Genomic DNA, 72,089 nt, shown 5'->3' with positions numbered 1-72,089 from the left:
CGCAATTTGAGTTTCTCGTTAAATATAAAGTGAAGTTAATGTGTCAGAGGTATTTTAACCCTGTTGGTCTAGTAATATAAAGTACACCCGCGTTTAAATCACCCATTCTCTGTTTTAGACTAGCTTGTTCTAGTCTATTGAGGTTTCCTGTGTACCTGTAAACACAGGTGGTGGCAGCAAAGTAAAAGACACCGTTTGGCCAGTTATTACATTATAACGTAGTATAACGAAATCAGAAATCTATATTTTGATTTTATTCGGTTTTCCTGTTTAAATAGTTTAAATTGTATACTCGTCATTTGTGGATACCTTTATTGCTTGTTGTTTGTTTTGGCTAAGGCGCCGTGTTGAAGGTTTTACGCTGATCTATAATGGCTTACTTTTACAAACTCTGACTTGGATGGAGATTTGTCTCATTGGCACTTGTACCAAATCTTTTAATACATATATTTTCTTTTTATGAACTTCAGGGTCTAATTCACCTTTATTTGACATTTCGTACTGTTTCATCACCAACCCAGTAAGTAATTTTTATAAATTAATAGTGTGTTAAGTTATTAAAATTTCGAATAATTAACCTTTTTTTGGCAGCTCAGACATAGATACATGTAATTTAAGTCAGATTGGTATATTAATTTGTAATTAATGCTTGGTATCAACTTTACTAAATACTATTTATAGGCATATCAATAAATACTAAAATACTATATATAGCCGATAGCCCAGCAATACTGGTGGACCCCATATTTTATTAATATAAATATGATATATATACACAATATACATGAAGCATAAGTTTCAATGCACTATAAATAAACTTTCATAGGGAATTCTTTAGAAAAAACAGTAAATTGTGTTAAAAATATGGGTTCTGTCATCAACGATCCCGCCGGCCAGGAAAAACCAACAAAGACGAGTTACCGCGGTTCAAAAGACTACATTTTGAATAAAGTGGAAAATTTTGGAAACCTGTGTCCAAACTCAAATGCTAGAAAAACCGTCTCCAGAGGTACACTTGGACTGTATATAACTGACTAAATATACTCTATGAAATAATAAATCAAGTTACTGTATAGTAAATATAAATCCCTACTAAATACAAATCAGAATAACAATTCAATTGAAAATGAAATTTATTTCACTGTTTATTTCAAGTTACCAACAAGGGAAAATATTCCCGCTAAATATCAGTATCACGTGATACATGTTTGTATATACATGTACATAAGTACCCGTATCAATAGTATTCACTAGTAGCGTTATTACAATAATTATCCACTATACTATCGAACCATTGGAAATTATAATTATTGATTTTGCTAACGAAACTGTAATGATTCGATCACCCCTCATGAGTTTTGGGTCTTTGTATTACCACTCAGATGTACTCAATTTTAAAACTTGATGCTTTAATAATTATTTTGTTTTATACAATAACCTGCTGGGGATAAAATTGCTAACTAACATTCTCGTGACTTACCAATTCATAAACATTCCAAAGAACCATTTGTTATTTAAAGTTGGGAGACATCATCTACAAAAAAGAAAAGCACTCTTTGCAATAATCAGGGTAAATGTTTAACGATTTTGCAAACCCTGACTGTTTGTTAAATCATATTTAATGAATTCTGAGAAAGCAAGATGTTATTCTTTTCTTACCAAAATCTTACAATTTTGACGTAAATAGACAAATGGCAGATTTCAACATTCTGATCAATTTTGATTGGTTCAAGTTTAATCTATTTAAATCAATTTTGAAATTAATAGACGACAGCACTTTCATTTTACCAATATGTTTTTAGTTATAAACTATATAACTGAATGATCATTTTGGCCATGTTTAGTAGAATCAGGCCCAATAGTTTATGAGCAGCAGATTGTTGTAAAATTAACGAACGATTAAAACGAACGACGGACGACAGACGACGTCAAGAAATGAGAAAACCGAAATTAGACAATTGGGCAAGGTGAACTCAAAACGGAAAAAAATCATTATTTCAGGACAATTTCAATTTAAAGTATCAGAGGATTTCAAGATATGCTTTCTTTGTATATCTTGTATTCCGATTATTTTTGCATGTATAAGTTTTCATCTATTTATTGTATTTTCTTGATATTAGACAAAAAGAACAGTATTAAAGAATGTTTGCATTAAAAGGCAATAAATCCCACAAGAAGTACATGTAGTCTAATAATTTTGATAGAACAAACACCAAATCTGATAAAATTTGTCTCGATTCTTATATAAATAAATGTATGAATGTGATAGATAAGAGAATATCACAGTTTAAAAATAATTTAGAAGTAAACAATAGAGTACATAATATTATTTAATGGTCGTTTGGTAAAGCTGAAGGAAAATATATTTGCTTCAACTCATTTAAAGACTTCTTCTCTAATGAGAAAGGTAAATATGCTAGATATACTGACTAGAGATGTGATGAGATGATTGAAGCTGATAATTTCCTCCTTGATAATATTTATGTACGTTTCGGCAACAAAGTTTATCGACAGATTGTAGGTAACCCAATAGGCACTTATTGTGCCTCTGTAATGTCAGACTTGTTTTTGTACTGCTACGAATCCCAGTATTTTCCTCGGAGTGCAGTATTTTTGTGTTTTTACTTTATACACCTATTTCCAGAATAAGAAATAAACTTCTAGAACTATCAAAGCTGTTTGTTATTGTACTGGCCGACAAAGCAGCCAACGATGTGGTTGTGGTATGCCGTAAATACTACACGGGTGTTCTTAATAATGAGATTTTAAATTCATCTTCATTCAAGTCCATCCGCTCCACAAGGAGTCATGTAGTAAACAAAGATGTCACTACCACATCAAACATAAGGTTTCTTCTGAACATTTGAAGGTCTCTACTATATTAGCTACCTAAACTACACAAAAAAACCATTAAAATATCGTTTCATCTCGGCCTCTAGTAAGTTTTCTACAACTAATTTTTCAGTACTCTCAGTAATAAAATATATAAACATAGTGGTATAAACCATTTTTGGAGTGTAATTTTTTTTTAATGTTTTAAATAAAATACGTGCTTTTTGATGGTCCTTTTGATTCTGTTGACAGTTATGATTTTTCGACTCTTTACACTACACTTCAACACTATCTTATTAAACAAACGTTTTCCTTATTATTTTATGGTCGTTTGGTAAAGCTGAAGGCAAATATATTTGCTGCAACTCATTTAAAGCCTTCTCATCTAATGTGAAAGGTAAATAGACTAGATATACTGACTGGAGATGTGATGAGATGATTGAAGCTGGTAATGTTCTCCTTGATAATATTTATGTACGTTTCGGCAACAAAGTTTATCGACAGATTGTAGGTAACCCAATGGGCACTTATTGTGTCTCTGTAATATCAGACTTGTTTTTGTACTGTTACGAATCACAGCTTATGACTAAACTCAGTAAAGACCCGTCGAAATTGCATTCATTGATAAATTCAACAACGCTAACCGTTATCTTGGTGATATATTTTGTAAATAATCAAGAATTTTCTCAATATACTGCTCAAATTTACCCCAAGGAACTTACTTTAAATAAATCAAATTTATTCGGTACTAACTGCCCTTTCCTGGATTTAGATATTTCGGTTTTAAACGGGAGACTTCACACTAAAATTTACGACAAAAATGGTGACTTTTCGTTCCCTATTGTTAATTTTCCACTTTTAGATGGTGATGTTCCTTTTGCACCATATACGGTGTTTATATATTTCACAGCTCGTTCTCTATGCCCGTGTCTGTTGTGACGGTTTTTTTTTATTAAAACGAACGCAAACTATGTATTACTGGTAAATTATTAAACTAGGGATATCGTTTCCATAAATAACTTAAAAATTTTACCAAATTTTTCCATAGATATAAAGTTTTGGTTTTGAAGTTTGGTTGTACCTGTAGAAAACGTATTTCAAACGAGATAGCACATCCTCATTTTTACGGAAATGTTATTAACCGTGTCAGCAAATTTAGAAATGATCCATGTTAATAAACTTATTGATCTTATCCTAATATACATATTTGCTCTTGAAACATCTTTGTCATTAAAATCTGTGTTTGAGATACATGTGATACACAGACCTTGCATGTTACCTTTTGTTTTTAGATTTTTAGTCATTTCGTCTTATTGGTTGACAGACGGGGTCATCGAACACATTTTAAAACTATATACCACAAAGATCCTTGTGTCTAGGCTTGGTCAGATGAACCGATTAGTTTTAGCATAAACGAGAACCATATTCATGAAAATTATCCTGTTGATATGAGAAACATTAACCAAGATAATATACACATAAGTACCCATATACATTAAGTATTACAGACTGCAACAATGTACCGACATATTTGAAATGAAACTTTAAATCTGGTACATTTGAATATACAGTTTAGAACTGGTTATAGTTAGAACAAAAATAATATTCTAATTAAAATATCGATAAAAATTGTTTTTCAAAATACACTTCATACATTAATATTGGAATTAGTGATATCATACCATTCCTTGAGTGTGAGAATGGACCTACGTACATTTACTTTACATTCGTCAAATTAGTTTAAGTGTCTTTAAGGAGAACTGCTAGAGTTTGTATTATCATTTATGCGATTATGAGATATGACTAAGTTTGAGATCATACCTAACAAAATAATTAAATGAAATAACAAAACGAAACTTCAGTTTTAAAATGATTGTTTTCAAGAAAAATATTTGGAACATCACCATTCAAAAAAGAAAAATAACTATAGGAAACACAAAATCGTCTTATTTGTCGTAAACTTTAATGTGGAGTGTCCTATGCAAAATGGAAAATTTAAATCTAAGAAAGAACAGTTAAGCCTCTGGCCTTTGTTAGTCTTGTATTATTTTAATTTTAGTTTCTTGTGTACTATTTGGAAATTAGTATGGCGTTCATTATCACTGAACTAGTACTTGTTTAGGGGCCAGCTGAAGGACGCCTCCGGGTGCGGGAATTTCTCGCTACATTGAAGACCTGTTGGTAACCTTCTGCTGTTGTTTTTTTATTTAGTCGAGTTGTTGTCTCTTTGGCACATTCCCCATTTCAATTCTCATTTTTATTATATATTGTTTTATCAATTAAATGCAGTTTTGACCGGTTTCTACTGATTTTTTGTCTAACACTGGGATTCATAATACCATTAACGGTACCAATTTTCCTGCACCAGATGCGCATTTCGACAATACATGACTCTTCAGTGATGCTCGTGGCCGAAAAATTTGAAATCCAAAGCTAAAATAAAAGATGCAGGGCTATAAACCAAAAGGTCCAAAAAGTATATCCAAATTCGTGAAAGGAATCAGAGCTTTGCATGAGGGAGATGCATTCCTTAATTTATGATAATTTCTAACATTTTGTTACAGCAAATTTTAATAACCCAAAAAAATCGTATTTTCATAACAGTATAAAACCAAATCTGTTATTAAAGGACACAATAAGTGGCTATTGGAATACCTACCACATGTAGATAAAACATACATAATTATTTTCAAGGAAAAAATCAACAGCTTCAACTATCTTACCACTCCTCCAGTATGTATATCTAGTAAAGCCGACTGATGTACTGATCAAGTAGATACGGAACAACGTTAAACAGTAAAAGAACAATGAAAATAAACAATTAATATCTATTTTACTATTAATGATATAGAAATAAAAAAATATTTGATGAAAATTTATATTTCTGGTTACTTTTTTTAAGCCATTTCCCTAGTATATTGAAAATGAAGAAACTTATAGGATAACACCATTTCCGGGCATTCTATCAAATATACCATGAATCAAGTAGGTATACTTCAAAAAATGTATTCCTTGTAGGATGCATTTTTTTCAAAATTCACAGTAATTTGGTGTCAGCATTATCTGTTTGGCAAGTTTGACTCACAAATTGAAAGATACCGGTTCATCGAATATGACGAAACTGGGATTTCAACTAGGTTATACATTGAATTCATATGCGAACAATTAACCAATCCATATTAAGTTTGACTCAATTTCACAATGTCTGCCAAGTATTAGCCCTGTAAAACTTCCAAAAAATGATTTTAAGTTTCAGAAGATATCGTTGAAAAGTAACCAATAAAATGGTTGTCAAGTTGGTTACTTATTCCTTATTCCGTATTCGTTACTGATTACTTTTACTTATCCGGTTACCTATTCCTTATTCTTTATTTGTTACATATTCGTTACTTATTCCTTACCTTTTCAATGCTTATTCCTTATTCGATACTTATTCGATTTCTAATTTCCTTTCCCCTTTAGTTCTTTATATTCTTATCTCTGGTAATAATTCTTAATTTGTTGAGGTAAAATTAAAGTAATTTATCATATGTTTAGTAGTAAATACAGTAGTTTTGCATATTTGATAAATAGCCTGCTGTTGAATTCATATCGCGCAACTTTGATGCGCAACCTTTATCGCATACCCTTTGTCGCATACCTTTTATTACACCGTACTTTTTAACACACAAAAAAAATACAATAATAAACGAAATATTTTTAAAACAACAGCACGCAAATTGTAAGGTAACCCAGGTGCTTCGGATAAGTAATTTAGCAGTTCTTTTAAGGCCTTTGAAACGAGACAAAAGTAGAACTCAAGGTAACTCAGTGCTATGGATTAGAAAACAGTTCATATAATATAATACTCTTCTGTTGAAACATATGATAAAGAGTATAAAACATGGCAAAATCCGTATCACATGCCGTATCATCCTCGACCAATATCATCCCTCGGGCCTAAAGGCCCTTGGGCTGATATTGGTGTCTCGGGATAATACGATATATGATACGAATTTTGCCATGTATTATTCTCTATTCGTTTATTGTTCGCTTATACTATGTGTGTTATACGTTGCACCTTTAATAAAAAAGATTTTCAATTTGTTTCTTGTCTCTGGTGGTAACTATGTTTTCTTTTAGGTGAAATAACCATATTAGCGTAGCGCGTATGTATCCGTTTCAACGCTCGACTGGTAATCATATAAAAGAGGAACGAACGATACCAAAGAGACAGTCAAACTCATAAATCTAAAACAAACTGAAAACGACATGGCTGAAAATGAAAAAGACAAACAGACAAACAATAGTATACATGACACAACATAGAAATTTAAAGAATAAACAACACGAACCCCACCAAAAATTAGGGGTGATCTCAGGTGCTCCGGAAGGATAAGCAGATACTGCTCACATGTGGCATCCGTCGTGTTGCTTATGTGATAGCAAATCCGGTAAATAGTCTAATTCGGTAGGCCACATTCATGAAACATGAGAAAGGGAAGGGGATTGCAGTTACGACGTAAGGAACATATTCGATATCATTTGTGAATTGGATAACCGGATATGTAACCGTAACAGCGCTCGACTGATAACCTGTACTTTTTCTTGTCTCTGGTGATAACTATGGGTTCTTACAGGTGAAATAATCCTATTAGCGCGTATATACCCTTTACAGCGCTAAACTGATATCATGTTACTTATTCGTTCCTTATTCACTAATTATTTGTTTGTTATACCTTGCATCTTTAAAAAAATTATTTTAATTTGTTTCGTGTCTCTGGTTGTAACTATGGGTTCTAAGAGGTAAAATAACCCTATATAGCAGCAAAGGATATAATTATCGAAGTGCCATCATTTGATAAATATCCACATGTACAAAATACGACAATTTCATCTGCATATCATTTTGAGAATAGTTTTGGCTGTAATAAGGTCCACATGAGAACCCGAATATGAATTTTAACAAAATAAGACTGATCGGAGTTTGTTTTATATAACTTTCGAATTCCGAATCACAGATAGTTCCCAGTGTTACATGTATGCCTTCGTGTTGTATATGTTACAGTAAATAGGTGAAATTAGGAATTACACGTAATTACTAAACGTTTCAGTAAATACCCGTAATTACAAGCCAATTTAGTAATTACATGTATTTACTAGTTGTTTCAGTAATTACCCGGTAATCACTGATTTTGTTTTGTCATTTTTACAGCTATTTACTAACTTGATGTTTTTGTCTTAAAATTAAAAACATAATTCAAGATACCAAATAAGAAAGTAAAGGGATAGGGATTTTAAGGGAGCTTACTTTAGGATGTAGGAATATAAGGCACATCAAAAGTGCATACTAATTAGTGTTTGTGAACTGAAACTGGAAAATGGTTGTTTTATAGGTTTTGAAACTGTAAATATATGCATGCAAGACAATGATATCTATCTAAAATTGATTTTCATAATTTGGTTAAACTTAAAACTCCATCATGCACTGTCGTTTAAAACTTTAAAATAACTTTTTCCAAATATCCTGGATTTCTACCAAACATGGACAGAAGCAAAATGTTTATGATCATAAGTTAATATCCAAAAGTAAAGTTTGTAAAGAGAATCCTTTTTTTTCGTATATTACTTATAAATGGACTAGAGTTTTTTTCCCAGTTAACATATTATACACTATGCAGTTATAAAGTTTTTAATACATTAGGTTTTATAAACCATCCTGGATTTTAACCCAATTTTGACAGAAGCTTCTTACAGTACTAGTCAAAAGATAGTATCTAGAGGAAAATTTTAATATTCTTTCCTCATTTTTGTTTAGCCTGCGATTAACAGCAAAAGTAGGCTATTTGTTCTGCAAAACCTTTACAACTTTAATAGCTTAATACATCGATAACCCATCTTCAGCTAGGAGTTGAATTGAAGGTTACACGATTACGTATTCAATGATGTCCAAATATTCACTCGCAAGTGCACAACTCATCAACCTTGTTTCTCAGCTATTTTAACAAAATATAACCAGATTGGCTGATAACAGTGAATTATAATTTCACCATATCATTTTTATTTATGATTTAACAACAAAAAAATATATATATATTTTTTTTTATATCTCAAAGCTTATGCACAGTTCATTCTAGTTCCTAACCTACATAATGTTATCTTATCTGTATGAGGTAGTAAGTCTAAATATTCTTAAAATTCAAAGTTTTCTTTAAAAAAATAAAACATAATGCTTTACCAGAATTTTCCATTCTGATTTCCATGTCTGCTGAAATTGGTCAAAAATTATCTGTATAATGCTCAACTTGGACCATTTTGGATGAAAACTAAAGTTACTCGGATTTAACCAAATATTTGAAAGTCCATATTTATTCAAGATATTTTTTATAGAAATCAAGCATTCCAAATTTACTGTACTGTACTAACTGATCTTTTAGTTAGTATTACCATAACTTTTGATCACCTGACCATAATCAAACATTGTTTTAGCAGTCAGTAAATAGGTGTAAAAATTCATTTTAAAATTAGTAATTACTAGTATTAACTAAGTGCATCGGGGATTACCTGTAATTCCTAAATTTGAGTAATTACATGTAATTCCTAATTTCACCTATTTACTGTAACAGATATACATTTTGTACTGTAATGCTATAGCCAGGTATAGTGTAATTCTAAATCTTTGTTTTAAGTGATATGCAATAAATGTGCCTGTGTAATGATATGAATATACGGATGTAATGCTATACATATGTACCAAAGGCGATGTTTTGAGAATGTATCCATCGACTATGATTCTCCTAAAAGATGTCTAGTGTAACCTTTATAATGGTCCATGTGGAATGCAAAAAGACCGTTTATAGAGTAACACTATACAATTTGCATAGTGTATACATACTGCCATATATTAGTTTTGATATACTCTACAATTAAATATAGGGACCACTATCTACTACCGTTTAAGGTAGATCTGGTGTTGGTTTTAGTTTTAGCGTCTGTTCTTATCAATGCAAGAATATTATTTTTTGGTTTACAAATATGTCACCAAGTTTTATTTGATATATAACCAAATACCTAAAATATAAAATTAAAAGATTGAACTATCAAGCGTCGTACAGCATATTGAAAAAAATGGGATACTTTGAATAAGATAAACCCGTGACCCATTATTTTTTTGGTATTTCCGAAAGTATTAGTGAAAAGCAATTCTTTCAATGAATTTCAGCCAATTTTATCGTTTATTGCTTTCTATGAAAAGAAAGAAATACCCAAAATGTCTTTGATTTGAATGTATTATAACGAAATGACACGGTCCTTCATCCCCAGTTTTATATTGAATTTTGAAATAACATTATTCGAGAAGTCTTTTACAGAAGTTCACGAAAAATCCATCTTTGAACACCCAAGCTACCTACCTGAATGAAGTGGATGAAAGCAACTATAATAGACAATCATACGGCATTAAACAAAGAAAGCAATCCAAACCGTATAGTTGGTTATAAAAGACCCTCACATTAAAACGTTATTGTCATCACCCATATCCCTTCTTCTCCTACCTTTTACCCATAAAGTCTTTTCTATCATAATCAAATAAGACTTACAAGTAAAGAAAAACTTCAAATGTGTATTCATTTCTCCTAAATGATACAAAAAAGCATAACAAAAGAATACAAATGTTGCTATCTTTTCGAAATAGGAATTTGATATTTTTATCAGACGTGTGTAGTTTCTGTTTCAATCATAATTTACACAAAGAAAATGCGGACGAAATCAAAGATATCTGTTTATTTGCTGCACCTTGACAAGAGAGATTTGGCTGAAATAGATTTTTCTTATTCTAAGAAAAATGTCATGGTCCTCATTTTGTAGCCTTTCAGTTTAATGTTTTGTGGACGATATCTGATTTTTTTTTTTTGATTTTTTTTTGTTTGCTTTGATCTTCGACTAAATGTGGTATAAATGTTGCACTAGTAGTGGTCGATAATGCCTTATATAGTATCTTTTATACTTTTCACATAGAGAAAATAATCCTAAAAGTTAGAAATGCATAAAAAAAACATGGCAACGTCATTCTTATTCAACACTAAAATTCACATACAATATTTTTATAATACACTGTCACTGTGATCATTCAATACAAAGGTTTTTCAAAACAAATTGTAGGGTCAATTCTGGTTTTGGTGCCTGCTCCTGCGAGTATAAAATCAAAACTGTGGTAATATTGTCAGACTAACACACAATATGGTACTTAGATTTCAGATTGGAGTAAATCTGATCATTACTTTGAAGTTTTTAGATAGCGCAGGAATATTTATTTTGATTCGTGATAGAACGCATGTTATCTTTCATGTGCCCATTTTCTTTCTTGGAGATAACTCACGTAACTAACGACACACGCGTTTTGTTCCGAATTCCGCTAGACAATAATGTTACCGCAACAAATGACAACCAATGAATTTTAGATCCCTTACCAATGGCTAACGTAGTTACAAGTGTCTAGTATTAAGGAGGGAAGAATTCTCTGAATCTGACATTATCAAAACTGTTGATTTTTTATTGACAACATGTGTGTTATGGTCAAGGAACGTGTTTATCAAAATAAATGATCGGTATTCCCATTGGAACCAATTGTGCCCCTCTTCTTGTCGAATTTTTCCTTATTAGGCTGACTTCATACAGGAATTCTTATGAAGAAACAGGAGAAGTAAGCAATATCCGTTAATTTTTCTTTCTCCTATTAAAATGACGTTCTCTCACTAAATAATTCAAAATTTGGTGCCTATGGTAAACGCATCTATCCCATCGGACTAGAAATGAAGGATACAACAGATACAGTAAAGGGCGCCTCGTATCTTAACTTACATCTAGAAATTGACAAACAGTGTCGGCTGTAAGGCAAAAGAGAAGATTTTAGTTTCCCAATTGTGATTTTTTTTAATGTAGCAACATTCCAGCGTGCAAACGGAGTATATTTTACCAATTAATACGATATTCCCGTGCTTGTATTTCCTTTCATGTTTTTCTTGATAGAGAGTTGCTGCTCAAAAGAAAGCTATTTAACTATTGCTATCATGAGTTGGTTGCCGTTTTGGAATAACAGTTTAAAGGATGAAATATGATACATTCCTAATATTGTAACTACTACGTGCACCACATGTGTAGCAGGATATGATAACCCTTCCAGGCAGCTGAGATCAGCTATTGGTGGAGTTCGTGTTGCTTAGTCTTTAGTTTTCTATGGCGTCTCTTGTGAACTATAATTTATTTGTCTGTTTGTCTTTTTCTTTTTTAGCCATGCTGTTGTCAGTTTTTTTTTCGATCTATGAGTTCGAATTTCCTCTAGTATCCTTCGCCCCCTTTTTGGGAAAGGTACATTCATACAGAATGTGGCGGGTTTAACATATAAGCAGCATCCCAATCCTCCCCTAACCTGGGATTGTGGTGTAACAGTTCAACATAAGAACGAACTAAATCAGTTGACAAAGGTACAGCGTGAACATAGCCGGGAAACTGTACATTCCAACAACAAAAACTACTAAGTACATTTTATAAAGTACAGATTTAAAAGTTCTCGTTGTTTTTGACAGCTTTTTCCAAACTAATTACAACTAATAAAAACCTATATTGCAAATAAAACTAAATTATCAATCAGTACATACCAACATCCAATGGATTAGGTGCAAAAAAAGTCGTAAACAGTAAAAGAAAACATGACCAATTACAATAAAAAGATACAGGAATCGACAATTTCGATATACAAACAATGTTGACTATGCTTGTAATTTACTGATAACTAAATCAATATTGATCGATACATTACTATTATAAATTGGTTTTGATTGTAAAATTCATTTATTTACAAAGTTTGCATGTTTTTCGACAATAAGTATAATTGAAATCATAGCCCTTTTTAGAGCATACATTCCTTCCACTGCAACTTCGAAACGTATCAATACAAACTGAAATATAAAAGATATATCTTAATCCTGCCAATTATTAATGGTAAAAAATAACCGTAGAAGGTTCATGTTACTATCTCTTTATGTCTTTTAATTGCAAGGTTTTATGCTTTATTATTTCATAACTTACTTTAATCATGTATGCTAAGGAAAATGACATATATTCGATTTCTAAAATATTCTGAGCATTAGTAATAAATGTATCTTATGCCAGAAAGATATGTTTCGTAGTTTGTTTGGTATACATTGATATGCAAGTGTTCTTAAACTACAACTTGTACATATTCCAAAAAACAAATCTGAAAGGAACGTAAACATCAATTTTATACGTTTTGAATATACGTGTTTTACATTTCTCGTTTTTATATAGATCAGAACGTTGATTTTCACGTTTGAATGGTTTTACACTAGTTGATTTTTATGCCCTTTATAGCTTGCTTTTCGGTGTGAGTCAAGGCTCCTAGCTGAAGGCCGTACCTAGACCTATAATGGTTTACTTTTATGGATTGTTATTTGGATGGAAAGTTGTCTCATTGGCAATCATATCACAACTTCCTATATCTATATCTTTCAATATTTGAAGATGAATACCGATTAAAATGTTTCATCGAAAGATGATAAAAATAAATTATTCTGTGAACACCTACTGTGATCTGGACACCTAATGAAACAGCGCTTAGTTTCACTATTATCACCAATACAAGTACCAGCACATTTTCTTTCACGGACTCGGTTGCCTTCACCACAAGTCATAGTCGTTTTGCAATTATTTGACCATTGCGACCATTCACTCCAGATTGTCACTTCTGCAAATTGAATTTATATTACTATAAGCATTATACTTCCTTCATCACCATATGCATTGCGATGTAACAGGTTTTAAATGATAATAAACACAAAAAATCTTAATTTCTTTGGATTTTTTAATATATATAAATATATATATATTATGTAAACAATTTCAGAAATGGAATTATTTCAAGCGATTGCAATTTTACTTCTGGTCAAATTTTTATTACATACATATGCACATATATGACACAAACAGTTACTGCTTAAAGCTTAATTTGCAAGAAAGCAATCAATGGATGATGGTAAAAATTATGGGGGTAAATTATGATATTTTTATGTCCCATTTATGTCAGTCCGGCTTCAGGTTAAAGTTTTGGTCGAGGGATTTTTGATGAAGTTGAATTCAAATCAACTTGAAACTTAGTACACATATGCTATGGCACATTCTTGTTTCGGAACTGTTTATTGCTAACTTAAGTTAACCTTACTGAATGAAAAACTTTTTTTTTGCAGCATTTTATTTTTGACTTTAGCTGATAAATCCCGCTGAATAGACTTACTGATTTCACAATGAACTCCGTCATATCCGGGGACACATGAACATGTGTATCCATTCACATTATCTGTACAGCTACCTCCATGTGCACATGGTCCAGATGCACATTCATTTATATCTGTTAAAAAAAATTAAAAAGAAAGAAAAATAAATGTTAAATAGGAAGATGCAATCAAAAGACTCACCAAAGATACTAGTAATAGAAACTTACTAAAAGGATTATTACAAAAAGGACTGGTCTAAAGTCAAATCAGTCTTTCTATATTTCATTTCTGAGTCGAGCTGATAAATCCCGCTGAATGACAAAGACTTACCTCTTTCACAGTGAACACCATTATAACCTGGAGCACATTTGCAAGTGTATCCATTCACTTCATCAGTACAGCTACTCCCATTATCACAAGGTCCAGACGCACATTCATCAATATCTGTAATCAACAAGATGATGTGTTAGCAGACCAATGAAATTGGTAAAGCTGTTCCAATTGGTACCCTTCAAAAATCCAAATAGTTTTGGCAAACACTTTTTAAATAATCTATTCCTGAGATGGAAAATCTTTTGTATTCATTCATTAAATCTGTTTGGACCTAAAATTGTCTGTTATTATTCGTTAACTTTCTTACGTGAAACTTACTGATTGAAATATGAAAATAAGCACTGAAATAGATTTTGACAAATCCCGCTGCATGACAAACGCCTACCTCTTTCACAGTGAACACCATTATAACCCGGAGCACATGTGCAGGTATATCCATTCTCTTCATCGGTACAGCTACCTCTATTAACACAGGGTCCAGACGCACATTCATCAATATCTGTATTAAAGCAACAAGATTTTTTCTTTAACATTGAAAATTGTGTGTTACAATTAGAACCCTTCAAAAATATTTGATTAATGTATACCTAGTCAGACAATCATGTTCCTTATGCGTTATCATTCAATGAAATTTCAATGAAATCATGAGTATATATTTTTGAGGGACAATTTGACACGAAAAGCTTCACCTTGAGATTGCAAGCTTCGTATATACAAAGTACACATAATTGTGAAAAGTGAGTCTTTTGTTATAGGAACTCTATATAAATCATGAATATCTAATATTAATTAACTGATATAAGGATACCTTCACACAGGAGCTTCTTAGAAAGAAATCAATTAAAATATCATGCATGTTTCTCTTTAATTTCAAGTTACACGATATAGAATATGTCCTAAGTGAGTCGGTCGATAACAAAACTTTAATATAAAGAAGACTTTACATTCACCATTGAAAAATTTAATGTCTATTTTGCACCATTCTTCCAAATGATATATTTCACGGGTTTCATTTCCTATCATGATTTCATTGATACAGGGTTGACGCTTACAAAGAAGTTATTGCACCACAACGAGTTCTAAGTGGTGCAGTGCATCACTTCGAAAATTATACCATACCAAGCGGTTCAACATTCTTGATTATCGGTTTCGCACACGACAATTGAATGTCTTTGTGTCATCAGATGTGATCTACCAAATTAGTCTTATCACCACATTTGTACGTATATGGAAATCAGAACAGGAGCCACTTGCAAATTTTAATTGAATGACACTTGCTATCAACCAAGTTTGTGATGGGGTTTGTTTATCTGTTTTTGTTGTTGTTTGTGTTTCTGTTGTACCGTAGTTCTCCTCTTATATTTGAGGTGTTTCACTCAGTCTTAGTTTGTTACCGGATTTGTTTTTTTTTCTCAATCAATTTAAAATGAAGAAAGCCGTATACTACTGTTGAAAAGTTAAAGACTTAATTGATCATTTAGTCTATGTTAAGTTACAGTATTGAGACATCTTCAGCAATAAGTTAAGTGGTTTTGATAGATGATACTCTTTTCAATCAAATATGCGAACACATCATATCTGTATTGTCGCATTAATGTTATTTCTTATAAGGTTTTTCATTATTTAGTTAATCAAATCATGTTACGTCCAATCCAGTTCCAAACGAAATAGGTCAAAATTAAATATTCCCTTGTATTTGACAGTTGCGGGTAATTAATCCTATACTAGTCAACAAAAGAAACGATACAATACTTTTTTTTTGTCAAATTAAAGATACTTTTTCCGTTCATTGAACCAATATTGAAGGAAGTAATACTAAATCATAATGGGAATATAAATCCACTAAAAAAAAATTTTTGTTGCTTTTGTGACGTTTTTTCGAGATTTTTTTTTTTTTACAAAATTTACATAAAACGACAATTTTAAAAACAAAAGTGCCAACTAATGATGTCAACCTCTCATTTAATGTAAAAATCATATAGTTTCTTCGTTTATTTATTACGCAAAGTTCGGTCCCACGAGAAATCGTTAAAATGTATGCATTATCAACTGATTTACCATAGACCGTATGTGTAAAGTGATATTGAAAAAGCGGTAGCAATCTTAAAACTAATCCGAAAGGTTCCAAATTTACTGTGTGTTGTTTTCATATCTAAAACATTGATTTGAGATTTTTTTTTAAATTAATTCTTTCCAAAAATCATTATTTCAACCCATTAGTTACATCATGAACATAACTTGATTATCATATTGAATAGTTTTTAACAAATTTGAAATTTAATTAAGTGCTTAGAAAATTATGTGTTTTACTGTCCGCAAAACTAATTTTCACCCTTTGATCATTTACACGGAATTTAGATATAGTTTCTTATGTTGACTAGTACATTATATTGCAGTACAACATTTATGGGTCATAAACAATTATCTTGGGAATTTCAGAGCACCATTTATTTTATCCATTTGGGATTTCTTTAGAATAATTTTGAAAACTTTAGGTTACATGATTACTTAAGCTTGTGCAAAAGTTAAATAACTGTGAAAAATTAGTTGGACGACCTGCAGTGATGGTAATTTTTTTATATGCAATGAAAGGTTATGTATTCTTTTCTAAAGTACTATCACAAGACGGGATAAAGCTTCACTCGTGCCATGTATTTCTAATTTAAAACAAAAAATATTTCTGTACATTTTGCAGGAATAGATTTGTATTTCAGAAAGAAATTTATTCATAAAAAAGATGGATTATCATTTTAATAATAGAATAGAAATGGAATTAAAAAAGGGGGCAGTTGGGTAGTTGTGGGCATTGGATGATTAACAAAGATAAATTACATGTATGCATTATCAGAGTTGTGAAGTTTGAAGCTATAATTAGTCATTTGTTGATTTTTCCATTTCAGTGGCATGAAAACTCCCAAAATACTACGCGCAGTTTCAGGTGTAAATTTAACTAAGACTCTAGTGATCCAAGTGATTTTGAAAAAAGTTATTAAAAAAATTAAAGATGCCTATCTCTATTTTGTCCAAATTGCAAATCCTAGCTTTTTTTTCCGAGATCACTTTAATTCTTAAATTTCATAGCTATACAACAAAAAAGTAAATAAAATGGGATTCAGTAAGCTTGATATATATGTTAGATAGGTGCATAGTTTGATGAAAATCCGTGTTGATTTGAAAAAGTTATTAGAAAATTTAAAGATGCCTATCGGAATTTATATAATAATTTTTATTTTTACCTATTGTAAAATTTTTTTTTTATTTCACAGCCAGTAATCAAACTACCTAAAAAGCTTGAATTTTGTAAGATCAATATTTAATTTAGTTAGATGGGCTTCTTTATACCAGTCAAAACTAAATTTGAAGGTCAAGACTAGTCGAGACAGGTCGAGACTGGTTCAGACTGAGTCGAGACTAGTCAAGACAGGTCGAGCCTTGGTCAAGACCATTTCAGACTAATTAAGTCCAGTCGAGACCTAGTCGAGTACACTTAAGTACAGTTAAGTCCAGTCGAGACAATGTCGAGACTAGTCGAGTAAAATTTGTGCTCGATTTTACTGGTCGAGCACAAAAACTGGTCAATTCAGACTCTGAGCAGTTAGTAGTGTTTAATGGACCGGATAGAAGGTAGCCTAGATATGATTTTACTGCTGTAGGTCCATGTCCGCGGATGATTTTGTCTCCAACAAACTGCAAATAGTAATCTGCTCCTATCAAAACGTCAATTTTGGAATATACTTTCGTCTATGATCGGATGAGCCAGATTTAATCCTTGTAGATACATGTACTTGTTTTCACTCAAGTCTAATTTGCGAATATGATTTTTTAACGGCACGGCTAGTTTCGGTACGACAAGTCTTCCAATTGTTTTTTTTCTGTTTCGTCTCTGTCTCGACCAGTAATGTACCTTTACCTAGGTTTTGTATTGTATTGCCAGTGTCTCCGAAGCATGATAGTTGTATAGTTTCTGTGTTGTCAATTTTCAGTTTTAGTTTCATAGCAAGATCATCTGTTATGAACGAACGTTGTGCACCTTCACCAAAAAGTATAATTGCGTCTACACCTGTACTGTCGGACCAAACGGGTGCAGCTGCTGTTTTTAATAATACGGTGGAATGTTCCTTATTCGAAGTGTGAAGAACTTTTGTGTCGTCTTCTGATGTTCCCTCTTGATCATTAACGATGCTAACATTTACAGATTGTGATGATTTGGTAGAGTGTGTTGAGTTTTCGTGTTTTCCGTTTCTGTGACGAAAAGCGTTTTGATGCATGGGAGCTTTACTTTGGACATGTGTACTTCTTTTATCGACCATTGACTCATAACTTAAGCTAGTATGGTGTTTTTTTCTTGCAATGACGGCATACATGTTTAGAGGAACATTCACTGGCACGGTGCGTACCGAGACAATTAAAGCAAAGATTGCTGCGTTTTACAATATTCTTTCGTTCTTGTGTGTCTGAACCTCGTGTACAGTTCGTCGGTGCGTGAAGTTCTTGGCAGAGTATGCATGGCCTCGCGGTCAGAAAACGTTTGTTACTTTTAACATTATCGACTTTTCTTTGCGTATATGATTCCTAACCGTAACTGGAAGATTTTGTTTCAGTGAGAAACGAACATGTAGGCGTTGCATAACTTTGTCGGACACATACATTTTCATAACTTTGCCTGACCTGCTTCGATAACATAAATCTCGTTCTGAATAGCTTTACGTAAAGCGTATAAAATGTATGTGTTTGATCCATGATATCTCGCTAAATGTTGCCTTTCTTCTCCGGGAAGCTTGCTCAAAATCAAATGGGACTAGTAATGTGCTGTAAATAAAGGATACAGTAGTATACCGCTGTTCAAAACTCATAAATCCATGGACAAAAAACAAAATCGGGGTATCAAACTAAAACCGAGGGAAACGCATTAAATATAATAGGAGAACAACGACATAACACCCAAACGTAACACACACAGAAATGGACCAAGCATCAGACAAAACACCACGAGAATAACAAATATAACATGAAAACCAAATACATGAATTTGGGATAGACAAGTACCGTGACACGTCTTATCTCAATACATCAAGTAAGTGTTTTGCGATTGGCCTAACGCTTCCAATGCGCGTACTGATGCCTCTATGCGATCACAAAACATGTGTGAACTGGCCAAATCATTATTTGCGGGTGTAATGTCTAGCAATGCTTACATGTGTGCCTGTATAATTTTACTAGATTGTGTGTATCTTTCTTTTAATAGGTTAACTGCCTCCTTATAACTAGCGTTTGTAAATGTGAACCCATCAATTGTATGTGAAGCTTCACTTCCGAGTTGTGATTTCAGATAGTTAAATTTCTGAATTTCTGAACATCTGGTAGACTCGGATTCATATGTACTGCTGATTCGAAAGAATCCCAGAAAGTTTGCAATTCAATAATATTTCCACTGAAATTGGGCAAAGTTAATTTTGGAAGGTGGTGTGTTTGATTGCTAAACGTTGACAGTGATGGTGCGATTAAACTCTGTTGCTGATTTTCAATTCATGAAGTTGGAATAAAAGGTGGCGTTTCATACTTTAATATTTGGTACGATGAAGGAGACTGTTGATTTTTATGATTATTCGAATTGTCTAATTTCTGTATGAATATACGGAAGTATTTTAGTTTAGTTTCTAAATCTAAAGTATTGTCATATGTGTCGCGAATTTCTTCTTCAATATCCTCTGCATCTATTGCACTCATTATTTGTTGATTTAAATCTTCCAAAAGTTTCTTTTTTTGTTCCAAACTTTCTAATGTTGCTAAAAGATCTACCCTGGCTAACTCCGCTTCGTTTTTCAAATCGTCGATTTTCCGTAAATGTCTTGTAACTACACTTTTTTCGCTTTCCTTATCGACTTAAGCTTATTCAAACCATTGGGCACGGCCCCAACATGTCGGGAATACGTAAATTAAGGAATAAAACGTTGCATGTTCTAATAATGTAATCGATCTATACAATGCCCAAGTATGCAAGTGACACGTCACAAAGTTTTGACGTTTCAATATAAGACATACGTGACGTTCCCGCGTTGTGTTTGCGCCGTATTTACAACATTCATGAATAGGGGTACAACAGCAACACAAACCCCACCAAAACCTGGGGGTGCTATATGGTGCCCCGAAAGGGTAAGCAGATTATACGCAAATGTCATAGTTGTTTAACTGCATCTCCTTTTTTATATTTTCTATTTTCCCCATTTAGCTTTTTAACCAACAGAATTTGTTCGCCAAGTAACACAAGATTTAAAAGAATTGAATATATTGAGCACATGATATTTGTCCATTGTATAACATCGTGTACTAATTATTGGATAAGAAAACTTATAAGGTCATAACTTTTAATACAAAGTTTATGTTACTATTTAAAAACATCACATCTTTTCTTCGTATAAATGGTTTACACCGAAACTCAACGATACATAGTTTATCAAATGTATACCTTGCAAAGGCGTGGTTCTGTCTGGCTGTGTTGTTTGGGCTAATAATATAAAAGATGATTAGATATAACATATGACGAACAACAGAAATAGACTGTTTTTTGGGGGGGATTTTATAATTTAAAGTTATATACACTAATTGAAACCAGTTAGAGGCCCATACTGCTACATGCAGTTCAGTATTAAGTTGGGTCTGAAGTTAACTTTAATTCTAACATCATGATTTTAGTTAGTAGTTTCAACTCCTATAACACTTAAACTAAACATCTATGGTCAATTACATAGTTGTTTTACTGCATTATTTTTTTTTACATATTTTCTGTTTTTTTACCATTTAGATATCTAATCAACAAGATTAGTTCGCCAAGTGAAACAAGATTATAAAGGATTGAATATATTAATCAGAAGATATTTGTTCATCATACAAAATCGTGTATTACCTATTAAAAACTTATGAAATCATCATTTTCAATACAAAAAGTATCACACTTGTCGATCATATTCATGGTTAACACTGAAATAAATACATTTAACTTTACGGTCAAATATTTATCCAAATATATACCTTGCTCAGGAGTAGTTCTGGTTGTTTGTAAAGTTTTATCTACAAACAAAAATGATGATAAGATAAAACATTTTTAAGACACAAAAGAATTAAATGGTATTATTCATAATTATATAATTCACAAACCTTCTACAACAAATTCACGGGGATGGTATTATTATTGATAATTAAAATGGATGAATTCAGATTACTATTGCAAACCTGAAAGATTCCAACATTTCTAGTTTCGTATCTGTTTCACAATGTACCTTTTTTTTTAAATTTGATACGAATTGGACCTGACGTGAGTATTCTGTGACTTATTAATGTTTGGTATTGTAACATCATACTCTTTGATTCTCTATTGAAATGTATTCTTCTTTTGCATTAAATAAAGAAAGCAATATAATCGTCAATAGAATAAAAGAGTTCGGCTATGTATGTCGTATTGATATTTTCTAATTCATTAATGGGTTTTGGCAGCTTTTTCGTTTGATGTAATTGAGCTATTAATTTTGTTATTTGGTTAGGAACTTTCCGTTTTGAATTTTCCTCTGCGTTCATTATTTTTGTTATTTTTCTGTTAAACTTATCCTTATATCATTTTTGGGGTAGTGTATTAAACACTTCATTATTATGATCTAATGTTTCTCATAAATAATAAAAATGTAACAAGTTGTTGGTTAAAATCAGCAGATTAAGACTAAAAGTCATTTAAAATCCGCTGTAAGACAGTGTCGAAGACATATGCGAAAACAAGTGTTGTAAATTTGTTTTACTTTATCTTAATGCTTATTAGCATGATATTAGTTTTGCATCAACAACGTCAATATTTTCATTAAAGTATTTCTAGAAAGGTAGCACTTTTTATAATTGGTCATGCACATTTGCAAATAGAAGCTGAAATATAGTTTAGTACCCAGATCGTTATAGTATATAGACATGTGCAAGACCACGTGTTGAATTTAAACGGATCAGACTTCAATCATTCTACAAAACACATATACAACTATGCTAAATGCTTTGATGATTGGCGGTCTCCCTGTATGTTTATATTCTGCTTTCACATTTTAGGTACATAACGCATAAAATTTGCGTGTGAAGTTAAACAAGAGTATTAGGAATAATCATTTATTAGTTAGAGATAGTTGTTAATATTAAATATTGTATTACTTGGAATTACAGAAATGATCAAATGACCATTTTCAAATAGGCAGTATTAGTAACCTTGAAAACACATTTTATCATTCTTTGATATGAACAGTGTACAGCGACAAAGATATTAACATCTACGGTGAAATATATATAAAATGTATACCTTGCATAGACTTAGTTCTGACTGTTGTTGTTGTATGAACTAAAAATATAAATGATAATAAGATATAACAAATTAAGCACAAAAGTATTACAATGATGTTTTTAGGATTATATACAACCAAAGTTGTAACACACAGTTTTAGACCTGTAGTAGTCCAACCTTGCTAGTTAAATATCTTATTCGTTTTAAAGTTAACTTTCGTTTTAACATCATGAATATAGGTAGGAGTTCCGCAACTCCTATCATACTAAAACTATGAATTTATGCTCGAATTCACAAATGTGTTACTCCATCTTTTTTTTTTTATGTTTTCATAATTTAGATAGTTAACCAACAGAATGTGTTCGCCAAATGAAACAGGATTATAAAGGATTGAAAGTATTGATCAGGAGATATTTGTCTTTATTATAAAATTGTATAAGTCTTGTTGAATTATAAAAATTATAAAGTCATCATTATCAATCAAAAGTTTTCGTTACTATTAAAAAGCACCATATCTTTTAGTCATATTAACGGTTTAAATCGTAACAAATATTTAACTCAACGGTAAGCTATAAATAAAATGAATACCGTGCTTAGAGATAGCTCTGACTGGTTGTGTTGTTTGATCTAAAACATACACTGATGATAAGATGAAACATTTAAGTCTCCACGTCGGAACTAAAATGCATGGTTTATAGATATCTTATTACAGGAGCAAGTTATGTAATTAACACGGTTTGACTTTTATCATATTAAAACAAAACAAAAAATATCCTTCATTGCATTGTTGTATTGCTGCATTTCCGTATTTGTATATTCTATTTTAACAATATAGGAAAAAAGTAATAGAATTTGCTCCTCAAGGGAACACAGATTATTTGGAACTTGTATGTAGTAATCAGCAGGTATTGGTTTATGATATTAAATTATGTATCACCTTTGTAATACTATTGGTATTAGAGACATTCTAAAGTCATCATTTAAAAAAAAAGTCTTGGAAACTAGAATAGCAAAAAAATACTGTCTGTCATATCAACAGTTTTCACCTTAGTGAATAATCGCACCATTAAAATATTAATAAAATGTGTACCTTGCTTAGGAGTAGTTCTGATTGGTTGTGTTGTTTGATCTAAAAATATATAGATACAAAATATAATGAACGACAGAAATAAACTGATTTTTATAACAATTAGATAATTTAAAATTTGTCTTCAGCAATTGTTATTTTTCTATTTTCTGTTTCCTTTATTTATTAATAATTTTGATATTTTAAGTACAGAATTGGTATGCCAAGTGAAACAAGTATTGTAAGAATTGAATAGATAAAACAGAAGATATTTGTATATAATATAAAACCGCGTACTATTAAAAGAAAAAATATAGGCATTATTTTCTATACCAAAGTATATGTAACTAACTTAACAGCATAACTTCATTTTTGTCAAAGATTCTACTTTGAAGTCGTCCAAATGTGTTAAAAAAGATGAAATGATCATGGTGTTGTCAGATCTTAACTTGTTTCCTTAATCGTCATTTTACTAGGATGTATGAAATATGCACATTCACAGAAAAGAGGGTTATTGAGTAAGAAATAAGAGAGAGATGGATATTACTGAGAATAGTTTCTCTTTGTACTTACATGTTGTAGAATCCTCACATGTGTGCCCACATCCATTGTTACAACACTTTTGTTTTACAGAACAATCACTGTCATCCGAACATTGTTCTACACACCTGCTTATTAATAGAGATGGCAATGGACATTTGCCAGATTGGACTTCTGTAACAAACAAAATACAACATCAATGTAACACATAATATCACTCAACCTTGCGTCAACAATTTTTCGAACAATATCGAAATCTGCAATGACAAATTTCAAAAAATATCATCAGTGTACGTCATTATTTTATGATGCGTACTATTTCGATTTCAAAATATCATCTTAGTGCAAGAACTTGGTCGTTACATTCAAAACAGAAGGTGACCCAATAATTGAGTTTAGTGTTCAAAGGAACTTAAACCATAAAAACTTTTTAAAAAATTACGGTAATCTACATGAAAATTGGATAATCAAATATAACCATATACTTTTCATACATTTTCACATACATAATTTCACCTATACGTAGTGTATATCTGAACCTGATGAAGCACTCTGTAAACTGTTAGAAGCATGGTTAAAAGTATTGTTGGTGACTCACATTCATTTGTAGTCCAATTACTTTTTGCAAACAGAGAGTTTGTCCCGTTTGCAATCACATCACATTTTTTGTTGTGATAAATATTGGGAGACAAACGAATGAAAAGGAAGGCACAATTTCATAAGTCTATTAAAAGCCCATAAAAACTACCAGGATAACATATTACAGCACTGTGATACGTTGAGAAATGATTTATTAGATCAGTTTAAAGAAACCTATGCTTCAACGCAAATAGTGACTTAAGGTAAAATATTTTGTTTCGCAACTTGTTGTTTGGATATTTAATATATACTTACTTGCTAATGACGTCTCACATGTATGCCCACATCCATTGTTACAACATTTTTGTTTTACAGAACAATCACTGTCATCCGAACATTGTTCTACACATCTGCTTATTAATAGAGATGGCAATGGACATTCGCCAGATTGGACCTCTGTAACAAACAAAATACAACATCAATGTAACACATAATATCAATCAACCTTGCGTCAACTAAATGTCGTTGAAGTTCATGAATTTTGTCAATATTTACAAAAATATTGAAATAATTTTCTATTTATAGTTTTAGAAAAAAGCATAAAAAAGCGTATCAAGTGAAAAAAATGTAATATAAATTGTATGCATCCGAAGCATTTACTGGATTATTAGTTACACAGTGTGCAATTGTCCTAATACGAGAATTTATCTGACCCGATAAATTCCGTATTAGGACAATTAAACACTGTGTAACGAATTTATCCTGATTTTGTTATATTATATATTATTATATTAAAATTCAATTTTAGGACAATTTTAACAAATATATTTTAGATATTAGATCTAAAACTGTGAAAAATAAAAAATATTATGACTACAAAGCAACTCAATCGTTTTTTTATTTTTTTATTAGGTCAATGGTATAAGGGAGATAATTCTAATTGACGTAATAAATAAGGGAGATAATTCCTATTGACGTGATAAAAAATTGTACTGAAATTTATAACGACAATATCAGCCAATCAAATTTCGAGAAATTACTCTAAATCAGGATAATTACCTTTATATGGAACTCTCAACGCCAAGTATTTGAATGCCAAGAATGCATAAGAACCGAAACAAATATTGAACAGCTAAATAACCAAAATTTTTTTTAATTTTTTTTAATTTTAGAATAGCAAAATCCAGATAAGGCAAACTTTGCCTCAGTGAGTTGAAACAAAAGTTTCTTTATAATTTCTGGTTTTACTTTCATCTTGATCCCTCAACGCAGCCAATAATTTGAAAGCCGAGGATGTATCAAAACCGAATCAATTGGAGAGCTATATCACCAAAAATAACGTTACCAAATAATAAAATCCAAGTTAGGTAAATTTTCCTTAAGTCTAATGTTTAATATACTAGTATTTATATTTCAAATCTATGAACAAAAACAACAGTAGCACATCGCTGTTCAAAAGTAATACCTCAATTGGTTGATGAATGAAGGCGCAAGGCGTTTACCGGTGTTTTATTGATCTAAATAAGAGAGGGGGAACTAGACAAATAAGCGATCGAAATCAAGATAGTTAGTGGTTGAAAAAAGACAGGTTTTTCAAAAAATTGCAAACATCTGGAAGACCAAAAGTTTAATATTTGAAAGCCAAGAATGTAAAAGAACCGAAACAGATGATGAGTTATATGACCAAACAAGTTTCTCAAAATGGTCAAAATCAGTGTTAATTCTGAACCAATACGTATATAATATTCTTACCAGGTATTTTTTTATCTTTACATTCACTTTGGTTGCATGGGACTGTCTCAAAATTTTTGCCAGAACAATATCTTTGATTATTGTTGTCGTTACAATTTCTACTTCTTGTTTTATTTCCACATGAGACTGTACACTCTGACCATCGGGACCATTTTGTCCAATTTTCCATATCTTAAAACAGAAACATCCAGCTACATATTTTGGCCTTGCTATAAGACTTCATTCATGATAATGAAAATGTTCATTGTATGATTTGTTTGCGTTATACTGACAAACTGAAGTTATTCAAAAGAACAAATAAGTAAAATAATGAATCCCAAAGAGCTGAAACGTATATGTCTTACCATTAAGGTAACGTCTATGGCAGATAGTTGCATCAAATTTAAGTTGAAACATAATATATATAGCATTAAAAAACTCCTCAGATAAGATTTTATTATTACAATTTTCTTGTTTCACACGAAGCTACATATTGTGGACTGGGCATCACTTATTGTGGACATCTGAATCTGACGCAGTAAAGTTGATACCGTTTATGTTTTTTCTACCTGTGATTGTAATGTGAAACATAGAAACGTGATATATCTTACACTCGACAAATTGGATACTGTTTTACAAGAATTATTGCCTTTTTCAAAGACTTGATCATTTTGAAGACCATTTGTTTTTCATCATTACAAATACGATTAAATTAAATCAAAACGAGACTATATGTATGCATACACCTTATCGCTATTTACCTACTTGGCCGGTTGACGCGACCGTTTGACCTTTTGAGGAATACAACAATCACTTCTCCATTGTGGCGTCAGACATTTTGTTTTATGACGTCAAAATTTTACGAGAACCTGTGTGATATCGAGTAATGGCGAACAAATAGCGATAAGGTGTATTCTAATTGTACCTACATTTAGTTGAAAAGCCGACTTGTATAAGAATGCATTTGATAAATTAGAATAATACATTAAAAAGGGTTCATAAAGACCAGATAAGAACCATAATAACAAACTGAACGGGCTTAATCTTATTCTATAGCTAGCTAAAGTAAGATGGAGTGTCTAATATATAATCCATAGATTTTTTAACAATTGGCGTAAATGTAGTTTTTTTACATGCTTTAAAAAAATAATGGTTTACGGTGCTTTTTTAATGCTACACATTGTTCAAAATTTACAGAATTTATAAAGGTTATGCATGAAAAAACAATTTTTCTGCAACAAAGCGTACAATACACCATAGAATTTTGAGATAACATATGAGAATATAGCTTTTAATGTATGCTTTCAGTTTAGAAAAAGACCAAAAAAATAGGGTAACCGACCTGTTGTGTTGCTACATTATAAAATAGGTAAATTCCCAACATATTCTATTGTAAAAGTACCTTGCCCTGAATTATCTGGCCTTGCATTTAAGTTGCCTCCCCTTATATGGCAAAATTGGAAAAAATGTAATCATACAATAGTTTTGTGTGTTTTGTGAAATACAACCATAAATATAATACAATGTATAACATGTCATTTTCTATATTAAAATGAAAGTTAATACACACGAATTACCCATTACTCTAAAAGTTTACACATTTTATTAAAGATCTTTTCCTTGTTTTCTGGTATTTCTAAATACAAGATGGAGGATGAAACCCTATCTACCTTAAACACCAACTTTTGTTTCGAGCTTGGAAAAATTGACAGTACTTACAAACAAAATAGGTTTTACATCATGACCTTTGCGTCTCTATTTGGGAGAGAGATCAAAGCATTTTTTAATACTTTGCTATTTTTTTCAGCTGTTGACTGATGTACCGTATAAAAATAGCCTAGAAAACATAACAGCAATGATTGAAAGCCATGGTTGGCTAAACAATGCATGCATGCTAGATCTGTTTTTAAAATATCAAACTTATTTTGAATTCCATAGAATAATTCTTCTTTTATATATATATACAACTCGTCTAAACATCAACCCAACAATGTTAGATCTGTAAATTTGCTTTCGCAAATTTTTGGTTCTTCCCTCGCCGAGATTCGAACCCAAGCTACTGTGATATCGTGACACCAAATCGCCTGCACTGCAACCGTCCCGCTAGACCACACGACCACCTGGGCTCTCAAAAAAGCTTTCGGTGGGCATGTGTTACCTTTCCACGTCAGTTTTAATCTATCGGCGTACTACAGTACATGATATAAAAGGCATGAAGATGTTATTGTTACAGATCAGCTAAATTATCTATAGTAAAGAATCCTACAAATTAATGTAATATATATATTAAAAATTAAATACACAAATAGAGTTTTAAAAGCAGCATTGTCTAGCGCTTTCATCCATCTTGGGACTTTTCAAGACTATGAACGTCGTTATGAACGTCGTTATGGGGAACACGTTAGTATTATGACGTAACGTCATTGTTCGTAAAATATTAGTAGAATGACGCAACGTTATTGTTCATGTAACTACTAAGCATTAAGCTTGGCGTCAAACACTTTTATAAATTTTCTTTCTAGTTCTTTACGGTATTCTTCTGTTGGTTCCGTACATTTGAAGAACGGGAAAATTTTGAATTTTCCTCCCGCACAAATGTCTAAATGTTCGCTCAACGGAATTTGTCTGTACTCGGGTTGCCGTATTTGCTGTTTATGGATCCTGACCCGTTCACACACATTATTTCCTGTTTGACCGATGTAGTTTTTTTTACAGTTGACACATGTTATACAATAGATTAAATTTTCTGATTTGCAAGTCATTTTTGCGTTTACTGTAAATTTCTTATCGTTTTTGAAATATTTCGTACTGCCGATTTCTAAGTAAATATAATTGTCTCTGGAACATACTCCACAGCGTGAATCGCCACAAATTTGTACGGATGATATCTTTTTAACCATATCAAATCGCGCTTTTGTAAGTTGGCGTTTCAAATTTTTCGGTTGTCTTCTACTATAAATGATCGATTCTTCTGTTACCAAATTTTGCATTGTTTCACTTTGATGTAAAATCGGAAAATTCGATTGTATAAACTTGAAGGCATTTGGTAATGACGGATCATAAGTAGTCACAAACGGGAGGATATCATCATCGGTAGTATGTTCCTTCGGTGTCCTTAGTTGATGTGTAGACATTTTATTTGTCCTCTCGATACTGTCATCTATAAGTTTTAATGGATATTTTTGCTGTAAGAGATACATCTTCAGTTCTTCTAACCTTCTTTTGCGAAGAGTTTTATCTAATACAATTGAACATAGTCGTCTTGCCATACAATATGGAATGTTTCTTTTTGTTTGTGATGGGTGGCATGATTCAAAATTTAAATACTGGTGTGTATCCATCTTCTTGTAATAAATATCCGTAATGATTTTATTGTTTGAGAGTTTAATTAAAATGTCTAGAAATGGGAGTTCCAAGTTACTACTTTCAATAGTGAATTTTATTGACGGATGCAATGAGTTAAGAATTTCATGGAATTTTTCTAAGTCGTCTGTTGATTTACTCCATAATATAAAACAATCGTCTAGAAATCTTTTCCACTGTTCATAAACATAAGTTTTAAATTCCTGTCCAAAAATCTGGCCAACTTTTTCGTATAGTATATTTTCTAAGTAAGCCATAACAAAATTGGCATAGGTAGGCGCAACTTTTGTTCCCATTGCAGTTCCTTTAATTTGTTTGTAGTATTCACCATCGAAATAAAAATATTTTCCTCAAGGACGATTTTCAAAGCTTTTACAATTAATTCCGTATCGAATCTGCCGTCGACAATTTCTCGGTTTATTTCAACCCAATATTTTATTGAAGTTGTTCCTAGATTGTGCGGTATATTTGTATACAAGCTGGTAACATCAAATGTTGTAAGGAGTGTATTTTTCGGAACTGTTTCAGGTATATACCTCAAAAAGTCTATATCATCTCTGACGTAACTTGGTATTCGCGGACATAACTTTTTTAATATTAGATCCAAAAAGTGACTCATTCTTTGAGTTGGTGATTCAGGGCCAGCAACTATTGGTCTCAGTTTTAGATCGTTAGGGTTGGGAGATTCAATGTACTTTTTATTCTGATGTTTTACAGCTGTTTGGATTGTAATACTTTTGTGTATTTTTGGTAACCCATAAAAGTAAGCTTCTTTCGGAGTAAAGTCACACAAATAAGCAATTTCATTAGCCGTGAATGATTCTGAGTATTCTTTCACCAATCTTTTAATTTTTCTGATTATACTTTTATCATTGTTTTTACGAAGCTTGGTGTAATATTCGTTATCATTTAGCTGTTCTAAAACTTTCTCCCTATAAAAAATTTTGTCCATTATAACTATTCCTCCTCCTTTATCGGCTTCTTTTAAAATAATTGACGGATTATTCTTTAATTCTTCTAGTGATTTTTTCTCCCGTCTTGAGAGATTCTGTTTTTTATTATGATAATTGATCGGAAGTTTCGAGATAGTGTCAATGAAGGAATCTAAATACTCGTCTCTTCCTGTGTTAGGAGTGAAAGTAGATTTGTTCCTTACAAGTGATCCATCGTCGAATTTGCCGTTTCCGAAATATTCCCGTAGGCGGAGTCGTCTTGAGAATTGTTGAATATCCGATTTTAAGGTAGTTGTGTTTGGAGTAGGTGTAGGTGTCAATTTAAAACCTTTAATTAATAAGTCTATTTGCGAATTGTCAAGTTTTGTAGATGATAAGTTAATAACCTTCGGATCAATTCGATTTGTAGTTTTATTCAGTTCGCTGGAGCATCTAGGTTTGGCGGTTGTTTGTTCCGGCCTCTTCCTAAACTAAAAAAGAATTGAATGTGCCCCGGCCTCGAGATGCGGTCCTCCTGTTAGAGTCTTTATATACCTGAAACAGTTCCGAAAAATACACTCCTTACAACATTTGATGTTACCAGCTTGTATACAAATATACCGCACGACCTAGTAACAACGGCAATAAAATATTGGGTTGAAATAAACTGAGAAATTGTCGACGGCAGATTCGATACAGAATTAATTGTAAAAGCTTTGAAAATCATCCTTGAGGAAAATATTTTTTATTTCGATGGTGAATACTACCAACAAATTAAAGGAACTGCAATGGGAACAAAAGTTGCGCCTTCCTATGCCAATTTAGTTATGGCTTATTTAGAAAAAATACTATACGAAAAAGTTGGCCAGATTTTTGGACAGGAATTCAAAACTTATGTTTATGAACAGTGGAAAAGATTTCTAGACGATTGTTTTATATTATGGAGTAAATCAACAGACGACTTAGAAAAATTCCATGAAATTCTTAACTCATTGCATCCGTCAATAAAATTCACTATTGAAAGTAGTAACTTGGAACTCCCATTTCTAGACATTTTAATTAAACTCTCAAACAATAAAATCATTACGGATATTTATTACAAGAAGATGGATACACACCAGTATTTAAATTTTGAATCATGCCACCCATCACATACAAAAAGAAACATTCCATATTGTATGGCAAGACGAGTATGTTCAATTGTATTAGATAAAACTCTTCGCGAAAGAAGGTTAGAAGAACTGAAGATGTATCTCTTACCGCAAAAATATCCATTAAAACTTATAGATGACAGTATCGAGAGGACAAATAAAATGTCTACACATCAACTAAGGACACCGAATGAACATACTACCGATGATGATATCCTCCCGTTTGTGACTACTTATGATCCGTCATTACCAAATGCCTTCAAGTTTATACAATCGAATTTTCCGATTTTACATCAAAGTGAAACAATGAAAAATTTGGTAACAGAAGAATCGATCATTTATAGTAGAAGACAACCGAAAAATTTGAAACGCCAACTTACAAAAGCGCGATTTGATATGGTTAAAAAGATATCATCCGTACAAATTTGTGGCGATTCACGCTGTGGAGTATGTTCCAGAGACAATTATATTTACTTAGAAATCGGCAGTACGAAATATTTCAAAAACGGTAAGAAATTTACAGTAAACGCAAATATGACTTGCAAATCAGAAAATTTAATCTATTGTATAACATGTGTCAACTGTAAAGAAAACTACATCGGTCAAACAGGAAATAGTAAGTGTGAACGGGTCAGGATCCATAAACAGCAAATACGGCAACCCGAGTACAGACAAATTCCGTTGAGCGAACATTTAGACATTTGTGCGGGAGGAAAATTCATTTTTTTTCCGTTCTTCAAATGTACGGAACCAACAGAAGAATACTGTAAAGAACTAGAAAGAAAATTTATAAAAGTGTTTGACGTCAAGCTTAATGCTTAGTAGTTACATGAACAATAACGTTGCGTCATACTACTAATATTTTACGAACAATGACGTTAGGTCATAATACTAATGTGTTCCCCATAACGACGTTCATAACCACGTTCATAGTCTTGAAAAGTCCCAATATGGATGAAAGCGCTAGACAATGCTGCTTTTAAAACTCTTTTTGTGTATTTAATTTTTAATATATAATTCTGTACACCGCTTGAAAAGAAACTTTTTGTTTGTAAATATATATATATATATATACAACTCGTCTAAACATCAACCCAACAATGTTAGATCTGTAAATTTTCTTTCTATATATATACAACTCGTCTAAACATCAACCCAACAATGTTACATCTGTAAATTTGCTTTCTCAATGTTTTGGTTCTTCCCTCGCCGGGATTCGAACCCCTGCTATTGTGATATCGTGACACCAAATCGCCTGCACTGCAGCCGTCCCGCTAGACCACACGACCACCTGGGCTCTACAATAATAGAGCTTTCGCTGGCCGTATCTTACCTTTCCTCGTCAGTTTTAATCTAGCGGCGTACTGCAGTACATGATATATAAGGCATGAAGATGTTATTGTTACAGATCCGCTAAATTATCTATAGTAAAGGATCTTACAAATTAATGCAAGATACAGTCACAGAAAAAAATTATTATCATAAGTACGTCTGAGTCAGCGACAACTCTACAACAGATGTATCCATCGGATCGCCATCGTCTAAACATATTACATATCTTTTATATACCTATATGGAGTTATTTTTTTCAGAACGACAGGTCATTCTTTTTCATTATCAACCCGGACGATACCATGTTTCAATGATATATGCTCCAAGGCATAAAATAATGACCTTTTCGAGGTCATTATTTTCCTTGATAAACATGCAATTTATGATTTACTTCAAAACTTTATTCGTCTAATAGTTTTTTGTTGCCGATTTGGAAATCTTTTTTTTAAAAGTTCAATCGATGATAGATATAAAAGAAATCGTCATTGTAGTCCCGCATTTTAATTTTAGAAATAAATAACGTGAAGTACGTGAAGTTTTGTTAATTTATCGCTACAATAAAGAAACATTATATGTGTCATATGTATTTTAATGTAGACTTTCATAAAATAAATCCAAATTTAACATATTCGTGTGTAAGATTTTAAAAATCTTATTGAGTCAAACTGAATAGGTTGATTGATTTTTGGTGGCTTGCTCAACGTCCAGTGGCAAATATTTCATGCATGTTCAGAACGATACACACTGAATAGGAAATCATACTGTGGCCTACATGTATTTATATTCGTCTTCGTGTCAGTTCTAAACTTTTAAAAATTTATGTATACCTTTTACTCTATCAAATGATCAACTCATAAGATATTCTTATATTCTATTGAATAACATCAACGTAACTCACGAAAGGGTCGGGTGCGGAGAGTATATAATTATATCCTGATTATCTTTTAATAAAATGTATCATTATTCAAAAGACTATTCTTTCTGAATTTTTCATTCGATTCAAGTAAAATTGTTAAAAAAATAACCACTTTTCCGCAATAGAAATAACATAACAAATAGAAAAAAAACATACCCCCTCCCCCTTTTCAATAAGCTAAGTGGTACAATAAATTACTTACAATGTGTCTTGTATTTGTCATACACCGTTATCGGATGGTAACAATACATTTGTGTCTTACTTCATACAGTTACAGTAATATTTTTATTGTGTATGAGTAATCATTTTTACAAGGTTTATATCTAAATTATTTAGTGAGTTTTATTTCACATTCTAAATGAGCAGCAGGGCTTAATAAAACCTGAACGCATTAGAAAGGAATATCCCACTTAAGTGTTGTCGGTAAAAAAGGATACTAAATTTTACAAATCTTTATAAAATTAATATATTTTTGACGGTATATAAGTCAGATAATGCATATTTTAAGGTTTTTCTTGTCGTAGAACACACCTCGGGGTGTCAGGATTGTTCAAAGAAAGACCTTCTTCCGGTCGGTTTTTCATTTGATCAATCCTGACACCCCTCGGTGTGTTCTACGACAAGAAAAACCTTAAAATATGCATTATCTATAACGTATATACATTATGTACACAGCCATGTATCACCATCATTGATGGCGATCCGATGGATACATCTGTTGTAGAGTTGTCACTGACTAAGACGTACTTATGAATATAATTATTTTCTGTGACTGTATCTTGCATTAATTTGTAGGATCCTTTACTATAAATAATTTAGCTGATGGTGATACATGGCTGTGTACATAATGTATATACAACTCGTCTAAACATATTACATATCTTGTATATACCAGGTGGTCGTGTGGTCTAGCGGGACGGCTGCAGTGCAGGCGATTTGGTGACTCGATATCACAGTAGCATGGGTTCGAATTCCGGCAAGGGAAGAACCAAAACTTTGCGAAAGCAAATTTACAGATCTAACATTGTTGGGTTGATGTTTAGACGAGTTGTATATACATTATGTACACAGCCATGTATCACCATCATTGATGATATCCGATGGATACATCTGTTCTAGAGTTGTCACTGACTCAGATACATATATATATATATAAATTGTGCCAACACTGTACTTTATTTTTTTTAGTATGCTTAATTCCTTGTCAGTCATTCACACATTGTAATATGACGTTCTTCTTTAACTTTGGGTACAAAGCCATGTAACTAACTAATGTATAGAATATGGGCTGCACGTGTTTGACGTCACAATTGAAATAGCAACGTCAGATGAACTTTGAACAAAACCAGAGATCAAAATGGACGTTTTTGTTGGTGTTGCTCTCTAGGAGATTAATTAAATACATTCTAAAAGTAAGTTTGAAGGTTTATGTTCTTTTTTATTGATAAACTGATGATTTTTAAAAGACATGTTTGTCTTCAAATGAAAATGGCGACATTTCGAGCGTCTGCTATGGGTCCGCTTCGAAGACAAAAGTTCAAAATATTCCTATTAAAATCGAAATTATTCTATCGTGCCATGTTCTATGCTCAGTTGACCATGGGAAGGCATCATATTTGTAAACAATTAATACCTCGCTTACGCTCGGTATTAAGATATTAACACATATAATGCCTACCCATGTAAAAATGAGCATAGAGAATGGCATGAAAGAATTATTTCTTAATTTTTTATTGTTTATTTTATTGTAAAAACCTTATTCCTGAAATTTGATAATTAATAAGTGTATCAATTCTTTTGTTGCTCAGTATAATAAAAGAAATAAAATACAATGTTATCTCATTATAAACAAAAATATGAAACTAGCAAAACTGAACTGCAATTCGTACAATCGCTATGAATTTCTATTTACATTAATGAACTATAAAGGTAGATTCACGGTATACCACCATCTTGAATTGTTCAATAACAGTACAAAATCGGTCTATTATTTTGCCAAACTCTGCAAAATTAGATATAGTTGCAAATTAAATGGTTAACTGTTTATTCATGTAAACTTGGTAATGTATTGTATTATACATAATATTGAAACAAATACCATTTTTATTTTTTCTAAGAATCATTTTCTGAAAGGACCATTTTATGGGGAGATAACTCTTACAGTAAACAAAATATACTAGACTAATAGGGATTCTTATTTTACTTGTAGCAAGAAAACAAGTTCGATTACACCATTTTTCATATTTTTTACGTAAAAAGTATAATCAAACTTTTCTTCTCATGATTAAAATCAAAATTCTACCTCAATATTTTTAATGATGTGGTTTTTCATTAACAACCTAACCAAATTGAGGCAATTTTTAATAGACGACCCGTACTTTTTATTATATCTAAAAAAAAAGGCAAGTTAAAATCTTCATTTTGGCAAATTATCAGAAAATTATGTTGCAAAAACTATTAACATAGGATTAACCTTAATATAATGACTTCTATCTCAATCTGCACAGGTTCTAATGTACTATACAACAAACCCATAAACACATGTCTGCTGACATTAACTAAGTTAATAAAGATATTTTACCTTGTTGTGCAGGTTGTAATTTGCATTTATGTCCACAACAATATCCATGAATCAAAAGTTTCACTGATTTTACAGTACCTTTATCTAAAATGTATTAAACATCAGAAAATGTACTAAAATCTATAATTTAAAGTGAACTGACTTGAAGGAAGGTGTATTTGGCAAAATGATTGATATTATTTAACTTGATATTTTACATTAATTTGAAAGTGTTCTATACATTTTTGTGGTATTTCTGCAGTTTATGTATAATTACAAGCGTCCAGTGTCAAATACCACGGCAGAGAGGGTAAAAAGGCATATCCTTTTTGCAAATACCCCGGCGGCATTAAAAAATGAACGATTTTCATTTGATAACAATATAAATTGGTGACAAACACACTGGCTATCAACCAATCAAAACCCATGATGATTACATAACGTGTATTTATAGTGCACATCTAATGAGAGTTCTTATACAGCAATTAAAATTAGTAAAAAAAGGACGTTTGGGTATATGTAAAGATTTCAAGTAAGTGGTCAATTCTTTATTCCGTGATCAAACAATTAGTATAAAGTTTTGTAAATAAAATTACGATGATATTTTGTGCAGTATTGGTGAGGATGAAACTATTATTATTTGTCTTCGGGGTAGGAAATGTGCGTAGCAATTTGGTGAATGGTGAACTGGTAACCCAAATTTTTGGACAATACATAAATATTTCTAGTTTTGGATACATAATTGTCCCGTATTTTGTAGTATCTTAAAATTAGTTTAAGATATTGATCTTTCAGACGAAACATTCATTATACATTGTTATTCAAATAGCTTAAATTTACTTAGAGTTTTACCAAACATAGGTTTGGGTTTTAATTTCCAGTAACCTTCAGGATTTTCTCCCCACATTTGGACGGTTAAAACAGTTAAGTTCATTGTTGTCGTCTGATCCAGAATTCTGCCGGGAAGGATTATTGAATTTGTTCGATGCGGAGATACCAGAGTCCACTGTATCTGTCCTGCGTGTTGATGGGTGACAATTAATGATACTTCAACATGTTCTACATAAGTTACATTGCATCCACTGACCTTAACCACAAAATATTTGGACCGTTTGTTCAGTCTAAAAGTTAAAACAAAAAACTATCGATCATATTAATACTTCAGTTTACAGATATCATCATATATCACATATATACACATTTACAATAGACCGTGTCTAGTCTTGTCTCAGTTTTTTGCATATAAAACGAGCAAACAATTTAGGCAAATTCGCCGGAGTCTTTTATAATTTCACATAACAAACATGCCATGGATCCGTGGTACAGGCCGTACCTTAGCCTATACTGTTTCACTTTTATAAATTGTTATTTGGATGCAGAGTTGTCTCATTGGCACTCATACCACATCTTCCTATATATATATACAACACAATAAAGGTAGTCAGGCAACAATAAAATGTAATGGTTTCCTAAGGTATATTTTAGATTATCAAAAATGTGATCGTCATTTGAAACTAATGACTATTACTTTTCTTAAATGTTCACTTTTAGATGGTTCTGTTTCATTTAAAAACCCTGTTATACGGCAATAGTTTATCTTTATTGTTATTCAATAGTTTGATTATGGTATCCGTCTATAAACATGGTGACAAGTGTGTTGTCACTGCTTTGCCGTTCGTGATAAATAAAATTCCTGTACATTTATTGAATATGTATACTGTTACTTACGGATTGTCAACAATTTCTGTTGAAAGGCAACTTTGTCTGTCAGGAACTAGTTTCCAGGTTTTGCTTCTTTCGACGAGGGCGCCAATATCAAGTAAACCAAATCCAAAGTATGATGATACTGAAATAGAATTTCAATCATAATTAATGTAAAAAACTTTTTTCAACTTACTTTTGCCCGAAATACTATGCTATTGATTTACTTTTTGATAATTGTTGTTCCTCTAGTCTAAAGTTACCAGAGAGGGGCAAAAGATATCAGATGGCTCAAAAATTCAATAATATAATAAGATGAGATATAGCTCCAAAGAATGAGCAAAATAAAAAACATATATAGGTCATCGATATGGATAAAAATTAGTTTGCCTTAAACCCAAAATGTTGGCAGGAAAATGGTGACTTTGGGTAAAACGTCACTTTAAGTCTTTCACAGATACTCACGATAATGATTTGTATGTGACAGATGTACAATCAATTAACATTTTTAATCAATCAAACTATTGAGAATATTAAATAGAATTTACGACACAAACTTTTCGTGTGCACGGTAATTCAAGCATGAGTTTATGCACAGTATAATAGTCCCGATCAACCTTATTATAGTAGCACCATCATTATCTTGGATATATTTTGTTGGACCTCAAAACTTAACTTTATTTCAAGAGTCCTTAATCATTTGTTAATTATCATAAAACAAAAAATGAACATATCTTAATACTTACCTAAAAATCCTGCAGCATTTTCAAGAAACTTCGTTTTGTTTTTATTTTGTAGAAGATCACCTCTTGCAGTGTTTACCAGTAAATGCATAATGTCCCGATATGTTAACAATGGACTGAAACAATTTATAAATTACAATCAATAAAAAAATGTTATTATTCGGAGTCTAAATTATTATAACAAAACAGCAGTATATTGTAGGTCTGATTTATATGTATGAGGGATTATACAAGAGAAGATGTGATACGAGAGCCAAATGAGACAACTCTCCACAAGAGACCAAAATGACACAGAAATTACTAACTATTGGTCCCCGTACGGTCTTAAAAGTGAGCTAAGCAAATACCGCATAGTCAGCTATAAAAGTGCCCAAAATGACGATATAAACAATTCAATTGAGAAAACTAACGGCCTTATTTATTTAAAATAAATATTCGTTGGCTCTTTGGTTAGTTTAGGTTACATTGACATCATTTCGAAATGTTATGATACAGTATTTTGCATTTTTGAATTTATTGACTTTACCATTGATTAAGTACAAAAAGGACAATTCCTCAATAATTTAAATTTGAATGTAACGTGTCTCCTGGTTAGAAGAAGTGTTTTGTCTGTTAGCCCATATGTATAATTTTGTAATTTAAACATGAAATCATCAATGCTTATATTTAATTTACTCAGTATTTTAAAATAGGGTTCATGTGTTTATTGTTTATTTTTAAAAATCTTCAAGGTTAGTTTGTTTTTAAACTAATACTGTAGTTAATAGATATAGGAAGGTGTGGTGTGAGTGCCAATGAGACAACTCTCCATCCCAATAACAATTAAAGTAAACCATTATAGGTCAATGTACGGGCTTCAACACGGAGCCTTGCTTCACACCTAACAACAAGATATAAAGGGCCCCAAAATTATTAGTATAAAACCATTCGACCGGGAAAACCAACGGTCTAATCTATATAAAAAAACAAGAAACAAGAAACACGTATATATTACATAAACAAACGACAACTACTGTACATCATATTCCTGACTTAGGACAGATGCAAACATTTGCAGCTGGATTTAACGTTTTAATGGATCCAAACCCCTTCCTTTTTTCTGAAACAATAGCATAACATCACAACATAGAAAAACACACGAAAAAAATATCAATTGGCAGACCTAACTCAATCAAAAAACGTAAATTAATACACAATGAACGATTGAATTTGATCTGCGATATCTGAATACACATGCACATTTAATGAAATATTAGAGACAAACATTCAAGGCCAAAAAGCAAACAAATAAGTCCAAACAAAGTCATGGCAAGACACCACTGAAAAATATTTAAACCTTCGAAAATATTGATCAATATTCACTTTAGAAAAAAAAACGAATAAAAAAAATTAATTTAAATCTTGAATTTTATATAAATGAAGTAAGAAAAAGTGAAGAATTGAAGACATTCCAAATAATCAAAGCTGGTATAAAGACAAGATCCATATAAATATAAAATAACAAAAAAGCATTATAAACAGTATCAACAGGTCGAATTAACAAGAAAATACGATTTGAGAGTACTCGCAGTTACTGACAGCTAGATAAAAGCCAAAACCAATTAATTTAATCTATTACTATTGTCTTTCTTAAGTCTCCATCTAACATTGATTTCATTTTTTGTATTTTAAAACAACGCCTACATGTATAATGTATTCCTATAAAAGTACAAAATGTTATGGCACAGTGTACATGTTGTCAATACAAACATAATGCATGTTTTGGTATTGGAGTCGATCAAGTTACATAAATGCATATAAGTAAAATCTTTTACCAATCTGAAAAAAATGACATATCTTTATCAAATGCAAGCATTCCCTCTCAGTTGTACTTAATTTCAAATTGTATAAACTATTGATAATGAATAAATGATGTATTGCTTTGTCTTTTGGGAAGTGCTTAGATTAAAGGTTGTTTGACTGTTTCAATCAAATATATTTGTTAGTGTATTTATCAAAACTACATTTGAATATCAATTAACAACGCTTTGGATGTGATAAGTTGTACATAGAAACAACAACACTTTGCTATTAACTAATTACTTTGCACTCAGAGCAAGAGCTACTGCACCGGATACCATAGGTGCTGCTGCGGAATTCTGGTTAAAATTCAATGTCGTTGTGTCACCAATATCTGTTGTTCTTATCTGAAAAATACAATTTCTATGACGAGGAATTCAATTTCTTTAAAGGTATAATTGCTCAGGTAGATGTTGATAGTCGTGTTTATTAAATCAAATTTTTTTTTAACAACTAGTAAACGATGTACATAAAAGAACAGTGTTGATGAAATTCAATTTCCGTTTTAAAGACACCATTTCATTAAAAAAAATAAGACTATTTTGAGTGACATCAGTTTTATCTTAAGTAAACCTTTGCTTACGTTTTTATCACCAGGTTAAGTACCTATACAGTAAAAGTCAAGGTAAAACCAACAAGAGTTTAAAGTCATAAGAAACGAGTGACTGGTGAAAAATAATGTTCTTCCAATTCTTAAACCAATGCATACAAACATCATGAACTTAGTCTTCTGTGCTCGAATTTATCATTTTTTTCGTGTAAATTTCGTATAATCGTCAATTTTTTTTTCAATCGGTCAGTGTTGTTGTGAAAATATGGCAGGTAATTAAAGTTCGTGTTTTGAACCCGAAGTTTAACGATTGTCACCTGTTTGTCAACAATTGACGAAAAATAAACAAAAAAGCATGGAAATTGAGCACATGTTTAACATGTAAATTCAGATAATAGTTTATTTTAAGGACATCCATGCGTATTGTGGCCACCGGATTTTTACGAGATGGGTCACACTGAGGTCACCTTGCATACGGAAAATATATCGGGGGAATTGCTTGCTGGAAGGAAGCAATTCAAATAAAGTAAACTTCTTCTACATATGAATAAATTAAAGAATTTTCTTCAGAAAAAAGTATATGTACATAAGTTTAACAATGAAAACTATCCATTGAGTTATAAAAAACATATGCATTATTTTTTTTTTATTTGAGGTTTCTTATGACTTTAATTATCCTTAACTGTATATCTATACTGAGAGTCATACAATACAAATTATTAGTTCATCGATAATTTACACAGCATAAGAGATTCAAAGATACGAACCACTTTAGCTTTATGATTTTTCTTTACACCTGGTTTTGTAGTAAAGGCTGCAACCATCATAGCACTGCAAGCTTCTCCGTTAGGAAGTTTTTTAAGATTGTGCTGAATACCTACCAAATATAAATATCAAAGTTTCTAATTTCAAAACTTACGTTAAATTCAATTCCATACTTAAACAGGACATTCTAGATATTCACCATTTGCTATGTATTAAAAAATGATTAACTTCAAATTCAATTGGTATTAAACATTTATGTGGAAGGTATACCGGTATGACATTTAAAAGCACAATACGAAAAAAAACATTTGTTAACTAGAGATAGTCTTTTTACACTATTTGATGTTAAATAACATGAAAACTGTATAATTGTTAATCAGCGTGAAGTCATCGATCAAATGAACAGAAGGTAGCATTTTATCTTAAGGCTAATCTCAGTAGAGAAAAGCACTCTTGTGTTGTTCTTCTTTGTTTTATCTTTTCTTTAATGCTATACTGCTATCACATGACGAAACAATAATGTAGAAATCTAAATAATTACCTGCCACAGAAATGACGTATCTATTGGTTACTAATCTGTCATAAGCACAGCTATCACGGAAAAGGTTCGTTCTCTTACCACCACTATTTCCAGTAGCAAAAACATACACAGAACCACGGCCTTCTCTACCCTGATAACAAAAAAGAATGTATAGCATGTTAAACAAAATAGCTTGATTTTAAAACAGGAAAATACAAAAAAGGGCAACAACCTGTAATCTATAAATCGTTAACCTGTCTTATATGAAATATATATGCAAATGACATAAATTGTCAGGGGTACAATTTTCGAAAATGCAAAAGAATTAAGGACCGAATTTAATATATACATGATAAATTAATAGATCACTAAATGATTGAGATTGATCTCTAACTGAGAACCGTTAAGTAACAATTATTTAACTCACATTCAGTTAGCAAACGAACTTCAAATGACAAATAAAAGGAGCCAGTATGGATTTGTTTAAGTACATGTAATAAGAAAAATATGAATATTAACGCATACAAAATGTAGCTGTAAGATGATGTCCAAATAAGACACAAACAATAAGATATAAGATTTTCAAGAGAATTTTAAAGGAAAGTATATGATACCGATACCATCATTTTATTCGAACAGTACCAAATGTTTTACTAGTATATAGTACTGAGGATCTCCTATACATTATTACGGATAAATTTAAGCCAAGTGTTATTTAACAAAAATATATTATAAGTATTTAATTTTATGGACGTTAAACGACGACAATGAACGCCAAGTAAGAGGGTACTTTTCAAAGCATGTCTTTAACCGAAAAAACACAACGTTAATTAGTTAATCTGTTTACAATTACAAGATGAAAGGGAGGCTTTTATCCTGCACCAATTAACTTTTATAACATATTGAGGATCGTCATTCTGTAGGATAGTCAAGAAGTATTTTATTTTCAATTTGAACTAACCCTTATGTCTCGTACGACTGAAGAGAGGATGACCAACTAATACGATTTGTATTTCCCGAATGTATCACACTTATTCACCCATTACCTGAAAATTTGTTGGAAGTAACAATACTCATGAGGCGATGAAAGTCACACGACATATATAACTAACTATCTTGGAAATGGCGTTTCACAAGAGCCTACATTTCCTTCTATAAATCAAACCTACTCATTTTGCATTAGTAAGATTATTGCAAAGGTCAAAACAAACATTCATGAACACACGATTCAAATATATCGAGTGTTTTTTTTAAGTTTCTCACAATCAAAACTTCCGTTTGACCTCCGAAAAAATAAATAAAAAAGATTTAACAAAATCTTAATTTAGTTCGAGATAAATTTTCAGTAAAAGTATGAATTATGTCTTACATTGCGAAACTTTACATGGTAGAATACAAAAGTTTCCATCTAAATATTTTCAGTGCATGATATCGCTGATAAAACATCAATTAGTTTTGAATAGAATTGAGCTTTATCATTCAATTGACCTATTTTTAATACCCGATCCCTTGTTTTGAAATCTCTAATTATTTTTATCATTCCATTTCAAAGATTTGCAAAAGGGTGTCTTCTTTTATGTGACGTCAAAAGACATGTTCGCCTTTCTTTTATAACTTCACAATTCGAATCCCTAGACAATTTGACATTATAATTTAAATTTCGACAAAACATTTGTGAGAACAGATATTTCAAAGTTGTTGATCAATACATTTAAAATAGCCCCAAAATTGTATATTACAAATCCAAACTTTAATAAAGTATAACGTATGGATCTTTGGTATAACTTAGGAGTTTAAAGGAGATGTTAATCATATTTCAAATGTTGCAATATGTTTTAAAATGTCAGTCCTAGGCAAGCCGCTTTGTTATATTGGGGTACATACTATTTTTCTTTAAACTATTCAATTGAATTTTGCAAATTAGATAATATATAAGACTGTATTAAACTGAGTTAAATGTCCTTTGCCTAAGTTTGTCACTGTTGTAAATATATGGATGATAAAAGATTTAACAACAGTTATTTGACCTATCATTCTTATATTTCTTTACTTATAAGTACATATCTTGTTCGGATTTTATTGACTCTTTGTTTTATATTTCAACATTTGATCTCTTTTATTCAACTTAAAATATATTCATACAGACTTAATTGCCAATGAGACAACTCTCCACAAGAAACCAAATGACACAGAAATATACAACTATTAGTCACCATACAACATTTAACAATGATTCACTTTTCCAGTTAATGGTTTCAAATTTGTAGTAACTGTGCAAAGTTTTTAACACCCCATCTAATTCCTTCTATTTTTTAATTTATTTTTAGTCTTGATAATGTTCTTTTTTTTTATATTAAATTTAGTGTTGCTTCCATTTTATATTTGATAACTGGGTTGTTTGTTCCTTTAAGATATACCATTCTTATTTTAAATCCTTTAATATATAAGATATTATTTCAACAGATATCACAAAAGAAAGGGCTGAATAAACATTTCTGTCTTATTCCCTTTGAAAATATGTAAGTTCTGATTCTAAATGTTATTCGTTACCGTGAAGTCAGTATCATTATATATAGTTCTAATTCGTTTCAAAATTTATTTTTGACAGCAACAGTAATGTAAATATATGTGTAGCTAGTGGTTTTTTTTAAATATTGATAGAACAATTTAATGCATTACGATATCCTCCTTTTAAGTCAAATAATAAAATCACAACTGTTACAGTTGTTTCGTTTTGAATATTTTTTCTAAATTATCATCAAAATGGTGTACATGAGTTCCATTTTAGGCATATTTTCTTTGAAAACCTTTGAACTTTCACTAATAATGATACAAAAAAGTAAACATCTATCCAGTTAGAAGTTGAATATGTGATTCATGAACATAAATAACTATAAAACATATTAATGAAAGCGGAACTCAACTCTCACGTATATGCTTTTTTTTGTAGGCTACTACATTTAATCCCTTTCATGAATGTGACCTACCGAATTGGACTATTTACCGGATTTATTATCTCATAAACAACACGACTGGTGCCATATGTAGAGGATCTGCTTACCCTTCAAGAGCACCTTAGATCACCCCTAGTTTTGGTGGGGTTCATGTTGTTTATTATTTAGTTTTCTATGTTGTGTCGTGTGTATTATTATTTGTCTGTTTGTTCTTTTTTATTTTTAGCCATGGCGTTGTCAGTTTATTTTCGATTTATGAGTTAGACTGTTTTTAGATATCTTTCGTCACTCTTTTAATATGTTAACAGTGAATAGTGATATACAGCAATCAATATGTATTGATAAGTTACTACATAATTACATTAGTTGTTCCTTCTTGGAAGGCAATTTCTTGACTTGGGGTCAACGGATATGTTTTCGTACCAGTATGGAAATTGGCAAAACTACAGCTGTATACATCTATTACATCAGATTGATGTGTTAGTAGACTCGCATTGAATGTTTCAAAAACAGAACTTGATGCTATCCTTATATCTGTCAAATATAAAAAAAAAAATCATAAATTATTAGACTTTTGGTTTGTTTACATTCCATAACCACGAATTTAATGTCTGTTGAAAATAAAGTCGTACGGTCTTGTGTGCTCTCATTGTCCTTGTTATAAACTTGTCTACATACGAACACATTAAACTATTTAAGCTAAAACATCGAACTCCTGGGGAAATGTATTACCTGCAATTCAAATCTTGAAATTAAATCGTGTGAAATATAATCTCCATGATTAAGTCCTTGCACATGTAAATTAGTATGGCGTTCATTATCACTGAAGGACGCCTCCGGGTGCGGGAATTTCTCGCTACATTGAAGACCTGTAGGTGACCTTCTACTGTTGTTTTTTATTTGGTCGGGTTGTTGTCTCTTTGACACATTCTCCATGTCCATTCTCAATTTTATTGAACATAATCTAAGTTAGTGATCAATGATTATTAGAGAGCATTAATTGAATTAGACGAATAAAAGACCAATATTCACATGATGGATTGGTTGATTGAAAAAATATTAGTTGATGTCAAAGACGACATGATAATGCTGGACCTTTTTCTGAAGAAACTACAAGAAGTGAATATTATCCCTTAACTTAACATTCTGTCTCGTTAATTATAATTAATGCAAAATTGTGAGACTCTTTTCATCCTATCTATCCCATCGAGCTTGAAACAAAAGATATAAACTGATTTATTTAGACTTATTTCGCCCAACTGTTTGGAGTCATGGATCCTCAATGCTCTTTTAACTTTCCTGGCTAATAAATATTTTGACATGAGCGTCACTGACGAGTCGTTTGAGCCGATACGCGCGTCCGGCGTATTAAATTATAACCCTGATACCCTTGATAAATATTATCAATCATCCAAATGGTGAAGTATAACTTATAAGATTTTATACTTTTATTCAGTAACATTTAAATATTTTTAAATTTTTAGATAGAACAAAATAAGTGGTTGAAGACAAAATGATGAAAGCATGAACAGAAAGGTATTAAAACAAGTGGAATACCTTGTAAGGATTTTCAAAACTGTACATATGCAGTGTGAAATGTTGACACCCTATTAAAAAAAATTTAATACTACAACTTGCCAACAAGTGTTGCTCCAAATGCAATTCCAATTGTGCCCTGATCATTCTTCTTCGCAGCCACAATGCCGGCTACTCGTGTACCATGTCTTAAAAAAAATAACAAAAAAAGCGGAAATGAGTTAACTTAGTATCAGATAAAGTTATCAGTGCCAACGCAAGTGATTATCGTATCTGTTTATACAAATATATATATACTGAACGGCAAAAGAGCTCTGCTTGATGGACTAAAACAACAATATCACATGATACAATGTTTGATATTAAACACAATCATATCAAATGCAATTATGTATAAACTTCTGTACTAGTATATGATTTATGTAATAGGGTGCAATGTAGATGAAACCCGGTTGTCATTGATTATATTACGCACACAGTATATCTTTATTAACAACGAGGTAAAAATGATAGATATTGATATCAAATTTGCTACGTTTTTTATTATTCAACACTGATAATTGTTTGCTGTTTTCCTTATTTGTCTTCGAAATCCGGTGTTAATTAATAATACAAATCCAACTGAAATGTATGTTTGAAAAGTGTTTACTTACTTAAGTGATTCTTCGTATTCTCTTTTCCGGGTAGCAGCAGATTTATACAACCAATTCTTAAAAAGAGACAATTATAAAGTATTGAATAGAAATTGATTCTCAGGGAAAAGATACCAACAGGACATTTAAATCAAAAGCCGAAAATAAACTGACACCGTCATGGGTAACACAAATTCAAACAGACAATCAATGGTACACAAAAAGCACCATGAAATGTTCAAGTCTGAGCAAGACGAACCTGTCAGATTTACATATATAGTGACTGAGTTAAAATAACAAAAAGTAAGTTTCTGTAGACAACTACTATTTAATTACGTATGGAAAGACTACAGAATAATTGTCAATGTTTTGATGTAGTATAGGGCAGAGGTTCAGATGATCAGAAATCACATCTCAGACATGATTTAGTTGATACGTAGGACATACATGTATCTGAATCATTTTTGTTCTCTTGATCAGGTGTTAATAGTTTTACAATATTACAGGAAACAATCAGGTTACTCAATCTATGATTTTAACAGTTTAAGTTTTACGCTTGCTATGAAATCTTATTGTCCTCTTCTTGTATCTTACATTCAATTTATGAAAAATTAATTGAGAGATCTGACACCCACTTATTTTCTAGTAAGGTAAGCTGAGTTGTCTCCTTAATAAGTATCAATAAAATTAACGGTACCAATTTTCTTGCAACAGATGCGCATTTCGACAATAACTGTCTCTTCAGTGATGCTCATGGCCAAAACATTTGAAATCCAAAGCTTATATAAAAGATGAAGAGCTATAATTCAAAAGGTCCAGATAGTATAGCCAAATAAAAATATACTAGTTAGACTTTAAAAGATTTGTAAAGCAAAAACGGTTGAATATTAAATATTATAAGACCCTTAAGTTCATAAAATAAATCAATTATTTGAGATAAACTTTGATTTCTTACCCAAAATGACCGGGATGACCTGAAAAAAATGTAAACATTAAAAGTTGTGATTATAATATAACAATAATTCTGCAAAATGTATGCTCATCAAGACACTATAGTCTTTAAAAAAAAAAAGCACCAAAAGCTATAAGATGCCATTTATGTTGTACCTGCTTCTTTTATTGTACAAAGTAGACTGCCGCCAGTAAGACATTCGCAATGCCAAACGAGATACATACTTATTGTCTATTATTATTAAGCTGCACTTAACCATGAGAAAATGTGAGGGTAAGTCACAAAGGTCGCATTCTATTGACCAGTTATCTATCTTTTATCACGATAAAGTTACAGCAATTTTGTCCTACCAGTGCCATGTTACTTAAAAGGGCAATTTTCGTTTAGAATGGCCATGAATATACACATTGTTGTGCATAAAAAGAAATCTATGATACATATAAAATTTCAAATAAAATATGGCAAGATAGGTAATATAATTTATTTTAAGAAAAGAAAAAGAAAAAAATTAAAATGTCCCTGTATGTCGGGTATATCAATTTTGTTATAAAAAGAGTTATCCCATTTGTTTATACATTTCGATAATGCTATGAATAACTAAGTTTTCTTTATATGAATAAACAGTGTTACCAATAAATTGCAAATCTGTCTAGACCGATTATTTACTTTGATTGTACAATTCAAGATGGCGGTGTACACCTGAACTACCTTATTATTTATCGTTTTATTCTCAATGGCAAACTTTCCAATGTCTCATATATCACTCATTCTTATACAACAAAATACAACGAACTTTTCCAACAGGTATTCACATTTTTATTCTAATAAAAATCTTGTTTTAGACTAGTTAATATGCGGGTTGACTTACGGAGTTGGATCCTCTATTTTACTTTCATTTGTGTAGCCAGCATCCAGATTCCTATCCTAAAATATGGAAAAATTACGTTCAAAGTGATATAAACGGAACCAACTTTATAAGTTGTATCATATGGTATAATATAACAATAACTCTGCAATATGTATGCTCATCAAGACACTATATTCTTCTTAAATTTACGAAAAGCTGTAAGATGCCATTATGGTTGTACCTGTTTCTTTTATTGGACAAAGTAGACTGCCGTCAGTTAGACATTCGCAGTGCCACACGAGATTATATTGTACTGTTTATTATTATTAAGCTGCACTTACACATGAAGATATGTTAGGGTAAATGCCTTGTAATAACAGAAATATTTATGCAATTAAGGCTAAACAATGCCAGATTAATATGAACGGGTGACATATAGTTATTATAGATGAGATAGAGAGGAAATTAAAATATTATTATTGCTTTAATGCAATAACACATTTGAATAATTCTAATTAAAAGCCATGACACTTGAAATCACAAATACAATTAACTTCAGCAATACTTCTATTGACATTTCCTACAGTGTCTTTCTTTTTGTAATGCTGATTGAAGTTTAATCACTTTACCTGTGCATGTCTTTGAGTGGATTTTTTTATGGCATGTAACAAGACACAAATACTACCTTTATCAAATATATTTTCTTTTTCGCGTAATTGGGGGGATAACTACTCATCCAGTTCATTTGCAAGATTAAATTTTGGATCAACGAAATTTACACCACATGTTTGATTTGCATTTTGATCATCAGAAGCATAGGTTGATAATACAGTTAATTATCTAATGACTACTTAAATAAAATATTAATTAGTATTATAATTTTCACTGTTATTAATATGAGTTAGATGAGTCATACAAATTTAATCTAGAATTTCATCAAAATTCTCTTAATTTTCGGAACACGTTTTAGAAATTTTTATGTGACGTCACTTTGGGCGATGCATTGACTATGACTAACCGAGCTTTGATTTTGTAATGTATTTGTTTTTTATTCTTCAGTTAGTCACCACTTAATCATGTATTTCTATTATATGGTCATTTTATTAAATTGACTGTTTGCAAAACTATTTATTTTTCTTGATAAAAATGATGGTTTTGTCCTAGACGGATAACACTGACCTCACAACTTTTTTTGAACTTTTGGTCCTCGGCGATCTTCAACTTGGGAGGTTTTTTTTACATCTGAGCATTGTTTTGTGTGGACGTAGCGCGCGTCTGGTGTATATAAATATTTTTTAACCTGTTACCTTTTGATGGCTATTATTTGTTTGTTTCTCTGTCCTATATATTGTCCCATTTATCTGGCTATTTATTGTAACCCTGTCGTGTAATGATGTCATTTTAATGTAATAATTAAGACTGCTATGAAAGCAGGAGGTTTGGCATGCCACAAAACCAGGTTCAACTCACCATTTTGTTAATTAAATGCCCTGTACCAAGTCAGAAAAATGGCCATTGTTACATTAAAGTTCGTTTCAGTGTGTGTTACGTTTTGATGTTGTGTCTCTGTTTTGTTGTAGTTCTCTTATATTTGATTCGTTTTTCTCACTTTAAAACTTTAAGTTTGTAACCAGATTTGTTTTCTCTATTGATTTATGAATTTTGAACAGGAATATATTACTTTATTTATTGTGTCATCCTTGAGCTCCATCCCTTTATTACAGTCCAATACCGTCGGATAACTTATTTATTAGATTGTTTGTACAATTGTAGTCCCGTTTTGAATGACTATGATATATATTCCTCTGAAAATATTAACCAAAAGTTAATCAATCAATCAATATAAACGTGTCGGTTTTATTCGAAATACCAACGGATTGAAACTTGGATTAAACTCAATGTTGTTGAATGTCCACAAAAGAGAGAAAAAAAATGCTCGTAATGATATGATGAATTCGTGTCACATTCATGATTTACAAAATTAAAACAACTTGTACAGAAGTGGACAGATAACAAGAAAATCTACTAACAATTTTAAGGTCTGTGTGGTCCTGTATTCCATTGTCAACTACACCAACAGTCACGCCAGTACCGTTTACACAGCTTTCCCATGCTGTTAATACGTTCATATCATATTTTTTTGTCCTGGGATTGTCCTAAAAGATCAATCAAAATGTTAAAAACACATAAATGATGCAATATTCCCTGATTTTCAGAAAAACATAAGGCACAGTTCGTCAAAGGCTCACTTACCGATATGTTAGCCTACGTCGACGTTTTTGTTGTATGTGTATTACATTTTAATGCGACTCTGTCAAGAATTAAAACATTCAGAAATAAACGGTTTGCATATTTTCTCTCAAATAAATACATGTCTTCAATATATGGAGAAAACGGATGTATGTGTTTGTCATGGTTGGAACAGAAATCGACTTTAGAAACTATATTTTAGTTTTGTACACTAAACTGTTTAAAAAAAATAATAACAAAAAAAAACTAAAACGTATTATGAAAAATCGTGCAGCAAGGAACCGAGGGAAATTTCATTAGAACACTGAATTTAACATGATCTAAAAAAGCATCGAGGTAAATTCGAACAGCATGAAAATACCAAATTGATATAACAAGTACTGTTTAAAAACCCGTTTGCTTATTGATCATGTATACACCAATATCATGAATGCAACTGAATGCAAGTGACAGTATGAATTTTGAATAAATGTTTGCTTTTTTTATCTTTATTTTTAAACTTATTAAATTGATATATTCAGGGATTTCGAAATAAAAACAAAAAAATAATATAAAAAAATAATTCTCAACACTTGACACACATTATCTTTTTACACATAAGCTGTAAGTTCTCACGAGAAATGAATATTAAAACATCTTTTAACTCAAATTAATAATATGAAAAATGTTGAAGTAGATATTTCGTACAATTTATTAACATTTCATTTGATGATGTAACATAATATATAAGTGGTATAAACTATATCCATTTTTATCTGTATTAATATCAATTCATTGTTTCTGAACGCAGAACTGTAAAATACTTTTTATAAATGACAAAATTTGCGATTTGTATAAAAGATACAATATTTTCCCGAAAAGCAGACATACAATGCGGTAACAGTGTAAATCAATAACGGATTCTTATAATAATCGAATAAACTGGGGTATTAGTAAATGAAATAATTGTTTCTATGCGGAATGCGATTTTACCAGCAAGGCCAAACTTTTAGTGATTTTACTTACAGTAAGTACTCTCACACATCTATTTATCATTTAAACCTTTTTTAGCATGTACCATGCCTGTGTTCAACTGTTGTTTTAATGTATTTTTTTTGCTCAATATTACGTATGTCTTGTAGAGTTAGTGAATGTTTACTGCTTGTCTTTATTCCGTCTACAATGTTGTTGTCTATATTTCTTGTTATTTCGATATTCATTGTTCAGTGTTCAAGTTTTTTTCACTAAATTTACAGTAATGTAAACAAAAATATTTCTTATTTAGAAATCTCGATAGTGGTTCGAAATTCAAACTATGATCGTTAACAAAAAAACACATTAAAAACAATTTTTACTTCAAGTATTGACAAGCTTCTTTTGCATTGTCAACACTATACAAGTAACAAATTATAATTTCTTACTGGTTTACTTACAAGATACCACATTTTTGTCCATTCAGGATCTTTAATGCGTAAGGTGCAGTTTTGACATTCTACAAACTTGAAAAGGAAATAGTATAATCAAAAGCGAGTAATTCAAACGACAGTTTATGTATAGAAAGTTTATATGATTTTTAAACAATTGAACGATGGCACATATAACTTATATCTTTATCAATACGCCGACGTAATGAGCTAGATGTTGTGGTTTTTTGGTCCTTTTTTATTATCTGTTTGTTGAAATTAATTAATTTTATAAAAAGTGGTTAGCATTACCACGCACAAGCCTTTTTCTTTGTTGAAACTTCATAAAATATATTTCAATTTTTGTTTTTATTTCATTGATATCTTGTTGATAATATATACGGTACCAATTTGTCTGCACCAGATGCAAAATTCGTCAATCAATGACTCTTCAGTGATGCTCTATTTTAAATATTAAGGGTTAAGAGTCAAATACTACCTAAGATTTGGTTTTTGTAGTTCTACAAGGAGTGTAAACATTTACCTTGCTTTATATGAAGTCTTATGCAAGTCTTTATAAATGACAAATCGAATCTATCTTACACTCTACACTATACATCGATAAAACATCAAATATTCAATTTTGCGTTATCATACTACGTTCTTAACGTGATGTGTGTAGATTTTATATATTGTTCTCATATATAATCCACGGGTTATGACAAGGGGTTTCATAGACAAGGCGTCAAATATATATTTCTTTCGAATTCTTAAATCCATATTTGGTAATGAGTTACGAACAAAAAAACTGTGTTTTTAGTTGAGTTTGTATTTTTTACATTATATATTAGATATTGCAACTTCTTACCATCAGAAACTTGGAAACCCTGAAAAATATTTGACAGTATACTAGAATTATGATAAAACCATATTATCATGAAAAGTATTTGTAATCATGGTAATAGAACTTTTAATGATACACAAATGTATAACATACATGTAGCTAGCTATCAACTCAATAGCCATTCCACTTTGGAAAAACATACTTGTATCAACAGAATATTCACTTTCCACAATATTATCAATTATTAAAGAAATTCGGACATTTCGATTCAACGATCATCAGGTCAAATGTAAAAACATGTGAAAATCCAAATGATAAAACTCTTGATTTTTTTTAGATTTTATATGAGAAATATATGAATTAAAAGTGAGTATGATATAAATTGCATACTATAGATATTTCAAATTCCGACTTTAGTGATTATAGTCTAGTACTGTCACGTCTATATTTTGTGCCTTTTTTGTTTTTGTCGTTTTGATCTTTCCGTAACTTTAACCCTTTTTAACTAATTTTCTTTAAGTTTGTTCTTATGTTATGCTATTATACCGCTGCTACAGGATAGCAGATTGTTAGGCATCTGCAAACCTATTAAACTTAACGACTCTCAGTAGGCCAATTCCAAAGTCACGAGCTTGTCTTATAACATAAATCGAGCTGTTAGTTTTCTTGTTTGAATTGCTTTTCATTTGGCATTTATTGGTCTTTAATAGCTTGCTACAAAATATGGGGTTGTACAAGTAAGTCCGGTATCTATCTGTTTATATCATTTTACAACCGGTTTCGTAATGACACTGTCGAGTGAGAGTTCATCACAAAGGTTTCAAAAACCTTACTAAGAATGTTCTATTTTCATGCATACATAGCTTGATTTAGAAAAGGAAACTATTTTTGAAATTTTTGGTGTTAACTGCTTTTCGTCTTGTCTCACAAATTGATTTGATTTGATTGCCACTTACGTGTATTGTGTAGACAAAACGCCCAAAATGGCCATTGTTTCCTTATAGTTCGTTTATGTTACATTTCGGTGCTGTGTCTCTGTTGTGTCGTAGTTCTCTTATATTTGATACGTTTCCCTCAGTTTAATGTTGGAATCCGGATTCGCTTTTTCCCCTATCGATTTATGAATTTTGAACAGCGGTATAAAATGTTGCCCTTATCTATGCTACGGTGTCCTTACATTTTAAGCCTTATGTCTGTAATGATGATTGGTAATTCGTTTTATACAATCACCTGCTGTGGCGATGTTTGCACTAATCATTATTACAAAAACTTACCAAATCAAAGTGATTGCTAAAGATTGTTTGGAGTTCATCGTTGAAGGAAGAAACAGTATCTAAAAAAGAACCATCATAATGATAATCAGGTTGAATTTTCCATAACTTTTGCATATCTCATTACTGGATATTAGTTTTGAAACAGATATATCATGTTAATGAGGGGTATTTGCAAAAAATACTAGTCGAGAGAATGTTTAATTTCGCAAGCCGTAAGGCGAGAGATATTCATTCTCAAGACTGGTATTTTTCGCAAATACCCCTCAAGCACATGCTTTATCTGTTTAATTACACCGAATGTTAATGTTTAAAAACGCATTGATGAGCGTGACGTTACAAGCGTCCAGTCGGATAGAGTATTTTTTGGCAAATACCACAACGGAGAGGGAAAAAAGGCATACCATTTTTTTTTAAATAAATAAAGTGTAATTATACAAAAAATAAAAGACACTGGTCGCAAGTTAATTAATTTTACCGATCTACTATTTCTTTTATAACATTTCTAGCTATATCCACTTTTTAGTAAAACGACTTCAAGTTGCTATTTTACGTTTTGGCAATTAGAATAAGGAATAGCAAAAAGGATATATTTTATTTAATATAGAGACCGTTAAGTGTTGACGTGATTTTATTTTGGAACGTCAATGATGCAAGAAAGACAAGATGATTGAAAACATAATATTGAAAACAAAAGCGAAAGGTGTCGTTTGTTACGATGGAAAGATAATCTAAAGTTTTGTTCGAAAGACGCGACAGTTATCATTTGTATATAAAAACCCATTTCTACCACTCGTCCAAACCTATGCTGTATGATAAAAACAATAGTTTAACAGTTCGGTTAAACACATAACATAACGATTTCGTTTATAAGGACATTTTTCTGACCAATTTCCTTTAATTTTAAGTGCTACATTTTTGTCAACTTATAAGATAAATCTTAATTGTCATAGTTGTGTTATATTGTATTGCTGTCAAATTTAGATATGAAAAATGTAAAACGATAATGTTAAAATCCTTCCCCCTACAAACAAATGACTAAAAGAAAGAAAAAAAAGCCGTCATACACATTGGATAAAAAAGAACTGATTGTCGAATAAGACGGCTGCATAACTTTAAATGTATGTTGTTGATTAAAAGAGTACAACTAGTAGATATTGTATACGCAATCGTAGTCCATCGGTATGGACAGAAGACTGATGACTTTATTGCATAAAAAACTAACTGGAAGCTTAGGTAGAAAGATAACAGTTGAAACAAGTCATATTCTGATTGATTTATAATTGAATTGTTCTCTTAAACGACCTAAATGAAAGAAAAAATACGGAACTCCGAAAAAATATTCGAAACGGAAAGTCCGTAATCGAATTGCAAAATAAAAAGCTCAAACACCTGAAAAGAACGGATCACAACTGTCATATTCCTTACTCGGATAAGTATAACATATGGTATTACGGACTAACAATGACATTACACCAATTAAAACAAAAACAATTTATACAAAAAAATGCGATATAATTTGAGTTTGAAACAATTGTAATATTTAATAATTGAATACAATTAGTACATAGAAAGTAAAGTCAACTAGTAAATGATAAACGTACTCACTTGTCAGAGGACAATATATACAAACAAATTTAAGTTACTAATTTTGTATCGGACCATAAGTGTTCCGGGAATAAAACGACGACTTTTCGCTTTAACTACTTAAACATTTTAATATTAAATTATCAAGTGAATTTAATAATGACGTTATAAATTTTGATCAATCCCATTTGCTTCTTTTAACAATATGTTTAAACTAAAATCTGTAAGGATATTTTTTCAATTTAATGTTTTTAGATTTTTGTTACAGATCAGGATACGATCGTTGAGAAAATATAAAATGTATTATCATTTTTGAAACAATAGATTTAAAAAAACTTGTTAATTTCGTTTGCAGTTTTTCCAAGGAAATGCAAAAAAGTTTTATCTAAAGTTCTAATAAATGTCATTTGTGATTGGTTTTTACATATAACAGTTTAAGATACATTTTAAAATCTTATTGAATAGGGGCCAAGCAAATATCAAATAAAGGATCAGATGTTTAGTTGTGTTTTATTGCCATTCGTATCGTAATATATTAATTTGTATTTGTGTCGCAATTAAAACTAATTCAGACATTTTTAAAGGATCGATTAATTTTGAACAGCAAAACCACTCTCCAAATCAAAATTAGTTTGAAAATTTAACGAAGTTAAAGTCATATGAAACCTCAAGTTAAAAAAAATATGCATATATATTTTATAACAAAATGGATAGTTGGCATTACCAAAATTATGTACATATATTTTTTCTGAAGAAATTTCTTTAATTTGTCTGCATTTAGAAAAAGGTAACTTTTTTTCAATTGCTTGGTTCCTGGACGCAATTTCCGACATATTTACGTTCAAAGTGACCTTAGCAAGACCCTACTCGGTGATCGTCATATGCCTGGATTTGTCACTTAAATAAACGTTTATCTGATTGTACGTGTTATACACGTCTTTAATATCCATGCCTTTTTGTTTACGATGTGCTAAAAGGGTTGCAATCGGTAAACTACGTCTTCAAAACACGACAATTTTGAGCCGCCATATTTTCATAACAGACAGGGGAAATGACAATTATACGATATTTTTGCGTAAAAATGATAAAATCGTGCACATGAGACTTTATAGTTTATAATACATAATTGCATTGGTTCAACATTTGGATAAACATTTGTTTTCACCAGTCACTAGTTTCATATGACTTTAAAACTCGTTTTTTTATAAGAGACCCCAACACAAAAAAAAACGGGTCAACCAAGAGGACAATCACTAAACTATAAGTTGACGAAATATATAGACAGTGATAGAGTCAATATATGAATCAGACTATGTTTATCTATTATTGTATTAGTTGAGTTTGTGCTTTGTATCGATGTTGATTTTTTCTTCTTTTAAACAATCTTTTTCGTTCTTATGTTGAGCTCTTACACAACGGTACAAGGTGATATGAAAGGTTGAAGCATTGTCTGGAACCAGTAGTGTTTTTTTGTTTTTGTTTATTGTTTATTAATTTAATTTTGTATTTAAATGCGTCTTCTGTTTGGCTGACGTTGTTATGTTTATCAGCTCATAGACAGTTTTGTCATGTGACCCTGACGTCATGGTTTACTCCGGTTTAAAATGAAATTTATCATTACATTATAAGAAATGATTGTCTTATTTTTCCTGTCTATGACGAAATAACATGAAAAATGTGGTGTACACTTTAAAATAAGACGGTACGCGGGCTATTCAGTGTGCACCATATTTTTATGTTACTTCTTCATAGCCAAAAAAATATAACAGTGAATTCCTTAAGTACATTAATCAGACTGGTTTTTGTTTTAATGAATTTACGTTTGACATATGAAGGCTTTGTATAGCTTTCTCATCTTCCCTAGCCAATTATTTCGATTCCTTGGCAGATTGAACCAACATTTATGATAACAATGGTGTGGCATCTATCGGTTGATTAAAGTCACGTTCATTCCGAAAAAAATATGCTTGAACAATGATAGCACTTGAATGCTCTTTAATGTGGAGTAAAAACACGATAGAGACAAGAGTCTACAAACTTGATGAAGCAGGAAACGAAAATGAACATTGACATCAAACATTTGTGCAAGAAACATACACAGGAACTTCTATTAGTTGATTAAAACATTTAAATAGTTACTAAAGAACGATGTTTTGGGATGTAAAGATTTTTTCACAATCAGCACATGGCAATTATTTTCCTATATTTTCCTTATTTACACGTGATCACGTTTAATGTGCTTTTTATTTGGATGCAGCCAGTTACGACTGCAACCAACGTAAATCATCACCTTGTGTCTCCGAAAATCTATCTCAATCCCCCAAGGGTGGAGAGGAGGGGACGGGACCATAACCGTGGATAGCAAAGATACTGCTTTTTATGCGTTATGAACTTTGTTATCATTTCTGGATACCGTGCAATACACATGGTCACATATACCGTAACGTCAGTTGATCGCAAGTGGGCATTGATTTCACTAGCAATATTAATGTATCTTCTTGAACTAAATCAAGATTTAATTGTTATTTCAATGTCTTTGATTAATCGTTTATTAGAAAAAGATATAAGATATAATTGTACAAATTGAAAACAATTAATAATCAACGATAAATGTGTTTGCATTGTTCGATGATGCTCAAATGAAAGAATCTAATTATCAAAATAATACATTGAATATTTGCTCTTCTTGTTTTGCATTACAAGTTTGTTGAAGGGGAGTTTCTTATTATCATTCACACACGGAAGTATGGTGGATAATCACATTTGAACGTTTTGGTCCTTGTATGAAGTGGGCAAACTTAAGAAAATTGTTTCCTGGTACGAACTATGAATTACACGAATAACTTCAAAATTGTATCATAATTATCTTTCTTTTTAATATGACTTTACATGGAAAATGTAGGTTCGTGGAAAAGGATGATTTCTTATATCCCATTATCTTTAGTTTGAATTACGTGCCACAATAGCAGACTTAAGAGATAAATGTTATCTATTACTAAATTATTGTTATTAATTATAACTACTTATATATGTAGTATGCGTACAAATTGACTGTTTGTATACATTGTTTCAAAATAGCAGTTATTAACAGTAATTGTTTAATTATACCTATAATTCTCTACTGCTTAATGCAATGATTTTAGTGGCGGTGGTCGCAACTTTTTATGATTTATTTTATAATTTATTATATTCTCTTCATTGACGATTTTAATTACACCATATGAATTGCTATCTACGATTAATTAACAAATTTAACAAATGATATTTTCAAGATATTTAAACTGGTCATTGCAACCGTTAAACGGAAAATGTATTTTTGCTCCTATATATATATACAAATATGACCATATATATCAATACAAATATTGGTTTGAAGATAGTATATACAATTTTTCATATTTACTAAGACCCCCCTTTTCTGTCCATAAGTTCGATATTCGGTGTTGTTTAAAGCCGCCTTCCTTATGATGTGATATACAACAACTACTGGATATTTAGTTTAACATTCCTATCAACAGTCGCCGCGATATAGCCTTTTTGTGCTAATGCGGCGTAAAGCAACCAACAATCAATCAATCACCTATCAACAGATCGGAAATGTTTTTAAGTCTTCTTAAGGGCCAATACGATTAACAAATTAAACAACGAATACTTCAAATTGATTATCCGTCGAGTGTTTTAAAAATCCGTTTATACTAAACGTCTTAAAATAAGATGGGTAAACCCGTGTTTTTTGTGTTTTCTATTTGTGGAGGATATATTAACTGCATTTAATAATAACCTTTACCTGATCACAGCAATGTTCCAAAACAAAATATGTGAATCGTAAGGCGACAATGTTACAAATTCCAATTTCAATCTTCAAAGTCTAACCCATTTCGTTATTACACGAAATTGAAAAGTTTACCCATTGACGATATTATCTCCCGAAACATTTCTTATAGCGAACAACACGAATATAAAAGTGTGTCTATTTAAATTCTAATACTGTTCCCTTAAGCATTTTCCTTTCAACTGACCATACACAAAAAAAACACACTCTGTAGTTGCTTATATTGATCTGATTGTGGTTCATGTTTGATAATTGTTCCAATATATTCATAAGCAATGATAAATCCCTTATAAAAGGAAATATTACAATTTTTAAGTTCCTATGTGGTTGATAAGCGTGTTGTGTCTGTTTCTGTAGTTTTTATGGCTTTCGAAATGACAAATGTCATTATGACATCTATCTTCAAATTCAGCCTTTGGTTTGCTTTTCCGGGTGTGAAGATTCTCCTAAAGTCTGCACTACTTTAAGTTTCCCGGTGAAGATGATCACTTAAACTATTATAGATCTTTCTATAAGGAATATTTCTTATCTGCTTTCGAAAACAAACACTATAATGAACTTATCAATAAAGTATTATAAATGAGAATCAAAATATATTAAAGTGGTTTTAAAACTCACAGAATAAGGATAAACTGGTCAGACGTGTCAAAAACGTTCAATAGCAAAGTCAGCAAAACGGTAAACTAAAAAAAACTTATACAACTAGCATATGCACCCACATATAGAGAAGTTATAACATCTGCAAAACCTAAATTATTTCAATCTCATTGCAGTTCGGAATTTAAAAAGAAGATATTTCTGCCCATTAGATTATTTTTAAATAAAATCCCCCACGACCCCCTCCCCCCCCCCAAAAAAAAATGTAAATGATCGTTGACTTAATTACAAATTAAATACAGAATAACCGTAAATTGTCTCGAAATATCAATGTTATTTGTACAAGGCTTAGAAACAGGTAGAAGCTGGACGAAAGTTAAATGTGTAGAAAAATAAAAAATAAAACATTTACAGAAAAACAATTTAACACAAACGCTTTAGGTATTTGAATGTCAATATTTTCTTTCCTTTTTATCCGTCTTCTCGGGACTGAAGGAATTATCGACCTCACTAAACCATAATACAAATAGGTCTGCATGGTCGGCATTCTATCGAACTGACAGAAATGGGTTCAACTATCTGACTTTATCTCATAAGGTCGGGTCAATAAAGATAAACGGTACTGAAGTTCCATCGTTTTAACTTCAAAGTAAATCGGCTTAGTCATGTTTGTACATAAGTTGACAGAGTAACATGTCGACAGGTTAATACCAGAAAGATGAACAATTTGACCTAAGTTAGGTTTCCGGGGTTGACAAGTACTATATATACCATGGTTTTTACGAGTTAACATATTTAAACAAACGAATCCGAAGGATGAGTTTGTTTAAATATGTTAATGAGTAAGACACATGGTATATAAAATTTGTAATATAAATAAAATGATTGACAGCTTCAAGACCTTCAACCAATATTGGAAATTGATCACGTTAGTTTTATCCAATGAAATGGAAGCTCGCGCAAGTCACTTTTGCGCCTCGTGTATGATCTTCTGTGTATTTCATGTAATAAACCCCCTGAATTTGCAAAAAGGGAAGAACATGTCATATTTTCCCGATTTTTATTTAGTTCTGCGCCCCGTGTATGGTTGTTTGCGCAAGTAATATTATAATGTCATCAGACTAAGGTAAAAAAAATATCGGGTCCCAGCGTCGGACAAGGATTAAATGATTATTCTAAGTAATGACGGTAAGAATTGTTTCTTTTTTTGTTTTCAAGTATCATACAAATTAATAATATTTTACAGAATTTTCATCTCATTGAAAAATGCATATTTGTACATTTCTAGTTTTCGTACAAACTGCTTTCTTCCATTATTTTATTAATTCGATTATTAGATTAATTATTAAAACACAATTTTAATGATAAAACACTGTATTTAAACAGTAGCGGATCCAAAATTAGGGGAATCCGTAACAATCCTATAAAGTTTGAAAAGGTTTTTTTAAGATTTGGGCACACATAATGTTATGGCTTTTTGTTATGAAATGAAACAAATGAAGATCTTGACCTTTTAGTACGTTTAACAGTTTTCTAAATATTTAAGAGGCGGATACATTTTTAAAAAAGGGTGGAGCTTCAGCCATGGAACAACATGAACATGAATATGTTATACCATGGCTGAAGCTCCGCCTTTTTTCCTTTGAATTCTAGTTGAGTTGCATAATTAATTAGCAAAGTATGGTACAACATTAGTTTGCATATAATATACCATGGTTTTCCCTCACCACACTTTTTAAGCAAATTATTTCAGAAAAACATCAAACGAAAAAATCCAATTTATGTTACAATTGTTATTATTATACCTTACATATATGACAAACAATTATATTGGACAACAACTTTTCACGTGACAAGGAATGATTCGGTTAATTTTCATTTAATTGCAAGGGCGGACGAATAACCTTTCAGATTTACACCAGCGGTGAATAACCCTATCATCGGCGAATAACCTTTTCAGTGTCTAGATTTGTACTGGAGTTACCTCCCATTAAAATGACGTCAAAGACGTAAATAAACAAGATGGCAGCGTTCACGTTACACTGATAGCCAATCGGGAGACGAGGAAATAAGGTTTTGAAAATGAAGAATGCAATCAGCCGATGATTTGTCTTACAAACGGTCCTTTTCAGGGCCATTACTATTTTACAAAAAGATTCTACCTGTGTTGTACATCCGAGAAATTCTAGAACACAAATGTATTTTCCTGAGCTATTTTCAAACGTCAGCTTGTGTTTGTTATGTAAAAAATAAAGTAATTGTTCAAAAGGCCCTTCCACTGTTAGTTCGGTATAATAAAATATCGTGGCCCGTTGAACAGGTGAATATCCAAAATTGTCAGTCCTTTAAAATTATTTAACTTCGGGCTTCGCCCTCATTGAAATAACCTCCTCGTGTTGACAATTTTGGATATTTTCAACGGGCCATAATTGTATAATGTTTGAAGGTTGACAGGTCGACATGTTAAAAAGTCGATAAATGCTTAGGTCGACAGGTTGACAGGTGTAAAGGTTAAAGGTAAACAGAATTGACAAGTAAACATGTTGAAAACTCAATAAATACAAATTTCAATAGGTTTACACGTGTAAAGGTTAACAGGCCTAGGTTGACAGGTCAACATGTTGAATTGTCGATAAATACACATAGGTCGACAAGTTGACAAGTGTAAAGGTTAACAGGCCTAGGTTGACAGGTCAACATGTTGAAAAGTCGATAAATGCAAAGGTCGACAAGTGAAAAGGTTAACTCTCGTGTAATGTTGCATTATGTGTTGGACTTGCAAAGAGAAGGGATGAATTTACAAATGATCTTGATGAATAACAAAATGTTTTTATTTCGTTCTTACAAGATAAAATTGTCAATATTTTACGAACCTTTTCAGACCATTTTTTAAATTACAGTCCTTGAGGAAAATTTTGACGATTCCTTTTTCATTTTTTCATACCAAGTCGTGTAGGTGAATGAGATTAAACAGACTCAACTGATAAGCATTACACAATGGACTTTGATCTGAAAATTGAACTGTAAAAACTATATGTTATTCAAATAGTTTTTACTGTCTCTCAGTCATTTAATTGTTTGAGACTTTTCAGTTCGATTTTCCGTTTCATTCCGATAATTGGTATTTAGAAGCAAGTTTTACGTTGCACTACGAAAACATTTTTGTGCGTCAAGTTTAATTAACTAGAGGCTCTCAAGAGCCTGTATCGCTCACCTGATTCTATTTGGGTTTTTGAAATCATATAAAAAAATATAAAATATGGCTAAAAGTAACAACACAACCTAATAAGAAAAGGAACATTCAGAGTACGTTTGATATCATTCAAATGTCCCCCACTGGCAGCCATCTTGAATGATGGATCCGCTACAAAGTAACAACACTTGGTCAGCACTTCATAAGGAACATTCATGCTATGTTTTGTTTTATTCCAATCGGTGGTTCTCTTAAAGAAGTCATTTAAATGCATTTCCCATAGGGTCCTATGTTAAACTAAGTCCCCCTGCTGGCGGCCACCTTGGACGTTGGATCAGGTACAAAGTAACAACACGTGGTCAGCACATCATAAGGAACATTCATGCCATGTTTGTTTTCATTCCATTCAGTGGTTCTCTAAAAGAAATCATTTGTATACTTTTCCCATAGGGTTCTATGTTAAACTAAGTCCCCCACTGGCGGCCATCTTGGATGATGGATCGGCTACAAAGTAACAACACTTGGTCAGCACCTCATAAGAAACATTCTTGCCATGTTTGGTTTCATTCCATTCAGTGGTTCTCTAAAAGAAGTCATTTGTATGCATTTCCCATTGAGTCCTATGTTAAACTAAATCCACCGCTGGCGGCTATCTTGGATTATGGATCGGCTACAAAGTAACAACACTTGGTCAGCACTTCATAAGGAACATTCATGCCATGTTCGGTTACATTCCATTGAGTGGTTCTCTAAAAGAAGTCATTCGTATGCATTTCCCATAGGGACTATGTTAAACTAAGTCCCCCACTGGCGGCCATTTTGGATGATAGATCGGCTACAAAGTAACAACACATGGTCAGCACCTCATAAGGAACATTCATGCCATGTTTGGTTTCATTCCTTTCAGTGGTTCTCTAAAAGAAGTCATCTGTATGCATTTCTCTTAGGGTCTTATGTTAAACTAAGTGCCCCGCTGGCGGCCATCTTGGATGATGGATGGGCTACAACAATTGGTCAACACCTCATAAGAAACATTCATGCCATGTTTGGTTTCATTCCATTCAGTGGTTCTCTAGAAGAAGTTCAAAATGTAAAAAGTTAACGACGACGACGACGGACGACGACGGACGATGGACGCAAAGTGATGAGAAAAGCTCACTTGGCCCTTCGGGCCAGCTGAGCTAAAAATTAACAAGTGTCTCATGATCATATGACTCGAAACACTTTAACTGTTAGATACATGGAGGAAATGAGTTATACTGAACAATAATTATATATTATTTATCCATGTTTTTTTTTTAAATTATGACTCAGAAAAGAAAATTAACTTAAAAACCAATTAAAAAAGGCAAAGGTTAGGGTCATCAATTAGTGAATTCTGCGCATCAATGAGTTCTGTGATTGAATGCTACCTTCTTTTTCGAAAATTAAAAAAAAATACGTGAATATTACGGTAAAAGAGACAACAATTGTTTGTTTTCCTTTTTTTCTGGAACCGTCTTTTTTGAAATTTCTAGATCCGCTACAGTTACTTATCTACCTCTTTAAAACCACGGTTTTGTTATATATCCAAGTTTGTTGTAGTCTGGATTATCTACAATTACCTGTCCTTTTCATGAATGTTATATATCTGACGAATTAGACTATTTACCGGATTGGTAATAATATGAGCAACACGACGGGTGTCAAATGTGGAGCAGGATCTGCGTAGCCTTCCGGAGAACCAAAGATAACCCCACGTTTCTGGTTAGATTCGCGTTGCTTAGTCTTTTAGTTTTCAATGTTATGTTCTCTGTACTATTATTTGTCTGTTTGTCTTTTTGTTTTAAACCTTGGTGTTATCAGTTTATTTTCAATCTATGAGGTTGAAAGTCCGTCTGGTATCTTGGAATTCGTCCCTCTTTTTTCATGAAGAAAAATATTCTGCTTTATTCAGCTTTGGTTGTCGCTTATGCCTATAATTTGGCTTCAATATTTAAGGCAATGATACAGGGGAAAATATAAAGATTAGAATTTCCGAAAACCCTACTCGGCATGATTCATCTGTTATGGAATGTTTTTATTGAAAGCTAATTCAGTACAACATTGCCTGTGACAGTCAATTTCTAAAGTTTATACGCTAATTGTCGTCAAAGGGTCCAATAATCTTAGCATTAAGTAACGCTGCAATGACATACATGGTTGATATATTATAACCCATTCTGCCTCATTTGATACCGTATCTCGCCTTGGATAACATACAGGTCGCTTTGGATTAACATGTATATATTTACTTAAATTACTAAACTTGTTCAAGGTCCTTAATCTTTCAACAACTTTATCCCTTTAAGAGTACATATGTTCAAAAGCTCATTTCCCCGTATACTCTCTGGCATGCAATATTAACAAATTAGTTGAAAAGAAACTTTTTTGTTTACAAACATAATAGAAAACATTGTTATCTGTATATCTTTCAAAATACATCTGTGTCCCATGCGAGCAAAATTTGCGTTTTCTTTACATATGTTCAGATATAAGACAAGTGTTAACTCTCGCTCGTGGAATACATGTACGCTATTTTAAGTAGATTTGAACAAAATGGAAAAAGGGAGACAAACACAATTTTACAACGACCAAGTTAAGGTGTATTACGTACGTCAACATTATATCATTTTTTTCGGTAATTTACAAGTTAAATGGTCAACGGGAAATAACAAGAATATTTTTTTCAAATGTTAAAGTATGTTACGTATTACGTAGGTCAAAAACCTAACATTCTCTATTAGAGACTTTAGTTGACCGTAATTAAATATAGTATAATAAAATTACACGTGCAAAAATTAAAATCACAAAAACACTGAACTTAGAGGAAAATCAATTCGGAAAGTCCATAATCACATTGCAAAATCAAATAACAGAACTCATCAAAAAACGAATGTATCCTGGTTCTAAAGCTGAAGCATTATATCGAAGTTTCAATTATGGACGCATGTTTTCAACAGAAGGGGCTTCTACAAAATGTACAACCTTCCTGGCAGAATCTATTTCACAATATACAATTGTTTAAAAAAAATGAAGAATGCCATGTATAACACCAGCTGTTAGTTATGATCCTATTACTTGAATACCAGTAATTTGGCTTGCAATTTTGTATTTGCATTTTCCACTACTGCTGACATTTTCCAGGAAAACAAACGCATAGATGCAACGTACTAAGTATAACTATCACTAAACTTAAACCATAATACTCGTAATATGGCTTGCAATTTGCAACGTATCACTATATAAAAAACAAAGACGAAGACAAAGGAAAGTAAAAGTCCTTAGTCGGAAACCAATAAATAATTTCTTGACAGATAAGTAAAACGAACAAAGTCAACAATTGTCAGTAAAAAAAATTAAAAAATGAAACGAGGTATAATAGTCTTATTCGGTAGGTCTCATTCTAGGGATTATTCTTTTGTAAATTAAGTTTCAAATGTTAAAACAAATTCAAAGTTAAATAAGAAGAGTAGATTAGATTTGATAGACACAAAAAGAGATTTAATTCATTTAAAAGCTATATGGTTTATGATACTAGTCGGTAATTGTGAGGAAGATTGAAAAGATGGTAGCCATATTAAAGTAGGAAAATTATGTGAACAGCATTGTTAAAAAGAATGTTTCACTACACGAAAAGGCAGATTTACAACAATTTGGACAGTCATGTAAATGTTTGACAAATGTAACTACTTGTCTGCAAGATATATTTACGGACCTGCTAATGTATATGTGAATGTATTATTCCTTTGACATTATTTAGGAGGTCGTCAAAGATATGCTAAAGATAATTATTTTATTTCCATAGCTTTAGTCATTCTCCAAAGGTATGTCAAGATATGTCATAGATTTACATGCACTTTCCAAGATAGGAGATATATGTAATTTGAAAGTTTAAAATTTGCATAACTGATTTACAGTCGTGTGGGCAGTTTTGAGAGACCGCGGTGTATAAAACAATTACAACCAATGTAAATGCTGACAAATGTTTGTGTTACATTTGCAAACGTTTGTCGATATCGTTTATGTATGAAAAGAAATGTATTTTATTTACTGATACTTTCCAGTATTATAGTTATTTTGATAAATATTGATATTTGCAACACATCTTTACAGACGTATGCAAATATTTGAGAGACCGCGGTTTATAAAACATTTACAACCAATGTAAATGCTGTCAAATGTCTGTGTAATGTTTGCAAACGTTTGTCGATATCGCTCATAAATGTAAGGAGATGCATTTTATTTACTAATACTTTCTAATATTATAGTTATTTTGATAAATATTGATATTTGCAACACATCTTTACAGACGTATGCAAAGTTCTGAGAGACCGCGGTTTAGAAAACAATTACGACCAATGAAAATGCTGACAAATGTTTGTGTTATATTTGCAAACGTTCGTCGATATCGTTTATGTATGAAAAGAAATGTATTTTATTTACTGATACTTTCAGTATTATAGTTATTTTGATAAATATTGATATTTGCAACACATCTTTACAGACGTATGCAAAGTTTTGAGAGACCGCGGTTTATAAAACATTTACAACCAACGTAAATGCTGACAAATGTTTGTGTTATATTTGCAAACGTTTGTCGATATCGTTTATGTATGAAAAGAAATGTATTTTTTTTACTGATACTTTCCAGTATTATAGTTATTTTGATAAATATTGATATTTGCAACACATCTTTACAGACGTATGCAAAGCTTTGAGAGACCGCGGTTTATAAAACATTTACAACCAATGTAAATGCTGTCAAATGTCTGTGTAATATTTGCAAACGTTTGTCGATATCGCTCATAAATGTAAGGAAACGCATTTTATTTACTAATACTTTCCATTATTATAGTTATTTTGATAAATATTGATATTTGCAACACATCTTTACAGACGTATGCAAAGTTCTGAGAGACCGCGGTTTAGAAAACATTTACGACCAATGTAAATGCTGACAAATGTTTGTGTTATATTTGCAAACGTTTGTCGATATCATTCATATATGTAAAGAAATAATGTATTTTATCAACTCCCAAAAAATTAGAAAGGGTCTTATATATTATAAGACTTTTTGGAGCAAACTTTACGTTTTGATGGTTTCAGAGACCGTGAAAATATTTGAATTGATTAAGCAGATATTGTTCTTCTCGAATTCAAACCAGAACTTTTTGAAGTTATGATATTAAAAGTGGCAGGGTGCTTTTTAAATGTCGGACCGATGATATTTTTATTTTATTTGAATGGTTCAGAAAATCTTCAATATAAAAAAGAAGATGTGGTATGATTGCCAATGAGACAATTATCCACAAGATACCAAAATGAAACAAACATTAACAACTATAGGTCACCGTACGGCCTTCAACAATGAGCAAAGCACATAACGCATATTCAGCTATAAAAGGCCCCGATAAGACAATGTAAAACAATTCAAACGAGAAAACTAACGGCCTTACTTATGTAAAAAAATGAACGAAAAACAAATATGTAACACATAAACAACGACAACCACTGAATTACAGGCTCCTGACTTGGGACAGGCATATACATAAATAATGTGGCGGGGTAAAACATGTTAGCGGGATCCAAACCCTCTCCCTAACCTGGGACAGTGGCATACCAGTATAACATAAGAACGAACTATAAAAATCAGTTGAAAGTCTTAACTCATTAGATAGAAAAATACAAATGGACGTGGCCGGGTAGGCTTATCTATTGAAGTTTTAGTCCTTTCGGTACCTTTAGAATTTAATTACTATAAGTTTTAATTAGTTAATTATGCAAGTTGCAAATCTGTCAGAATCTATCAATGCAAATGCCTATAAATTCAAATAACTATTCAAAGTGTTCATAAATCAATAGTCATTGTAAAGAATGCTACAAGAATATAGTGGGATCAAATGTAAAAAGAAATGTTGAAGTAAATTGCTGTTGGCAAGAGATGCACACTCATTTCACGATTGTATCTACTAACCAATGCACATATAAGTTATGGACTAGTACTAGACCAGTATTAACTAGCATTGGGGATCGCATGTCATTGTCCAGATACATTTGTACTAGCAAGGCGGGTTTTTTTATTGTAATTTTGTGTGTGTGGGGGGGATGTTGTTTTTTATTGTTTTTTTTTTTTTGGGGGGGGGGGGGGGGGGGGCTGTAAAAACTGCTTTTCAGTGATGCGTCAACTTGTTAGGGTCTAGTTTGTTAGGACAAGTTATGCGCTCGAGTGTTGCTATTTTCCGTCAACTAAGATAAATATTGGGATGCCCCTGACCACTATTACACTAAAAAAAATGTTGACACACATCATTTGCTATGAGAATTCAAAGACGATTCAAGATTCTGAGAAGGATCAAAAGTTAAATGACAAAAACACTGAACTTAAAGGAAAATCAATTCGGAAAGTCCATAATCACATGGCAAAAAAAAAAAAAAAAACGCATCAAAAACGAATGGACATGAACTGTCATATTCCGGACTTGGAACAGGTATTTTCAAATGTAGAAAATGGTGAATTAAACCTGGCCTCTATAGCGCTAAGAGTACTCCAAGGGTTGCAAGCGCAACATGCGTTTCAGGGCTGTCAATCTTTCTAAGATTGCTACTAGATACACTCTTAGTAGATAAGATTAAGCACTTCAAAACTAATTTATGACAGACTGAGTGCTTCGTTTTTACCAACCAAGTTGCATTAACCATTTACACAAAAAAATAAGTTTGAATGTTAAAAACACAATAACAAAAGTACAGAAATGATAAATTATACCCAAGACGTCCGAATAGAGAGGAGGCATGCAACAACACCAGCGGATGAATACGTATACCATGAACGAAAAAGTAAAAAAACAACCTAAACCTAGAACTTAATTGTTGTTAAATGAAAGTCATAAAATGAACTACTGGAATATAAATCTTGTTTATTGTAAATTATGATAATCAAGCTTAATATGAACGTAACTTTTATTGTAAATCGTGTTTTTTTGTCATGTAATTTCATGTTCGTTAATTTTGGTCCGTTATTCATAAAATGCACTAGTAAACTTAATTCTGTGATTAACAAAATAAAGAAAAGATATCAATTTCATTCCTAATAATAAGCGTAACTAGTTGACAATATTTCCTTCTGTACAAAAGACTTTATGAGAGAAAATAATATATTTCAA

At 31.5% G+C, this 72,089-nt stretch overlaps 1 protein-coding gene and 1 long non-coding RNA gene across 2 annotated transcripts; both read right to left on the bottom strand.

The window, feature by feature from the left end:
* Nucleotides 1–12,292: 12,292 nt before the first annotated feature.
* LOC134705972 (endoprotease bli-4-like) lies at nucleotides 12,293–50,526 on the bottom strand. Its single transcript, XM_063564684.1, has 25 exons — nucleotides 50,497–50,526; nucleotides 49,971–50,026; nucleotides 49,106–49,124; nucleotides 48,172–48,227; nucleotides 47,621–47,706; nucleotides 46,344–46,516; nucleotides 43,050–43,179; nucleotides 42,511–42,620; nucleotides 41,437–41,540; nucleotides 39,358–39,470; nucleotides 38,639–38,756; nucleotides 37,751–38,031; nucleotides 36,932–37,015; nucleotides 26,678–26,848; nucleotides 25,241–25,381; nucleotides 24,380–24,520; nucleotides 23,831–23,869; nucleotides 22,759–22,797; nucleotides 21,462–21,500; nucleotides 20,899–20,937; nucleotides 14,818–14,931; nucleotides 14,430–14,543; nucleotides 14,120–14,233; nucleotides 13,415–13,573; nucleotides 12,293–12,767 (listed from the first exon to the last, which is right to left on the bottom strand). Exons 1-25 carry the CDS (start codon nucleotides 50,524–50,526, stop codon nucleotides 12,661–12,663), a joined length of 2,577 nt encoding a protein of 858 aa, XP_063420754.1. The 3' UTR covers nucleotides 12,293–12,660.
* A 1,476-nt stretch (nucleotides 50,527–52,002) lies between these two features.
* Nucleotides 52,003–55,758, bottom strand: LOC134705372 (uncharacterized). Its single transcript, XR_010105547.1, has 4 exons — nucleotides 55,700–55,758; nucleotides 54,450–54,468; nucleotides 53,612–53,677; nucleotides 52,003–52,105 (listed from the first exon to the last, which is right to left on the bottom strand). It is a non-coding gene; the product is annotated as an uncharacterized LOC134705372 (long non-coding RNA).
* Between the last annotated feature and the right edge of the window lie 16,331 nt (nucleotides 55,759–72,089).

The sequence above is a fragment of the Mytilus trossulus genome, chromosome 2, assembly GCF_036588685.1.
Source record: "Mytilus trossulus isolate FHL-02 chromosome 2, PNRI_Mtr1.1.1.hap1, whole genome shotgun sequence".
In the NCBI taxonomy this organism is placed as follows: domain Eukaryota; kingdom Metazoa; phylum Mollusca; class Bivalvia; order Mytilida; family Mytilidae; genus Mytilus; species Mytilus trossulus.
This window is presented reverse-complemented; position numbering and strand designations above follow the sequence as displayed.

Coding starts and splice junctions, on each gene's coding strand:
- LOC134705972 (XM_063564684.1), bottom strand. CDS start 50,526: ATGTCAATAGAAGTATTGCTGAAGTTAATT. Junction 14,234..14,429: donor TGGTGTTCACTGTGAAAGAG/GTAAGTCTTTGT, acceptor TTTTTTTAACAG/ATATAAATGAATGTGCATCT. Junction 13,574..14,119: donor CGGAGTTCATTGTGAAATCA/GTAAGTCTATTC, acceptor TTCAATTTGCAG/AAGTGACAATCTGGAGTGAA.